Here is a 68,438-nt window from a genome sequence, read left to right on the forward strand (position 1 = left end):
CTCATACGCTTGAATGTTTCACTTTCGAGCACGCACACACAGAGAGTGCTCTTTGATTGGTATCTGGTGGAGTTAAAAGCTTTCTTTCTCTTATTTTCTCTCTCAGTATTAGACATCAGTGAGTACATCAGCCGGATGTGGCTCTAGCGAGCTCCGGTATACTGTTCAGACCTTGTTGTAGGGGATCTCCCCTTCCACATCTGCTTCATGTTAGGGCCTGGGGGCCAGTACAGGAGGGCCCAACAATACACTCTGCTTCTCAGTGGGGGATGGCAGGAGAATGCCTGATGAACAGCACAGAGACAAACTGCCTGGTGGCCAGAGACTGGAAACTGGGGTCATAACAACAGAAGAATTGAATGTATCGATCAATAAAGCAGTACACAAAGGTAATCCCTCTCTCTATTAGGCCCTCCACATACATACAGAAAAAAGGGGAAGGGTTAAGTAAGACCAAAACATTTTTTGAGCCAAAGCTTGCAACTGGGATCATTTGATATGGGACTTTAGAGATAAATACCAATGTTAAAGGGGAAATATTCAATGGCAGCCATATAGTACATTTTTGAGCTGGAATAAAAAAAGACATTTTCTGTGTGCATTTTGCAGCACTATGAATATGCAAAGGTAACCAGAGGGCTGCTCTTTAAAACAAATTATTAAAGTACATTCAACATTATGATACATTGTACATGCAATGTTGGACAACATATACACTGGTACCAATAGATAATAGTATAATACATATCAGCTGATTGACACACAACTGTAAGCACAAATGCATGTCGAGAGACTACATCTAGAAGGTAACATCTTCTGGTTTCTGAAAATGCACTTTTTTTAGCAGGTAGCTAAAACCCAATTTAAACTTGTGACACAGTTTTGTTATTCTTTTGCTAATTTGATCAACGTTTTCTAATGAACCAAGAAACCCTAACCCTAAACCAATGACAGAAGAGGTTGTGTGTCAGTCACACCCATTACAACACATAGGTACGTATAATGGCTCTGGTTTCAAGGCACAAATGTACATATCTCGGCTTGCAGTACAGCGGCATGTTCTAAAAATAGCACACACATACGTCTGTGGTTTTAAAAAAGGCTGCAGTTTCTGTAGATTTATGTTGTAAAACCACTGACCTAGGTTTAAGGGCAAAAAACTTCCTGGTAAGGCGATATAAAAGACAGTTTAAACAGTAAATATAAATGCTGGAAGTGAAGTAGTTACAAGGGTCACATGACTACCTCAAGTTACGTAAAAAACGTGTTTCAAGTACATTTTTGTTTTCACACGGGACGCTAACCCTGCTCTCCTGGGCGAAAGTCTGGCATTTGTTCAGATCATCAACCACCCCAGCCTCCAACCGAAGGTGGATATCTGCCATTTTAACTTGCGGGGGTCGGTGAAATGCATCAATATCGCTCGTTTTTTGTTGCCTGTATTCAGGACCTATATTGACCTTTTTGACAGGAGAACAAGCTGACACTTTAGACTCGTTTATAATGTTGTAAAAGGTTTATGCACCAAAAACACTTCCTTAAGGTTAGGAATAAAGAACAGGGTTAAACTTGAGAAACACTTCTTCCAGACATAATTTCCAACAGTCTCCTTTTTGAAAGTTCTGGCTTTGTTTGTCTTTAATCTCACTACCCACCTACCTCATAGACAACCTACCTGTGACTATTACATTGCTCAAAAATGATTTGGCGCAATGGTGCATTTGGCTACTTTTTGTAGCAATCATTATACAAACTGTTTTGCAGCCTCACAGGATACAGATGTTTAGCACCTCTCGATAGCATCACATCAGCAGGAAAGACAGCCAAGTTACGGTAGAGTTCAGGAAATTAGATTTTCAGGTCTTTTTTTAGCAAAATATTTCCCCCTATCAACTTTACAACAATACAGAGCATTTTTGAATATATAAACATAGTCGTAAAAATGTATAAAATAAGACTTCACATGCCTCACACTTGAGAAACCATTGAAATGTACTCTATGTGCAGCTCAGATCCCCCACATACATCCCCTACACACTGTAGCTGCACACTCAATTTCATCAGGGGCTCTTTGGGGACACAGAGATGCCGTGACGGAGTTCACGTCTACACAATTTATGAGGTACAGCAGTTTGTAATTGCGTAACATAAGCACACTGATTTGATTTGTGTGTGACCTACATCTGTATTAACTGCTGTAACACTGTAACCCTATCCACAGGTAGTGGGCATGATTTATGTTTACTTTCACAGGATACAGTACCTGAACACATCGTCCCCCCCCTTTCCCCAAGCTCCTCTCAGCCTGGTGGGTTCACCTCCGGGCCAGCTCACTGTGAATCAGCCCCAGATGTGATTCTGGTTTCAGCTGGCGTAGCATACAGCACAGGGAACCCACCCAGCAGCAAACGTCAAAAGGGACCCCCTTCAAATCCCTTGTTAAGTTTTGTCCCCAGCTGTTTGTGTCATGAAGTGAATAACTAGATAACCACTGAAAAACATAGCATTAGTCATTCGCTGTGGTTGGTGACGCTTGTTACACAAACAAGTTTTGATGGATAAGATATACTGTATATATAAGGGGCAATAAATGAAATGTAATCCTGTTAAAAGTGTCTTGTCTGTCTCTTCATTATCTTATCACAGCAGATTTCTTTATTGGAACTTTAGGAAACTGATCTTGATTTTCTTCTTTGCTATGTCAGTAGTATCACGTGCTGCTGATACAGAAAACACAGGAGCCACACAGGAGCCTTTAAAAGAGGTTATTACTATTTGATGATAGAGCCGGTGAAAGTATTTCCCAGCATACTACTGAAGTTACCTTAACAAATTGCTCTTATCACTCCTACACGTATTAGATAAAAGTGCATGCAACCTTCTTCAAAGGGGACCTTTATACAGAGCACATTACGTTGTATCACTAACACGCAAAAATCCTGAGCACTGGAGCAAGCTGGTCTTTAAAAAATGTTTCTTGGAAACTGGCACCACATTATTTCCTGTTTATGTGTCCACATCATGGTAGCCAGACTTGCAAGTCTAAGTTGTGTCATAGGGGTGTGAGGGGTTGAAATCAATCCCGAGGAAAGTCATTGTTTTGCGGTTGTTATGGAAGGAATCTGGCCAGACCTGGTTTTCGAAACACAAATGAGTAAGTGAGTGCGTCGTTTCAGATTGCAGATGAGACCCGGCTGTTTGTTTTGGTGCGTGGACACTCTGGCAGGGTGGTGCTTGCCATCGCACATCTGTGACTAAGCTCAGTGATTTGTGTGGGATTGGAGCAGAGGTGGGGGGCGGGGAGCCGAAAAGAGGGGGCTACGCAACCACGTCATGTCGGACCCAGAGAGGGAGAGCCATCTGTATTATGTCATGGCTGCTGGGGCACTCCACCCATTGCTCTGTATTTCCCAGTTTCCCTGTGTCTCTCCCTCCCAGACTCCCCCACCCACTGTTCCTCTTGCCTTTGCTGTGAGTTTGGTTTAGTGTTCTGACTGACACTGTTGCCATGTTGCATACCTCAAACAGAAATATATCCATTTGTGTTTGTACTTTTACACCAAATCTTCGTTCTCCCTTGTTGCACTCTTTTCATCCTATCTTCTTCCTGCCTTTCATCTCCTCTCTGTCTGTCTATCCATCACTTGATTGTCACTAATGACTGTCCACCTCCGGCTTTTGAGTGAAAGCTCTCTGTCTGCACTTGCCCGTCTCATTTGATGATCACCTTCGCTCCTTTAGCACCACCTGAAAACCAGACTTGGGCACTCAACAGCAGCCTAAAATTAAGTAAAGGTGCATTCCCTTCAGACGCCCCAGTACAATTCTGAATAAATTAAATCTAAAGTGAAAACGGCATCTAACCCACACATTCTCAATTTTATTTCATTTTAGGAGATTATACCAGAGGAAACCCCTCATGCACGTTCCTTGGAATAATATTTCATACTTCTGTATTCTTAGGTATGTGAAAGAACAACACAAAAGAAATGAATGAAAAATACAGACATGTGACATATTTATAGATTTTTTAGATTAAAATGTAATCCAAGAACTATTTAAACTATTCAACATTTTGAATATTGTTTGTTAACCTATAAAGCATTTTGTGAAAAATCCTCGAGCAGAGGTCTCCCTACTGTCCCGGCTGATAACTAAGGGGGACAGAGCGTTCACAGTCAGGGCCCCGAGGCTCTGGAACAACCTGCCCAGGAAAATCAGGTCGGCTGAGTCAGTGATCTCTTTTAAGTCTCTTCTTAAAACATGCTTTTATCTGAGAGCCTTTCCTGATTTTACCTGAACTTGAACTTCCCTTGAACTGTCATTTAATTGCACAGAATGTTGTCATTTTCTAATGTTACTTTTATCTGTTGGTTTTTGTCTGTTGTCTGTTTTGACCTGTCTTTGTAAAGCACTCTACAATACAAAGTGCTCTAAAAATAAAGGTTATTAATGATATTATTATTATGTACATGTAAGTATGTTTGTAAAGTACAGAAATGATATATATATATAAATATATATGTATATATATATATATATATATATATATATATATATATATATATATATATATATTATGTGTTATGTCTGCTGTAAATGGTTTAGTTATGTTTGTGTTGTGGTTTAAATTTGCCATTTGTTTTGTGTAAATATATATATATATATATATATATATATATATATATATATTAAATGTGTGAACCATGAAGCCTTTTGTAAAACAAACAAACAAACAAACAAACAAAACACACACACACACACACACACACACACACTACAATAAAAAATTTATCTCAGACCTAATCTGAAGGAAGCTTTGGTATTGAGTTATACTTTTGAACACGAGTCACTGTCCTGTATGTGGATCCTGGTGTGCCTCTGTAAGTTAAAAAAAACGAGGACAACAGACACACCCTGTAATAAATCTACCACACACACACACACACACACACACAGACACACACTAAACAGAGCATCAGACAATAACTGCTGAGAGCTTTAACAAGGCTGTAAACCTTCCAGTTCATGGCTGAGCCTTCGGGGGGAAGGACTCTGCTCCCGACTGTTTCTCTGTGCTCGCTCATTGTCGGACGTCCTGCATGTTTGCTTTGATGTGGAGGGGGGGAGGTTGGGCAGCTAATAACGTTCATCTATCCTGTAATGTTGTTGACAATTTAATTGCTGTTACACTAAAATCAACCTCTCTACCAGCAGCAGAATAAGATTAATTAAACTGGTGTGTACACAGGAGATGACCTGACAGACGAGTCAACAGGGAGACTTTTTTTCTCTTAATTCTTCTCACCTCTGCCCTTCATGTCTCCTTGGAAAAATTAATTTCCTCATCTTTTGTCACACCTTTCATTTGGGGGTAACAATGATATTATGGCCGTTTAATACATACTTTAATTCCAGCATAAACACAAATTTTTCTGTTTTTAATCAGGGTAATGTAAGACATCATGAAATATAAAAGTCAACTAATGAGTATGAATCTTATTTTGCAACAACCATTTGTTTTTATTCTGAGCTTGTTGCACCATCTTCTGGCCAAAGACTGTAGCTAAAAGTTGATGTAAAATGACCACAAATGACCTTTGTTGTAGGGTCAAATTTCACCTTTATGTATTGAGATTACTGCAACGGACTGCAACAAGGAATTATGTTATAAATATTATAGCTTATACTTGCATGGTATACAATTACTAAATGTGAAAAAAGAAAGCCCATTTCATATCACCACCCACGTCTGATTTGCTCTGTAATTTAAATGTATGAAATGAAAAAAGTGATGGCTCTTTGGTCTGCTGTAGTTTGTAGTTTGATTTACTAAGCAACCATAAAAAGGAAAAAAAAATCTGCTATGCCCCTGTGCAGTGACTACGCCCTATCGGATTCAAACTTTGCCTCATGGCACCTACTAGAGGCCGACAGATATATTGGCTGACAGATATTATCAGCTGATATTGGCCTATCAAAGGCATATTGGCCAGTGTATCTGCTGTCCGACATGTGCAGTTATAAAAATTTTTTTTTTTTGGGGGGCACGGTGGGGCAGTTGGTATCGATCTCGCCTCACAGCAAGAAGGTCCTGGGTTCGATTCCCGCCAGGACGCTGTGGGCGTTGGAGGCGTGTCCCCACCTCCATGTCTCCAGCACCCGTGGGGCTGGTCGGTGTCACAAAAAGGGCCTTTTTGAAGTTTGCATGTTCTCCCCTTACAGGGGCCTCCCACAAAAAAAATGCAATGATCCTGGTCGCTACAGTGCCTCCCTCTGGTCGGTCGGGCCCCTGATGGGAGGGAGAGGAACCGGTGGGAATAACGTGATCCCCATGCGGTACGTCCTACCGGGGAAACTCCCCCTGTCAGGTGGCAATATATAATGCAGAAAACATAGCTTGGAGTTATTTAGAAAGGGTGTTAGTGTTAGCTTTTTTAATTAATTCTGTTTTTAGTCAGCAGTTGACTGACACTGAACAGTAATGTTTATTTAGCAAATTATTTTTTATTTTCTCAATTCTCGTTAATAGAATTGGCTGACAATGTTAAATATTATCTAATAAAGTTTGAGAAAGTAGCTTCCTGATACATTTGCAGTGTGTAAAATCAGTGCACAATCCACATAAAAAAGGTAGATTTTCATTCCAGCTCAAAAAATTCCATCGGCCATAAATTAATTTCCTCTCTATAATCAGTATCGGCATAATTCTCAAAAAAACCCATATCGGTCAGTCTCTCACACTTTCTCGTGTTGTCTTCTGGATTCTTGCTTCTGTTGTATAAACTCTCAGTTGTACATTGCTTTGGATGTAGGCATCTGCTCGATTAATAAATAGGATTAATAAAATTAAATAAATGAAAATAAAAAAAGGAGTGGGGGGCTTGTAATATTTCCATTTGTTTGCATAAAAAAACAGAAAACAAGATTTGCTTCTAAATATCAGATTTATTTACAAGTATTAGTGGGAGACAATCTCCCTTGTGCAATTACTTACTGGAATTCTTCTTCAAATAAAACAGCAGGATTTTTTTGTTTTATGACAGCAAAATGACCACTTCAATTCTTCATATTTGTATAGCATCTTAAAAAATATTGTGATGCAATAAAAAAATGTGATAAACCAAACATACTACTATTTAATAAGCAATGTTGATTTAAAGCAGAACCATATGAATATGAAAATCATAAAAATAAAAAAATAAATCACTTCAGCTCATCAGTCATACACTCTCACAAGGTCAAATAAGATGCTCTTCCATATAATAAAAAAAAAAATTCAAAAGCTTTACTTAGTTGGCAAAAATGCCAAAAATCAAAATAAGCTTCAAGTTTAGGCACAATATCAGTCATCCTACACTATACTCTGCATGCTAACACAGAGAAGCACTACACAACTACAAATCTGTGAGCCTATTTAAAATAAAGTAGTAAAAGACAAATGAGGAAACTGAGCACTGGGAATTGAAATAGCTGGTCAGTGAGCAAAGGACTGACAAGATATTTCAACTTCAATCTCAAGCCATCGTTGACAATGGAACGAGGACAGCAAGGCAATGTATGCCAATGCACCCATTACAAGACATAACAACAATAATACTACAAAGTAATACCATCTCTAGTGATGACAAATGAAGTGACTTCATATGGTGTTTTATTTGGACCAGTAAGCTGGAGGAGATAGGAAGGTGAAGGGGTGGACTAATAGAAGATGACAATCCATCAGTGTAGGTCCGCTGGAAGGATTATCAGTGCGATGATGTCTCTGGGGCTGGTGAGTTATTACTAAAGGTGGTCCTCATTCCTCTCAGCCTCAGTGATTTTTGCAGGGAGGCGGAGGGGACAGAGGAAGGAAAGAGGGGAAATGAGCAAAAGATGTGGTACAGAAGTGTTACTACACAGTTGGTCTGACTTCAGAAGCCTGAAGGTGTTAAAACATTCATGTCCCGAGGTTTAAGTTTATGTGGCCGTGTTGGTGCACGCTTCGGCTCAATACCCGAGATTTCAATCTTGGGGGGCATGAAGTTGGCAGGGTCGTCTACTTTGAAGTTGACCTGGGTGTTGGTGGAATCCATGGTATTGGACTTCTGCATGCCAAAGTATGACTGCAGTGAGAAGCCTGCAGGAGAAGGGAGGAAGTGACAGATTTGATTAATGACCTAAAGCTGCCTGTAATAAAGGAAGCAACTTCAGTGACATAATTTTAAAGGCTAACTTTTTGGTATATCTATTCTTGCTGGCTGTTGGGTGTGGTACTGACTGAGTTTAACTTTTGATTTAATTCGGAGCATACACTATATCTGCAGCATATCCCTTCCCTGTCACTAGAAAATCCCGGATGACAATAAGAGCTATTGAATTACAACCAGAGTTCATCTGTGGCTGGGAGTCATCATTATTGTCATTACTTAAATGCAATGCGGGGGCTTCTTTATAGTTTGTAGTGGCACAACCTATTACTGTAAGATTCAATCCCATTCATTGTGCAATAATGCTGTAAAAAAACAACAATAAAAATATTGTAATACAGTAGATTCAAAAGCAGGACTGCAGGTAAACCTCTCACCTGTGCTGGTTTCACAACCTGGGTCAGTTGGGGACTTCTGTACCACAGGTCGGGTTCCAAAGAAGCTCCACCTTTCCCCTCCTCCCCCCTCATTTCCTCCCATGTCTGTGTTGAGGTTGGGACTAGTTAGCTCAGGGGTGGCAAGAAAAGGCGCAGGACTCAGCTGGAACCAGCTCCTGCATTCCCACCAATAAAGAGCAGTAAGCAAACATACAATCAAACAGTGAAAGGATACGTCACATAATATTGGGCATGTTGTGATAAGGGGGTTCAGATCGACCCAATTTGACATGACATTCTGTTTGTAGGCTTAAATCAAATAATGTGAGAAACATTTCAGCAGAATGATGCCTACCTGCGACTAAGAGCCGGTGATGTGTGGGGACTAACACAGGGGGTGACGCTGGGGGTGACGGAGGGGGTGACAGAAGGGGTGCCACTTGGGGTGGATTGTGCTGATGTTGTAAGCCTGTCCTCCTTGAAGTCCCCGCTTGGCATTTTCAACTTCTGCACAGACAGAAAAAAAACACAAAAATTAAGGAACGCTCTCCACTGATAAAGAATCACCCAGTTTATTAGACAGTGATCAGAAAAAGTTTTAATATTCACAACAGAAGCTGGGTGGTTGCATAAGTTTTGACTAATGCACCCTGTGCAAGGCAACCGGCAAAGCTGTGACACTCCCATGTTTCTATGTTTGTAATCAATGTGTCAGAGACTAAGCATTGATCTTATTTAAAGAGCAAACACTCCCTGAATACACAATGTAAGGAGGTCAGCAGTGTTTTTCTGAACCCGAAAACCCAAAATAAATCATCAGAGCCTATCACCTGCTGTGATCATGTGGTGTGGGTGGAGAGAGTGAAGGGAGACATTGAGAGAACGGCTCTATGACAGAGTTCCAGAGAGTTTATAATTGAAACACATTATTATTATTATTAAATGTCATAGCTTTCATAAGGTAAGCCCATGAAGCTGTACAGTCATTATTGAAATGAGTATAAACTGCTTTGAATTCATTCAAAAAAATTGGTTGCTCTACCAGCAAACCCATATCACAACATGTAGTTGTGCATCACTACTATTCTCTCTACTCGAACAATAATTGCAAATTTATAACAATAAAATAAATAAAGCTAGTTTTAAATCCAAACACACTCTTCCAAACACATATCAGTCATGTATATATATATGGTCCTTCATTCTGCTCATGGCAGTGGTCATCGTGCAAAATAATAACAGGGATCGCCCCCATAGCTTTTCATCCCCTGGGCATTATTTGGGCTTGTATCCTTTTGGACTTCAACACCCATGCAACCCTGCTGAACCTCTGCCAGAATATACAATATCAGGAGTCAACAACATTTTTAGCATTAGAAACAGTTAATTTGTGATTTATTATAATGCGTTACAGCAGTGGAGACAAAAAAAAAGACAAATAAAAAATACGTTCAGTGTAAAAACGGGCTTCTCATATAACTTTAAAAAAGAGAAGCTGGTATATTTGACTACAAATATGTCTACAACTAATTTATAGTAACACATAGCATATAGCAGGCAGGAGTGGGGTTAGTATAGAATATATTTTAAATAACCTGGCGTCAGCACAGTGATGGACAATAGGAATGGTGCCTGTTTGTGCCCCATTTAATACAATGTTGATTCAGCTAGCTTACATGATACATGAGCACACAAACAGAGGCTTATTAAAATGGTTAACGTTAAATAGGAACATGGCGGTTTCCTAAATAGTGTTAAACAAATATGTACAGTCATAGGAGCGGTCTCTGGCATATTGATGTCCTTTAGCTCCCCTTCTCATAAGATAATATCACCGGAATGTGAAGCGCTAAGGCTAACCGACTGGCACATAACAACCAGCTAACGGGTTGAACTCATTAACGCTACACTCTGACATTACTTAGCCACCTCGCTAAAGTTATCGTTAGTGACTTTGCTTTTGACCCATTCAGATGTATAACAGTTAAGCAAACGTTTGCGTTGATTGATTTAACGTTATAAACTCAGCTATCTCGCTCTAGTTTGTTTACTCATGTTAGCTCGACAGCTATCTTTGCCAGCCAACCTAGTGTCGGTTTGCTAACGGCCTGCTTTCCGGTCGAAATGCACAAATAGCTAACGTTACAGCCAATTTTTTTTTTACATACCTTTTTATAATTAGATTTCTCTGGCGTTCCAGTCCGACCGATTCCTTAATTTTGTCCATAATTAGCTGTTTTATCAAGTTTTTTTTGTCTTGAAAACACAAATGAAACCGTTCGTAAGCACCGCAGTGGGCCTTAAATGTCTCTTTTGTTAGGAGCTCTGTGATTGGTCCGTTTGGGAAAATAAGGGGGCTCGATTCATTTAAGGGCGTTGCTTGGCAACACTACTGCTGGAAGCGCCAGTGATTACGTAATTTGTTTTCCAAGACGCTGTTCCATCAACCCTGCAGTCACCCAGCAGGCTTATCAATTTGGTATCATCATATAATTTCTCACAAGTAGTAATAAGACAGACACAATTATGCTTTCAGTAGGAATGGAGTCCTCATAATGTACTTGTGATGTTGTGTGTTAAACATCACAAGACCTTGGTTTGTTGTCATAGGTCAGTTGACAGAAACATGAGCATGTGGGTGAGCCATCCCTGTTGAAAAACTGGATAAATCTAGACAGAAGAGACAACACAACCTTTGTGCTACACACTGCGGGTATGCACCGACATCCCTCTGTGACAAAAGATAAAACCTAATCCTAACAGCTGGTTAATATTCTACACCCAATTTTGGCTTTTTATTTGTGAAAGTTATAGTTTAATGACTAAGACATTATTCTTGTTTTGGTTGTTTATAGGGTGTTATCACACTCAAGTATGATCTTGAGCTTGTATGAAAATGTGTCATTTCCAAATCAAATTTCTCTGATCCTTTGGAATCCAACAAACTCAGTCTTGAGACAAACAACTTGTACACATTTATGGTTACTACTGTGTTATATGTGTGTGTGTGTGTGTGTGTGTGTGTGTGTATATATATATATACACACATATATATACATATATATATATATATATATATATATATATACACACACATATATATATATATATATACACACACATATACATACATATATATACATACATATATATATATATATATATATATATATATACACACACACACACACACACACACACACAATATATATATATATATATATATATTTCCACCCAGTCACAATAATTGATCTTATATTAGGTAGGTTTGAAAAAATCTGGCATCTGGTGCAACTCCCAACTGAGATCAAACAGTCAACCTAGGCAGTGATGATCCAGTATAAATCTGTTACAGCCTTATGTATTTCATTTCCATTTTCCATTTTGAGAAAGTTTGTGACCAGGCTGCCATTTTTTCCTTTTCTTTTTCCTTATTTGAGCAGCAAAGCCTGTGATGTAGCACTGAGTGACACAGGCAGATTGGGGCATTGCTTGCACTGGTTTCAAGCACTGAAAAACATGGCCACCAGCTCACAAACTTTCTGAAATTACAGCAAAACAATTCACTAAAATGTGCTTCTTAAAACATTTGAGGTAGGCAGCGCATTAACAGAATCTTGATTTATATTTGATCAGCACTGAATAGTTTGATGGTTTGATCTATGTTTCCTGAGTTGCACTGGATAGTCATCCTATTCAACAGCCTTATATGAGGTTACAACTGTGATTGGCCCGCTCAGAGCCTAGTCACCTAGAAATCTGTAAAGTCTGCACAAATCATGAGCTCAGCAGATATCATTGTTTTCCAGGCAAATCTACACCGTAAGCTTGAGAAATACCTTTACAAAGGTGCACATTTTTTTCTTGCAAGCCAAACGGAGCATCCCAGGCTTTTCAGGAGGGGCGCTTAAAGAGGAACGTTTCAGACATAGGGTGAATACAAGAATATTCAGACAGACAGTATGAGAGAAATAATGTCTTTTTTTAAAAGGTGTAAATATATTCTGGTAGAAAGCCGAAATATAAGTATTAACCTGACATCAAACAAATAATATGTGCCCTTTAATTGACTTATTTTTAGTGTTCAAAGAGAAACTTTTTACTGCTCCCTGGTAGATCAAGGCTTCTACCTTATATTTGTTCATACTCACTGGCAATGTGCCGTCACCCAGTCGGTGAAAGCGGGTCTCCTCAGCTGAGAGCCCCTTGCGTGGAGAATATCCGGCATCAGTGAGCCCTGCCTGGTGCTCAAACTTCTGGAGGTTCTCCTGGGTCTGCTCTAAGTGAGAATGGGAATAGGATGGATACAAAATGAGTCATTGTTTTAATATGCAGCACTCCATTAAAGCCAGCTCTGAAGATGGTTTACTCATATTTGGTTGCCATGGCAAGACAATCAACGTGATGCGGACATAATTCTGTGACACATAGTGAAGAAACTTGCATCTGTAAGTGTATCTCAGAAAGTGTAACTTGCACATATAGATATTTATCAAAGTTAAAACAACTGTTTTTCAACTCAGTTTCTCTGTTGCTTTTCTTGACTTACTGATCATTAGAGAACTCATTAAAGAGGTGGCTTTGGCTTTCACAACAGGCACTTGGGACTTGACTGGCACTGAAGCCTCAAAAGTCACTAGCTTCCCACCACTCTCGCCTTCCTGGTGACACAAGTTCATTCTCTTAGGATTCATTTACAAACCAGTTACACAACAAACCAAGAGCAAATTAAATATGTCCAGACATGCACCTGCAGGAAACTTCACACAAGCCAATACAAACAACTTCTTGTTCAAGGAACCAGTTCTAAACCCTTTTTCGATCAGAGATAACAAACAGGGAAGTACCTCTGCAGTGTTTCGGAACTTGTGCTGTGGGATAACAGGGTCTTTCCATAAAATGTTGACAGAGAAGTCTGAAGGTGGTGAATGTATGGGGGCATCCATGAGGTCGTCATAGCTGAAATGACGAGTCATACCAATGGGACATGATAATGCACTGAAAAGTCCTGATGAACTTCCAGACTCAAGTGCTGAAGGATGGAAGCAAAGAAAAAACTGTGTGTTGTTTCTTTGTGAGGAAACTATTTCTGACATTGAGGCAAAATTGGCATTTTACAAATAAAAAAATGTTAAGACTATCACACCTAAATCTAAATGATTGCCTTACCTGGAGTGTCTCCCCGCTGTGAGGCCATTTTGACACCAGGTTAAAGGAGGTGACTACAGGAGACTCTTGTGTGGAAGTTTACGCTGCTACCTCCAAATCTGAACACTTCACCACACAGTGTTAGAGTGTCATTACACAGATGAAAGGTCTGCACCTAAGGAAGTAAAGTGTGGACTGCAAAAACACATTGATGACAATCAGAGGGGATAATAAATTGTTCCATGCATGTGTTTATGAGGCTGTGCATGATCAAGTAAGAGAATAAACACGTCAGAGACTTGTGACTTTGCACAGTGCATAGTGTCCTGTTTCTGACCTGCTCCAAATAGAACCAGAGTCTGGTTACACCACTGCCATTAATATCAGTTTTATGTCAGTCACAGTCATATACCAGCATCTCGGCGTCTGCACAAAGCAGAGAAAAACAACCCAAGCTGGCTCATTTTAACAAGGAAATGAAACTCTCTGAAATAAGGAAATGCTGCCTGTCTGATAGGATGCAACTTGTTCAAAATTTTTTCCCTTATTATGTAAAAAACAAAAAAGACACCTCTATTAGCCCTCTTGTGTCATGTTGAACCTGTCTACCTCTTATCAGTGCTCCTTGTCAGCCTTATCTAAGCTCACTTTCCAATGCAATGAATCCGCCTGCACTTCCCTCATTTTAATGAATGATGAGTTTTTGCAAGATCCAAATTTTAGCAAATTTCAGATTTTTTAAAACAGATTCATATCGGCAGTATTTTGTATTCTCGTGCACTTTGCAGACAGCCGGCATGCATCAGCTGTTGTTCACGTCAGCACTGTGGGGAGCCAGATACAGTGACTTGCAAAAACGGGAACCGAAGTCACGCCATACCCGTGCGAGAATAACGCCTGAAAGAATCTGTAAAATATAATTATGGGCGAACAGAAATTACATTAAACCTTCTTTTAGAGGGACCACCTTAATATAAAACTAAAGTATCGAGTATTTAAACATCATCTATTGACTGGTATGTTCTCCACATGCGATGTTAAATATTCAGCGGCTTGCAACATTTACATTAAAAGCTTGTCATGCATGCAGTATATTTAATAGCAATACTTACCTCAACCTGTCAATATTTCTGATCGTCTCCTGTAGGAATTATTCCACAGCTGCACTGATTTCTTTGTCACAGTGTCACCAACTTGACAGACGGAACGAACAAATACTGTGTGTTTGTTCATCGGTTAGTTCATCCATGACTTTTGGACATGCAGAGTAAACAGAGCGCTGAGACGTCCACACGACAGTGAACGCACCTCTCCGCTGACGGGAGTGACCAGCCGAAACTTAGAGCCCTGCAGCCTGTTTGGGGATAAGTGTGGTGCGGATAAATGTGAGGGCTTTGAAAAGCAGTAACGCAACAACACCAACAAGCAATGCCTGAAGAATAGATCTTTTACTAAATTAAAAGTAACAGCACCACACAATATAAACATTCACAATTCACACAATGTAAACATTCACAATTCACACAATGTAAACATTCACAATTCACACAATATAAACATTCACAAGTCCTGCATTCAAAATTTTACATATTCAAATCACAAGTCTTGGCAAAACATATCGGCTGCTTAAAATACCACAAAGAAGGCTCGTCATCTTGCAAAATGGCCTATTTCAGAATAATGTGTTATTGAATTAGTATTATTAATAATAATGCAATAATGTGCACATCACTTGTATGTTGCAGCTTGTAGGTATGAGACTAATTTTATTTTTTTCTCTCTCTCACTCACACACACACACACACACACACACACACACACACACAGCTTGTGAAAATTCCCCTATCTGATCAGTAAGTCTTATTCATTCCCATCAGTTATTCGATTTTCTCAGTTGCATGTAAACTGACGCCAAAATCAAATTTTAGGCATAGCTCGAATAAACTGTGCATGTAAACGCACTGACTGATGTAATATCATTTTGATTTGTTGATGTTTTCTGCACAGTATCTAAAGTAATTAAATTAATGTATAATAAAAAAATTATAATATTTGTGATATGAAGTAGATGTATAAAGTAGCAGAACAAACAAGTACCTCAAAGTTTTTTTTAAGTAATTTTGTGTTTTTTAGTAATTTTGTGTCTTTTTTTGGTCATTTTGTGTCTTTTTTGGTCATTTTGTCTTTTTGTGTCATTTTGTGTCTTTTTGTTTGTCATTTTGTGTCTTTTTTGTAATTTTGTGTCTTTTTTTGGTCATTTTGTGTCTTTTTTTGGTCATTTTGTGTCTTCTTTGGTCATTTTGTATCTTTTTTAGATCATTTTGTGGTCAATTTGTGTCTTTTTTGGTTCATTTTGTGTCTTTTTTTGGTCATTTTGTGTCTTTTCTGGTCAATTTGTTTCTTTTTGTGGTCATTTTTTTGTCATTTTGGGGGGGGGGGGGGGGAATTTTGTGTTTTTTTAGTCATTTTGTGTCTTTTTTTGGTCATTTTGTGTCTTTTTTGGTCATTTTGTGTCTTTTGTTTGTCATTTTGTCTTTTTTGGTCATTTTGTCTTTTTTGGTCATTTTGTGTCTTTTGTTTGTCATTTTGTGTCTTTTTTGGTCATTTTGTGTCTTTTTTTGTTCATTTTGTGTCTTTTTTAGATCATTTTGTGGTCAATTTGTGTCTTCTTTGGTCATTTTGTGTCTTTTTTGAGATCATTTTGTGGTCAATTTGTGTCTTTTTTGGTCAATTTGTTTCTTTTTTGGTTCATTTTGTGTCTTTTTGGTCATTTTGTGTCTTTTCTGGTCAATTTGTTTCTTTTAGTGGTCATTTTTTTGTCATTTTGTGGTCAATTTAAGTCCTTTTTTGCTAATCTTATGTACTTTTTTGGTCACTTTGTGTCTTTTTTTTGTCATTTTGTGTCTTTTTTGGTCAATTTGATTCTTTTTTGGGTATTTTAGTGTCTTTTCTGACAAATCCCAAAGTAGCAAGTTATTACTTTCCAAGGAGTCTCTGGCTTGAAGCTGACTGTTACACACTCAGGTCAGAATGGACCTTTAAACTTATAGCAAGAACTTAGATTAAAAGTAACAATAAAATATAAACAATATATATAAATGCACAGACAGAGAGATGTTTTATGTTGTTGTCTGCTTCATTATTTATCCAAAATTCTTCGTATCAACTGAGTTTGTATGATCTGAACTGTGCGTGTGAGATTCTGTTCAGTGAGAGGGGGTCGCAGACAACATGCATGTTAAATTGGGGGTCGCGACTCAAAGGTTGAGAACTACTGCTCTAGGGAATGAATGTCAGCGTGTGTGTGTGTGTGTGTGTGTGTGTGTGAGAGAGAGAGAGTGAGTGGGTGTGGAGGACTACAGCCTATGAGACTCAACTGATCTGAGCCATCCCTGAAATTGAGCATGAACACATGGTGCTGGCGAGTTATTCACCGTGTAATCTCAGTCTGTCTGCAGCATTGGTGTCCTCTGGTATCTGATACATTGTAAGTACCAGTAAGACCTAAATTGTGTTGAGAAGGTGCTTTAGAGAGAAACTGGCTAATGGTTTGTTGGTTAATATTTGGCAACCTAATTCTGCAATGGCAGGCTGCAACCACAAAGTGGCACTGTTGATATGGCGCACCACAGAATCAGTCTTTAAACAAAACACTTTAACGACCAGAATGCAGAAAACTTTACAATACATAAATCTATTTACAATAACAAATAAAAGGAAATGAAAGTACAGTATTGTGTATATATACGATAAGCATCAAGGTTTGCCCCATACATCATTTTGTTGTACTTGTATCACCTGTACAACTGTTCTATTCTATTCTAATTAAATCTGTGTTTAAGATTGCTTAATGCTGTATGTTCTTTTCTGTTATTCTTGTTTTCGGATGAATGACAAATTGATGTAGTATTACCACCATTCCCTGCAATCCAGGGGCCACATAAATAAAGATTCATGACTAAAACTGCATACGCACAAAGACAAATTGATACAGCTGCATATTCTGTTTGTTGAACTGGGTGCACATGTACAAGCCTCATTTCCACTCATAGTTAGCAATAAGTGAGCCACAGCTACCTCGAGAAAACTGTATGTACAAAATACCTAAATCAGTAATCAGACTGTATATTATCATGTAAAACTAATACAACCAGGGGTGATTCCAGAATTTATTAATTAAGGTGGAATTTTAAGTTGACTTTAAAAGTCATCTTAGTTAACAAATAAGAATTCAGTATATTGATCAAGAACAAATAATTTTCAGTAAACACAATTCTAATATGTGCAACCATGTACAAATTATTTTCACGTTAATCCAACAGTTTATGGGGTGGAAGTGACCTCAGTTGGTCTGGCTGTTGTAGAGGGTTTCACTTTCAGTTTCCTAATGACAATAAAACAAGAAAGAAAAACATTAGACACATAACAACAGTGTGGAAAAGGCACGTGAAATCGTGACTGTTATTTCTATCAAATAAAGACATTCACATTCACAGAAATAATATTAGTTGTTGGTCGTTCAGTTTGAGGCTTGGATTTATGTCTGTAAATATACTCACATGATGGAAGCCATGAGCTTTTTCACTGCATTTAGATTAGGGTTCAGGCAGTAGCGAAGGCCGCTGTTGTTGGTGACACTGTTGGAATGGACAAGAAAGGTGAGCTCAGGTTACATTACTCTCTTCAACAAATACAGTAGATGCACAGACGCATACATGATTCAGGCAGACCAGACTTCAACCTTTGATATACTTTAAAACAGATATAAATATCATTTTAGGTTTTATGGGTGCCAGGTTTGCAGAGGGAATACACAGGCTTCCTGTTGCCACAAAAAATCCAAATAGCAAATCCCATGTTTACACATTTTAGTGTTTCTTACACAATCTCCACTTTGTTACAGAAGGTGGTTGCTTGGTAGATCTGGATGTCCTTAATGTCCGACTTAGAGATGATTCTATTCCTGACACGTTGACAGAGACACTGCTGCTCCACAACTTGGACCAGAGAAAAAGATTTAAAAAAAAATTATTTAATTTCATTCAATTAGATTTTTATAACTGCACATATTGCTGCTCACAGCTACCAAAACATAGAGGAATACATCAAAAAAATATTTTTTTCCTTCTACTGTCATTGTCTGTCAACTAAACTTGACAAAAAATTACTTTGAGCGCCTCTCACTAGAAGATAGAGTTGTACATGCTGAAAAAGTTTTTGAAAAAACTTACCTTGGGCACTGGAGAGACAGACCACGACAGCCAGGAGCAGAAACACTTTCATGATGCTGGACATTGTTGGTTTCCGCTTTGGTTGAGACGACACTGATTCCAGAAGAAAATCTTGTTACTTGTGGTGAGATGACAAGAAGAGAGCAATAATACATGTAGCAGGAGTGATCTCCAAATATTTTTTTTATGGGAAATATCCAGGGAATGGATGCTTGTTTGTGTGTAAATAATGGGTGTAGGGTATTACAGCCAATGAGACTCAGCAGGTCTGAGCCTCCAGTAACACATGGCGTTGACGGGTTATTGAACTTGTACTCTCAGAGTCTGCCTGCAGCTCCTCTGGTCAGTGCCCTTTCACAACTTTGGGTTGTCAAAGCACCCTTAGTCACCAGAGTAACTGTTGGAATTTTATGTTACTGCAAACAATAGATAGTTTGAATTCCAACCACAAATGAATGAAATGGTTCTGAACTACATAAAACAGCCCTCATCCCTGAGTGTCAATCAAAACAAAGAAAGTCAGACTGGTTCACTTTCACTCTTTAATATAAATGCAATAAAATGCAGCAGAACAAAGCAAGCCCATGGGCCTGCAGGAAATCACGGAAGGACACACGGTACTGTAAAAGTACAGTGTCAACTCACTGTCAAATTATGTTCTACTAATGCTCAGGAAACTAATGTTTACATATTGAAAACGATCCCTTTTGGATGGGCAAATTACTCTGCAGAGACAGAAATGGCCTATTGGCACATTTAACACGGTCACACTAATATCATAACCTTCACTGTCCAAATGCTAGTCTGTTTATCACCTCCAAATCTATCAACAACTGATCAAGCTGGTGTCATGTCCTTACTGGTTTCCACACTAACTGGTAACATGTTGGTGATTAGCAACTGAATTGCTCCATCCTGATTATTATGACATTGTTGAAATATAAATGTTCAAGTGTTTTCAGAAGGTACTCCTGAGACGAGAGGTAGCGCTGACAGTATAGTGTAAGTAAGATCGTCACTGTTTAAACACATTTGTTAGTCACAATCATAGACTGTATAAAATAGGTCACAATGTGTTCCATATCGGGCTAATGAGGTGGTAAATATGACAGTAGCGTCAGTCGAGAGAGAGGGAGAAACTTGATACATTTGTTCGGGAATTTTTCGATGTGCAGCTCAAGGTAACCTGTTTTTTTAAATCAGTCCAAAACAAAATGTTGCCCTGGATGCTGAAGTAAGCTTCTTATGCAATATAATTCTTGCCGCGAAGTGAAGCACTGAGCTTGAGTAGTTCACGAGGTAGAGGTGATGGTGTAAGAGCAACTTAATTTTGCTGTAGTGAATTCGAATGCAGCTCTAACTGATCTTGCAAACATATTTTCATGTTCTCTTTTTATTTATAGTGGCTGTGATGTAGTGTTCACTTATACAACAATATTATCCACGTTAGATAGGAGATGCGACCTGAAAATCGCCAGTTATGTTTATTAAATATGTGACGAATCTGCTAACTGAGGCAAAACACAGCTGCACACACGAGCACGGGAACCAGTTAGTGTGGAAACCAGTAACACTGGCAGTGATAACAGCGAATCAGCTTCATAACACCAACAGGACTGACCAACATTTAATTATGACAAGGGACTAGAATGTTAAACTAGTACCATAATTAAGTTAAGTCCATAATTGTTAAAACCCATTAAAAGTCCGGACGTGCCAAACTTACTGTCATCAGTGCGCATATAGTGGAGAAACTTTCCTCTCTTCCTGTGCTTTTGCCCTCTGGCTGCGCGCGCATCCAGTAACGTTCGTACACAACCGTATACACACGATTCATTGATGATGTAGCAAGCAGACCACACATGCTGTGTTCAAAAAGTTAGCAAGCTAACAAAATACAGTTATGAACCTGACTTCATGATATTTGAGCCAGGCAGAGATCCATTTATCGCTTCTTACCGCATGTTGCCGGGTGCTGCCATCTTCCCACCTCTCTCTCCTAATTCCCTAAAGGTTAATTCCTCCATCATTACCTGCCGTCGCCGTGCTGAGTCAGGTCCAGCTGCTGCAGCACTAAACATTTCAGTTAGTTAAGCGCATTTGGCAGCATCTGTCAGTAGGGCTTGTCGTTTAATTTTCTCTTAATTTCTCTGGGGCTTCTATGCGCTTCTTCTACATTTTAATGTTCTGGCTGTGCCGTGACTGATTGATTGACAGCCGAGGGGCCCAAGGAGGAGGGCTCTCGGCCCTACCTTTACCTGTTGTTTTTTTTATTGACAATTGGCCAATGACTCTACCAAAATCTTATTATTATTTTTTTTATTGACATGTTTTGCATTAACAAACAAACAGCAAAATAAGGAGTAAGGGGTGTTACAAGCGAGAAAAACATAATTACAATTAACAGTTATGTGAGATCATAGAGTGCAGGAAGGCAAGGTACATTTCAGGTCGGCCAACACAAAGTCACTTCAAAAACACGGAAACAGAGAAAATAATTTCTTTATGGCTTTCTTGTTTTCGGATTGAGTAATTGTATTAATGTATTGTTTCATTTCCCTTTCAAGACGGTAGGCCTACATGGTGTTTGATTAGGCTAGTGAATTTCCGGATATGAGCTTTGGCTATAAATACTATTAAATTAATTATATAATATTGGTCGGAGGAATAGGACTAAAAAGAAGCCAAACAATACATTTTGATATTCCAAAACAAAGTTTTTGTCAATATGTTGACGGATGAATGTGGTAACACCTGCAGACGTTTTCCAAAACGTCTGCAGGTGTGGACATGACCAGAAGAGGTGACTACCAAAATCAAAGCTGTTCCGCCGAAAAGACCTGACGGGCCGTGACGTGACTGCTGATTGATTGACAGCAGACGGGGCCAATGAGGAGGGGCCTTGGCCTTCGGCCCTCCCTCTACCTGTTTTATTCGCCATTGGGTAATCAGTCAACCAATAAAGAAATGATAAATTCTTATTATTATTATTAGGTTTTTTTTAAGTCATTCGGCCCAGAAGACCTGCCGGCCCACCGGTCATTTACCCGGTATGCCAGGTGGCCAGTTCAGCCCTGAGTACCAATAAGATCCATTAAATGTGTCTAGAAACCCAACCCCATTCTGCACATCACAAAATAAATGACCTGACACATACATGTATTTCCTGCAATGGCTTCCCTGAACCACAAGGCCGCACTGTTGATAAGGGACACAAACACTATCAAAGTTTGAACAGAAAACAAGTACTCAATGCTCCCTTGATTTCTTTTTTAAATTTTTATTACAAAAATGCATTAAATTTTGTTTACTACATATACATCTATTAAAAATGCATATAAAAAGAAATATTATAAAAAGGACACATACTTTAAGTTGCACATCAGAATAAATAGTTAAATTAACAAAAAGTAACATTCATTTCACATTTATATCCGTTGAAGATGACTGTTTGCATGGGTCAGGGGTCATCTGAGCTTCTTATTGGTGCAAGGAGTTAAAGAGTCAGTTGCGAGCTGTGCTGCTGCTGCTGCTGCTGCTGCTTGGGGTGGAAGTGACCTCAGTTGGTCTGGCTGTTGTAGAGGTTTTTGATTTCCTAATGACAATAAAACAAGGACACACATTAGACGCATAACAAAAGTGCGGAGGAAAGGCACGTCACTTGTGACTGTTATTTCTATCTAACATGGTGATTCACTGGAGGATTAATATTAGTCAGCGTGTTCTGAAAATGAGGTTTGATTTACTCACAAGATGGAAGCCATGAGCTTTTTCACTGCTTTCAGATTAGGGTTCAGGCAGTAGCGAAGCCCACTGTTGTTGGTGACACTGTTGGAATGGACAATAAAGGTAAGCTCAAGTGTAAAAGTTGCTTGACCAAATAAAGTACACAAGCATGATTCAGGCAGGTACTATGATACTAGACATATTAATGCAATAATTAAAGAGTTTAGTGTTTCTTACACAATCTCCACTTTGCCACAGAAGGTGGTTGCTTGGTAGATCTGGATGTCCTTAATGTCAGACTTAGAGAAGACTTTATTCCTGACACGTTGACACAGACACTGTGGTCCTGAATCAGAGACTAGATAAAAAGACATTGGGAAAAATTAATTACATTTTTTAACTGCAAGTTATTATCAAAATACATATGAATGTATAGAGTTGTAGATGCTGAAATCATTTTTAAAAAAAACTTACGTTGGGCACTGGAGAGGCAGACCACGACAGCCAGGAGCAGAAACACTTTGATGATGCTGGACATTGTTGGTTTCCTCTTTGGTCGAGATGAGATGGTGAAGAAGACAGAAGATAAGGAGCTGAGAGATTAGCTAGAGTCAAGAGTTTGTTGACAGGAGAACTGTGAGGAGTAGAGGCTGAGGGTCACCTTATATACTATTCAAACACTTACCTCATCATGCTTCCTGTATTTAAGGGAATTTTCCGTGACTGGAAAGTGAAACTTCCAGTCCCACAGAATACCACTTACTCATTCCACTGGTCTTCCCCCGTGGTTATAAATAATTTAGCCACATTAATAAGTTCAACACATAGAGGAATATCATTTTAAAAACAAGTGTTAGTTATTGGAACTATAAACCTGCATGTGCAACTAACATTTGACAAGCTTGTACTCACAGTATTTGTTTAATGGTCATGTGGCCTTTGAACATATAGTTTATGGACATTTTGCACTCCGACATTTTTTAAAATAAAAAACATCAAAGTTAATGATGGCATTTGGGTCATCTGTGTTTTTCCCCCACTTCATTGGTAAGTTACATTGTGTCTTCCTGATGAATGCATATATATCGACATGGGTTTATACAATTAGATAGCAAAAAAATCAACAAAAAAATAAAACAATAAAACAAAGATACAAGATAACTCATTGTGTCTTGGTAACAATAAAATATATTATAGAAAAAAGGCACATTGCATGGTTTGATTTTGTCCTAAAATTATCTCCCTTTGTCAACAATCAGGAAAATAAAGTAAAATGTCAGTAGATGAGGGTGATAATCCTCCATTTTATTGGACTATGTAAAGAAAATGCTTTTCAGATAAAACTTCAATCAAGTTAGTTTAGATTTGTGTGGACTAAGTGTGGGCTTGTGATCTTTACAGTGTCTATATGTATCCCGTGGGCATCAGTGGTTAACACCTTCAGTGCGTTCAGAAGAAAATGAAGTCATGAAAGTATGATTTCATATCTTTCCACTGTCACTGCGTGGTAGTTACACTGTCATGACATTTGTGGTGAGAATCAATTGGTATGTCTAGTGAATTCTGGTTTTAATTTCCTCATTTTATTCTGTGGCTTTTAACTCCGCCATTATATAGATCTGATATGATATGTATACCAAGGGTCACAGGCTTAAAAAGGAAATGTCAGGTTTCATCGGAAAGCATGGCCTGAATGTAAGTTTCAGTTTTATGTCCTCTTTCACTTTTTGTTGTGACGTCCAAGCACAATTTCCCCCCCTTCTCTATTTTAATATCCTTCTCTTTTCTTCTTTATTTTCATCAGGAAGATGGAATGAAATAATTAAACATACTTATTTTACACTGAAAACCCTGCTTTACTGTAACGTAATATACACTGTAATATATTATTCTGTAGTCATTTCATTTTACTTAATATATTTGATAAAATGTATTAAATATAAATGCGTCCTTGATTTTGAGGCAGTTGCTTAAGTAACTTTAATATAAAATGTTTGGGATGGAATCTACTTATTTTGATCACATTAAATATAATCTTTATGTGTATGTAATTCTAAATCAAGAGAATTTTGAATGAATCCAACACAATAGAATTAGTTCGTTTTTAATCGACAGGCACTTCCTGTTAAGTTGTTATTAACTCAACTTGTAACGTAGTTTGATTTAATTAATAATATTGCGTGCAATCTGTTGCCTCAATTTTATTGAGTAGCTATTGTTTACTTTTTTTTTTTACAGTGTACTATTTGTAATGACTGGTATTAGAACACATGACTGAATAAAGGACCAGAAAGGCAAAAGAAGGTGACTATATTACGCTATACTGCCATATTACTGACATACATCTCCAGTGTCGACTTTCAGAAACTTAAAAAAACAGCCATGTTTCACAGTGTTGGTTCACTAAACTACATATGCTGATAAATAAAACACTTTTTGTCACTTTTTTTTTTGTTGGCAAAATGAAATCATGGGCGCAGTTTGAGGCTGTCACTGATATTAGAGGGGAAAATCCAGCGATAACCAATATTGTGGCTGTTATAGTTTTTTTTCAGTTGGAATGAAAATACACCTTATTTATGTGGATTGTGGACTGATTTTTCACCACTCTGTAAAGGTACCTGGAGAGCTACTTTCTCAAACATAAAACTTTATTTAATAATGTTGAAAATTGGTATACGACATTGTAAAAACAATATGTTACATTGTCAGCCAATTCTATAAATGATAACTGTGAAAATAAAGAATAAATAGGAATAAAATAAGTAGCTCAAAACAACGCCATTACTGTTCAGTGCCAGACAATTGCTGACTATTTAATAAACAGAAGACAAAAAATAATATCCAACACCTAAATCACGCCAAATAACTGCATTATATATTATAATTATATACACCGATACAGATAGGCCCTTGATATGCCAATATCGGCCAAAAATGATGGATAAATAAGATATTTTGCAGCATTTAGTAGCTGCAGCTGCATTTTATTTGTAAATGCTTTGTGTGACATTTTGAGTTCAAGCATAACTCATAAACAATTACCCTTAACTACTTCTACCAGGAGTAGAATGGACAGCATAGCCCAGACTCACATGACCCTTTTTTTTCTATCTATCTATCTATCTATCTATCTATCTATCTATCTATCTATCTATCTATCTATCTATCTATCTATCTATCTATCTATCTATCTATCTATCTATCTATCTATCTATCTATCTATAAACAACCTTTGTTTTGATGTTTTTTTAAATGTACTCTAGCACAATATTTACAGTCAAATGAATAAATAAATAACCCAGTGTGAATCTCTCTCTTTTTTTTGGTAATTGCAGAACTAAATTAGAAACATTAGAAAATCAATAGTTGGTCTGACCCCTTGTTATCTGCCCCCCATGCCTTCAGTTGAGTATCCCTGTTGGTTACTTGCCATGTATAAAGTTTTTGCTTTACTCATCCAGATTTTGAGATATTTATCTACTTTGTGGTGTTAAGCAAGGAAGGTCATTTCGAAACCATGGAAATTAAAACTCAGACTATCTAGTGGCTGGAAACCCCTTGAGGTAAGTGTGAAAGTGTTATTTTTAACCTGGCTGAATTTAGCCTTTAACCCTTGTGAAACTGCATATTTACGGTAAAGACAAGCCAAAGGGGTTTTGTGAGCAAATAGGATCATATAATCCTTCAAATGATCTTAAAACTCATCATAGATGGAGATATAGTTTTCAAGCGTTAACCCTGAGTTAATTTCTATTATCTTAAATCATCATCATCATCATCATAATCTGTAGCCAAGTGGCCGTAGGTGCACTATGATGCTTTTCACCAGTTCTTTGCCTTTTGATCGATCTCCTGCAGTTCTTGTTGCATTATACAATGTCATATTTTCCAACTTGCAATATTTTGATTCCATCCTGCGATGCAATGGAGGATGCAGTGTTATCATCATAAGTGTTTCAATAGACAAGATAATCTGGTGGTGGCCATCTCCCCTCCAGATGTGGATGGGCCTTGACTCTTGATGAGCTCATCCACCCTTTGACAGGTCTTCATCTTCATCAAGTTCAACCTGATGGGGTTGACGGTTTGGTCGCTGACAAGCTATGCAAGGCAGGGACGCTCCGTTCCTTGAGGTGTTAACCCGCATACCCCGTCTTCAAGTCAAAACTTGAATTTATTTTTGCTTGATGTGTCACATTGCTGCATTTCTGATTCCAGGAAATAGAGACAGAGCTTGTTGAATTCTTTAGAAGTCTGTAGAAGCGCAGCTGTGCTAATTTAAGACACGGGGTCTTCCGTGAAAAAAAGAACAGCAGTGAAAGGGACTTTCATTTATTTCTACACATTGCACAGACTAAACAAAAGTGGTCAGGTGATCAGCAAGTCTGACTTCTCCAAAACTACAGTCACAGAAGAAAGCTCATGACACAAATTAAATCATTTCCAACACAATAAATTTGGTTGTAGAAAAAAGTAGGTAAAATCAGGACCTCTAGTTGCCTTCTAACAGTGGTAGGTATCACGGCTTATATCAGACACAAATAGGTGCAAGAACTCATTCCTGCTCACTGCAATAGTCCAATATGACACCTCTGGTCAGAACTGTTTTAAACTGCTCCCCATTATGAACAGCCCACCACATGACATGTGACAATGTCTCAACTCATAATCACTACTGCAGGTTTGCACTAAATTATCATTATTATGAAAAAAGGGTAAATATATTGTTTAGGGTTTTCTTATTTGCTTTATTTTTATTCTATATTATTGTCTGTGAATTCTATCTATGTTCCTGTATGAGGTGTATGTGGTGCCTCAAGGGACCAATTTCGTTTGTCCTTCATAAATTTCCTTGGGGTGATGTAATCCATAGACATAGTTTCACTTTTCATTGGAGTGCAGATGACACATAGTTGTACCTGTTAAGCCTCCGACCTCAGTAAGCCTGTATGAACACTGTATCCCAACATATGACAAAGCCAATACTGCCATCTACTGGTTATTTAACATGTCAAGCCCGTTGCAAGAAATCATGGTGTCCTGTTTGATAGTAATTTATGATTTGAGCAAAATACCTGAATAATGTTTCATCACCGCAGAAATACTGCAACAATAAGAACTTTTAGAGTGGCAGGAATTTTTACATGCTTTTATCTCCTCACACCTTGATGATTGAGAAAGCCTCTTCTCTTGTCTTAATAAAAAAATATATATTGAAATAACAGATTAGAGAAGTCAGCTGCCAGGCTTTTAGCGTCTTCACATGGACTTCCTGTTTGTTTTAGGATTAGTTTCACATGTTATTGATTCCTTTCATGGCTTTTCACGAACTGGCTCCAGATTATATTCTAGACCTGGCAGCCGATTTGTAATTTTTCGTTTGTTAGTTTATTTTGCCATTTATGTATTTTAGGTTTTTAAATGTCATTGTATTCTTATAAATAAAGCTTATTATTATTATTATGACAAACAGTATCAGAGTTGGGGAAAAAAACAAGTACTAAATGCTCCCTTGATTCTTTTTTATTTTTTTTTTCAAAAAGACACAAAACTTACTCAAATACAGAAAACTTGGTTTACAGCATGTAACATATCTATTTACAAAAACAGGTAAAAGGAAATAAAAAAGAATGAAGATATACTGTCAGTGCACTTCAGCATAAATAGAAGTTAAATAGACAATAAATGTAAAAGGTGACATTCATTTCACAGCTACATTCGTTGAAGGTGCCTGTTTGCGGGGGTCAGGGGTCATCTGAGCTTCTTATTGGTGCAGGGAGTTAAAGAGTCAGTTGCGAGCTGTGCTGCTGCTGCTGCTGCTGCTGCTGCTTGGGGTGGAAGTGACCTCAGTTGGTCTGGCTGTTGTAGAGGTTTTTGGTTTCCCAATGACAATAAAACAAGAAGGAAATACATTAGACACATAACAACAGTGTGGAGAAAAGGCATGTCACTTATGACTGTTATTTCTATCAAATAAAGACATTCATAAGAATAATATTAGTTGTTGGTCGTTCAGTTTGAGGCTTGGATTTATGTCTGTAAATATACTCACATGATGGAAGCCATGATCTTTTTCACTGTCTCCAGATTAGGGTTCAGGCAGTAGCGAAAGCCGTTGTTGTTGGTGACACTGTTGGAATGGACAAGAAAGGTGAGTTTAGATTAAATTACTCATGGGTGAGAGGTTTTGATCTGATCACAAAAAACAAAAAATCCAAATAACAAATCATCATTTTCCAATTATGATTACACTAAAGCTCAAAATTCCCACAATCTTAATTAAAGATTTAAATATTTCTTACACAATCTCCACTTTGGTACAGAAGGTGGTTGCTTGGTAGATCTGGATGTCCTTCATGTCAGACTTTGAGATGATTTTATTCCTGACACGTTGACACAGACACTGATCTGATTGATCTTCTGGAGAGAGAGAGACAAGAAAAAATATTTAAATTAATAAATTAAATGTTTTTTTACTGCACAGATTTCTGCTCAGAGCTTAAAAAAACCACATCAATTTTATTTATCTTTGCAAATTCTAAAAAAGGAAAAAAAACTTACGCTGGGCACTGGAGAGGCAGACCACGACAGCCAGGAGCAGAAACACTTTGATGATGCTGGACATTGTTGGTTTCCTCTTTGGTCGAGATGAGATGGTGAAGAAGACAGAAGATAAGGAGCTGAGAGATTAGCTAGAGTCAAGAGTTTGTTGACAGGAGAACTGTGAGGAGTAGAGGCTGAGGGCTGTCTTATATACTCTTCAGACACATACCTCATCATACTTCCTGTATTTAAGGGAATTTTCCATGACTGGAAAGTGAAACTTTACAAAATGCAACTCAATCATTAATTCCACTCGTCTTCCCCCGTGGTTTCCATAATTTAATTTAACCAGATTTGTGATTTTTAAAGTACATTTTAAAATCATGTATGAGGATATAATTCTAAAAACAAAAGTGTAACTATTTGCAACTGTTAACATTTATGCATTGTCCTTACAGTGTTTGTGTAAACTTCACATCTATACATGTCCACCAAATCTGATTGAAATCGTTCAAAAGGTTCAGGAGATATTGCAGTTTTTGTAATAAGCCCTGCCGACAGCATATAACAAACTACAAGGGGCACCTTTAACAAAACTGTATAGCACATAAAAAATAAAAATAGGCTTTATCTAGAGATGTTCTGGACCAAATGATGTGCTCATTGCTCCAAATTTGAGGAGAAGTCTCAAAAATATATATTTGGACACAATTCCACAAGGTGGAAAATCGCTCTTTGCTCCAGGTGGCTAATATGGATAAATTTGTCCTAACACACAGAATCCAGGTAAAATAATATTATTTTTCTCTTACATTTAGGGTTCAAAAGTTACAGGCCAAAAGGTAAAGCTTGTTGTCATTGCACCACCATCAGGTCACGTTGGACCACATTCAACAACACGGCACCCCCTTGGATCCCCACGATACACCTGCCAAGTGTAGACCTGACTGGATTCTTGAGATATGTGAAGGACAAACATATACATACACACACAAAGTCCTTGATTTACTGTACATCATGTCAAATGTCAGAAATGTCGAATCACTTTACATGTCAGAGTGATAATCCTCCATTTGTGATGAATTTAGTAAAGGGGCTTGAGAGTTAAATTCTAATCAAGTTAGTTGAGATTTGCCTGGTCTGTTTTTCTTCTGCAGCACAAAGTGTGGGCTGGTGATCTCTACAATGTCTGGCTCTGTATGTATCCCGTGTGCATCAGTGGTTAACACCTTCAGTGTGTTCAGACGAAAATGAAGGCAAGTATGATTTCATATTTTCCCACTATAACTGCGTGGTAGTTACACTGTCATGACATTTGTGGTGTGAATAAGTTGGTATTATAGTTATATCTGATGGATGCTGTTCATTTCCTCATTATATTCAGTGGCTGTTAGATATTAACTCTGCTGTCAGACAGATCAGATCAGATATGGATACCAAGGGTCACAGGCTTGAAAGGAAATGTCAGGTTTCATCAGAAAGCATGGCCTGAATGTAAGTTTCAGTTTTATGTCCTCTTTCACTTTTGTGTAGTGGCGTCCAAGCACAATTTTTCCCCCCTTCTCTATTTTTAATATCCTTCCCTTTTCTTCTGTATTTTCATCAGTAAGATGGAATGATGGAATAAAGGACCAGAAAGGCAAAAAAAAGGTGACTATATTATACTATACTGCCATATTACTGACACATATCTCCAACGTGTCAACTTTCAGAAACTTAGAAATTCCCTGTTAAGCGCCTTTAAGTGTTTAGAAAAGTGGTACAAATGCAATGTATTATTATTATTATTATTATTATTATTATTATTATTATTATTATTATTATTGTTAGAAAAACAGGCATGCTTTACAGTGTTGGTTCACCAAACTACAAACATTATTAAATAAAACACTTTTTTGTCACTTCATACCCTTGTTATATTCTGTGGACTAGAAAATCTACTTTCAGATAGATCTGATATAATTGCAGTCTAAAGATCACAGGATTGAAAGGAAATGCATGTTTTTTACTGATAGCATAGCCGCAATTAAAGTTTTCAGTTTTATATCCTCTTTCACTTTTTGTAGAAAGTGATATCCTTCTCTTTTCTTCTGTATTTAGCCACACATATTAAACTCAAGTGTTAAAAACACTTGAATTATATTGAAAACCCTGCTTTACTGTAAAGTTTTATACCATTTGTAATGACAAGTAGCATTCTGAAGATCACATGACTGCTTGAAACAACAAAATATGTGGTGCCTCAAGTAACCAATTTTGTTTTTCTTTTATAAGTTTCCTCTGGGTGATGAAATCTGTACACATGTTTTCTCTCTTCATTGGAGTGCAGATGACACACAGTTGTACCTGTTAAGCCTCCCAACCTCAGTAAGCAGAGTTGTCTACAGGACTGCCTGTCTGATAGAAAACTGGATGTCATTACATTTTCTTGAGTCCAATTGCAATAAAACAGAGATCTTTTTTATTGGGTCCCTTTTTTGATGATGTGTTTGTATTACTGTTTGTTTTAAAATATCCTGTATGTTTTCTGTTACTACTTGCTGTACTTTAAACTGCAACTGAATTTCCCCATGAGGGAAAATAACGTCCGTCCGTCGGTCCATCCATCCATTCAACAACCAATCAATCAACCAACCAAACAACCAATCAATCCCAACCACAGACTGTATGAACACTGTATCCCAACATATGGCAAAGCCAACACTGCCATCTACTGGTTATTTAACATGTCAAGCCCGTTGCAAGAAATCATGGTGTCCTGTTTGATGGTAATTTATGATTCGAGCAACACACCAGAAGACTTGTCCAACAATGTTTTTATCACCTCAGAAATACTGCAACAATAAGATATATTTGAACTTTCAGAGTTGCAAAAACAGTTTACATGCCTTTATCTCCTCACACCTTGATGATTGAAAAAGCCTCTTCTCGTTTTATTCCAAAGAAAAACTGAAACAACTACAGATTGTAGAGAAGTCAGTTGCCAGGCTTTTAGCCAGGAGGGATGATCACAGCTCATCTGTTTTAGGTTCTTGACATGGGCTTCCTGTTTGTTTTAGGATTAGTTTCAAATGTTATTGATTACTTTTATGGCTTTTCATGAACTGGCTCCAGATTATATTTTAGACCTGGCAGCCTCTTTGCTTGTTTATTACTTTTAATTTTGCCATTTATATATTTTAGGTTTTTAGATTTTTTAAATTCTCATTAATAAAACTTATTATTATTATTATTATTATATCTATTACTATTATTATTATTATTATTATTATTACAACAAACAGTATCAGAGTTGTAACAGAAAACAAGTACTAAATGCTCCCTTGATTCTTTTTATTTTTTATTTTTTTTAAAAAGACACAATAATAACTCAAACACAGAAAACTTGGTTTACAACACGTAACATATCTATTTACAAAAAGGAAATAAAAAAGAATGAAGATATACTGTAAGTGCACTTCAGCATAAATAGAAGTTAAATAGACAATAAATGTAAAAAGGTGACATTCATTTCACAGCTACATTCGTTGGAGGTGCCTGTTTGCGGGGGTCAGGGGTCATCTGAGCTTCTTATTGGTGCAAGGAGTTAAAGAGTCAGTTGCGAGCTGTGCTGCTGCTGCTGCTGCTGCTGCTTGGGGTGGAAGTGACCTCAGTTGGTCTGGCTGTTGTAGAGGTTTTTGGTTTCCTAATGACAATAAAACGAGAAGGAAAGACATTAGACACATAACAACAGTGTGGAGAAAAGGCATGTCACTTATGACTGTTATTTCTATCAAATAAAGACATTCATAAAAATAATATTAGTTGTTGGTCGTTCAGTTTGAGGCTTGGATTTATGTCTGTAAATATACTCACATGATGGAAGCCATGAGCTTTTTCACTGCATCCAGATTGGGGTTCAGGCAGTAGCGAAGGCCGCTGTTGTTGGTGACACTGTTGGAATGGACAAGAAAGGTGAGTTTAGATTAAATTACTTATGGGTGGCAGGTTTTGCTCTGATCACAAAAAACAAAAAAATCCAAATGACAAATCATCATTTTCCAATTATGATTACACTAAAGTTCAAAATTCCCACAATCTTAATTAAAGGTTTAAGTGTTTCTTACACAATCTCCACTTTGGTACAGAAGGTGGTTGCTTGGTAGATCTGGATGTCCTTCATGTCAGACTTAGAGACCATTCTATTCCTGACACGTTGACACAGACACTGCTCTGATTGATGTTCTAGAGAGAGAGACAAGGAAAAACATATTCAAATTACTTAAATGTTTTTTTACTGCACAGATTTCTGATCAAAGCTTTAAAAAAACACATCAATGCCTAAAACAAACATCACATTATCTTTGCAAATTCTAAAAAAGGAAAAAAAAACTTACGTTGGGCACTGGAGAGGCAGACCACGACAGCCAGGAGCAGAAACACTTTGATGATGCTGGACATTGTTGGTTTCCTCTTTGGTCGAGATGAGATGGTGAAGAAGACAGAAGATAAGGAGCTGAGAGATTAGCTAGAGTCAAGAGTTTGTTGACAGGAGAACTGTGAGGAGTAGAGGCTGAGGGCTGTCTTATATACTCTTCAGATACATACCTCATCATACTTCCTGTATTTAAGGGAATTTTCCGTGACTGGAAAGTGAAACTTCCAGTCCCACAAAATACCACTTACTCATTCCACTCGTCTTCCCCCGTGGTTACCATAATTTAACCAGATTTGTGATTTTTAAAGTACATTTTAAAATCATATATGAGGATATAATTCTAAAAACAAAAGTGTAAGTATTTGCAACTGTAAACATTTATGTCTGTACTAACAGTGTTTGTGTAAATTTCACATCTATACATGTCCACCAAATCTGATTGAAATCGTTCAAAAGGTTCAGTCGATATGGCAGTTTTTGTAATAAGCCCTGCCGACAGCATATAACAAACTATGAGGGGCACCTCTAACAAAACTGTATGGCACATAAAAAATAAAAATAAAAACAGGCTTTATCTGGAGATGTTCTGGACCAAATTCTGTGCCGATTGCTCCAAATTTGAGGAGAAGTCTCAAAAATATATATTTGGACACAATTCCACATGGTGGAAAATCGCTCTTTGCTCCAGGTGGCTAATATGGATAAATTTGTCCTAACACACAGAATCCAGGTAAAATAATATTATTTTTCTCTGACATTTAGGGTTCAAAAGTTACAGGCCAAAAGGTAAAGCTCGTTGTCATTGCACCACCATCAGGTCACGTTGGACCACATTCAACAACACGGCACCCCCTTGGATCCCCAGCACTACACCTGCCAAGTGTAGACCTGACTGGATTCTTGAGATATGTGAAGGACAAACATATACATACACACACAAAGTCCTTGATTTATCATTACATCATGTCAACTATCAGAAATGTCGAGTCACTTTACAGAGTGTTAATCCTCCATTTGTGATGAATTTAGTAAAGGGGCTTGAGAATTAAATTCTAATCAAGTTAGTTGAGATTTGCCTGGTCTGTTTTTCTTCTGCAGCACAAAGTGTGGGCTGGTGATCTCTACAATGTCTGGCTCTGTATGTATCCCGTGTGCATCAGTGGTTAACACCTTCAGTGCGTTCAGAAGAAAATGAAGGCAAGTATGATTTCATATTTTCCCACTATAACTGCGTGGTAGTTACACTGTCATGACATTTGTGGTGTGAATAAGTTGGTATTATAGTTATATCTGATGGATGCTGTTCATTTCCTCATTATATTCAGTGGCTGTTAGATATTAACTCTGCCGTCAGACATATCAGATATGATATGGATACCAAGGGTCACAGGCTTGAAAGGAAATGTCAGGTTTCATCAGAAAGCATGGCCTGAATGTAAGTTTCAGTTTAATGTCCTCTTTCACTTTTTTGTAGTGGCGTCCAAGCACAATTTTTCCCCCCTTCTCTATTTTTAATATCCTTCCCTTTTCTTCTGTATTTTCATCAGGAAGATGGAATGATGGAATAAAGGACCAGAAGGGCAAAAAAAAAGGTGACTATATTATACTATACTGCCATATTACTGACACATATCTCCAACGTGTCAACTTTCAGAAACTTAGAAGTTCCCTGTTAAGCATCTTTAAGTGTTTAGAAAAGTGGTATAAATGCAATGTATTATTATTATTATTAGGGCCTCGGGGCAATCGCACCAAGCACTGGTCTCATACAGCAATAGCTGTAGGGACCAGTGCTCGGGGCAAAGCTCCGAGCACTACTGTTATACTGTGGATTTTTTCTTCTTCCTCTTCCGGACGCAATTTCGTCCCGCTACTAGTCCTACAACTTGAAGAGTTGCAGGACAAATTAAATATCAAAACGTGCGGTTTGATCGGGATCGGTGTGCTATTACCTCCGACGTAAGTAGCGAAAAACTGCCCAAAATTTTGCATTGAAATGAATGGGACGGCCGAAAGAAAATGAGCGAAAAAGAACAATAATTGGAGATTTTTCAAACGTCTACTTCTCCGGCATAATTTCACCTAGAGACTCCATTTAAACTTTAAACAGTAGACACAAGTCTTGTGTATCGGTGTATTAACCCACGTTTCGATAGGTCATATAGTTTTTTATCAATCCGTGTTCAATGACCATGATCATTTTTGGAGAAATTCTGAGATTATAATGGGTGTGTATTGCACGGAATGTTCGTGTCACAGTGTGTGACATCATCGCCAGTGTAGAGGGAGAGAAAAAACTGTCAAAAAATGTATTTGAAAACTGTGCTCCAGGCCACAAATTTCACTCTATAGAAGTAATTTATACATAGAAACGTAGGAAAATTTGTCTTCTCACTCACAATCCTCTGGTAAAGCTGTCAGAGTTATAGTTTGGGCGTACGACACATAGATGCGCCACCAACACCACTAACAGCCTTATTGGCTCCCATATTAAAAACGCAGGGAGATTTCCGAAAAAGGGAGATGGAACAGTTTTTTTAGATCGCTCTAACAAAGCTATTTTTTCATTTCTCTTAAAAAAAACCCCATATGTAGACGTTCAGGAAGAACTCAGGACGCTCAAAGTGAAGTCGGATCAATGATAGGTATTATGGTTTTGCCAAAAATGCTTTCTGTTCGAGGCCAGAAATTTCACTCTGCCAACCTCTGGCTGCTTTCACTGTGCCAGAAGATTCCACAGCTGTTAATTCCGTTGATTGCTCTGCTCTGATTGGTCGACCCCAACGCCTTTGATGCTTTGATGTGATTACAGTTACATTTACAGATACACGCACGCAGACACACACACTGGTCATTTAATGTAATAATAGTTAAAGATACACGTAAGCACACACACACACTGGTCATTTAATGTAATAACAGTTAAAGATACACGCACGCGCACACACACTGGTCATTTAATGTAATAACAGTTAAAGATACACGCAAGCACACACACACACACACACACACACACACACTGGTCATTTAATGTAATAACAGTTAAAGATACACGCACGCACACACACAATGGTCATTTAATGTAATAACAGTTAAAGATACACGCACGCACACACACACTGGTCATTTAATGTAATAACAGTTAAAGATACACGCGCACACACACACACACACACACACACTGGTCATTAAATGTAATAACAGTTAAAGATACACGCACACACACACACACACACACTGGTCATTTAATGTAATAACAGTTAAAGATACACGCACGCACACACACACACTGGTCATTTAATGTAATAACAGTTAAAGATACACGCACGCACACACACACTGGTCATTTAATGTAATAACAGTTAAAGATACACGCACGCACACACACACTGGTCATTTAATGTAATAACAGTTAAAGATACACGCACGCACACACACACTGGTCATTTAATGTAATAACAGTTGAAGATACACGCACGCACGCACACCCTGGTCATTTATTGTAATAACAGTTAAAGATACACGCACGCACACACACACTGGTCATTTAATGTAATAACAGTTAAAGATACACGCACGCACACACACAATGGTCATTTAATGTAATAACAGTTAAAGATACACGCACGCACACACACACTGGTCATTTAATGTAATAACAGTTAAAGATACACGCACGCACATACACACACTGGTCATTTAATGTAATAACAGTTAAAGATACACGCACGCACACACACACTGGTCATTTAATGTAATAACAGTTAAAGATACACGCACGCACACACACACACACACACACACATGGAAACACACACACACACACACACACACACACATATGTGTGCGTAAGCGCGCACACTCCTCCAGATACAAATGTTTCACACACACACACACACACACACACACACACACACATTTTGAGGTTAAAGGGCATAGGTTGCTGTATAAATAAATACTTGAAGAGGAATGCTTGTTGTAGGTGTGCTCCTTGTATATAATATAGTATCATAACATTACTAGTATTAATTGTTTAAAATCTCTGAATAATCTCATCATAGTGTACACACACCGGCAGTAGCCCCCGTGGCCCTTTCAGAATTTCCCCAGAGGGAATTTTCTAGTTATTATTATTATTATTAGAAAAAACAGGCATGCTTTACAGTGTTGGCTCACCAAACTACAAACATTATAAAATAAAACACTATTTGTCACTTCATACCCTTGTTATATTCTGTGGACTAGAAAATCTACTTTCAGATAGATCTGATATAATTGCAGTCCAAAGATCACAGGATTGAAAGGAAATGCTTGTTTTTTACTGATAGCATAGCCGCAATTAAAGTTTTCAGTTTTATATCCTCTTTCACTTTGTAGAAAGTGAAATCCTTCTCTTTTCTTCTGTATTTTAGCCACAAAGATTAAACCAATGTGTTAAAAACACTTGAATTATATTGAAAACCCTGCTTTACTGTAAAGTTTTATTTGTAATGACAAGTAGCATTCTGAAGATCACATGACTGCTTGAAACAACAAAATATGTGGTGCCTCAAGTAACCAATGTTGTTTTTCCTTTATAAGTTTCCTCTGGGTGATGAAATCTGTACACATGTTTTCTCTCTTCATTGGAGTGCAGATGACACACAGTTGTACCTGTTAAGCCTCCCAACCTCAGTAAGCAGAGTTGTCTACAGGACTGCCTGTCTGATAGAAAACTGGACGTCATTACATTTTCTTGAGTTCAATTGCAATAAAACAGAGATCTTTTTATTGGGTCCCTTTTTTGATGATGTGTTTGTATTACTGTTTGTTTTAAAATATCCTGTATGTTTTCTGTTACTACTTGCTGTACTTTAAACTGCAACTGAATTTCCCCATGAGGGAAAATAACGTCCGTCCGTCGGTCCATCCATCCATTCAACAACCTATCAACCAACCAAACAACCAATCAATCCCAACCACAGACTGTATGAACACTGTATCCCAACATATGGCAAAGCCAATACTGCCATCTACTGGTTATTTAACATGTCAAGCCCGTTGCAAGAAATCATGGTGTCCTGTTTGATGGTAATTTATGATTCGAGCAACACACCAGAAGACTTGTCCAACAATGTTTTTATCACCTCAGAAATACTGCAACAATAAAATATATTTGAACTTTCAGAATTGCAGAAACAGTTTACACGCCTTTATCTCCTCACACCTTGATGATTGAAAAAGCTTCACAGCTCATCTGTTTTAGGTTCTTCACATGGGCTTCCTGTTTGGTTTAGGATTAGTTTCAAATGTTATTGATTACTTTTATGGCTTTTCATGAACTGGCTCCAGATCATATTTTAGACCTGGCAGCCTGTTTGTAATTTTTTGTTTGTTTATTTATTACTTTTAATTTTGACATTTATATATTTTGGGTTTTTAGATTTTTTAAATTCTCAATAATAAAGCTTATTATTATTATTATTATTATTATTATTATTATTATTATTATTATTATTATTATTATTGTTATTATTATTATTATTATTATTATTATTATTATCATTATTATTATCACTACAAACAGAATCAGAGTTGGAACAGAAAAAAGGTAATAAATACTCCCTTGATTCTTTTTATTTTTTATTTTTTTAAAAAGACACAATAATTACTTAAATACAGAGAACTTGGTTTACAGCATGTAACATATCTATTTACAAAAAGGAAATAAAAAAGAATGAAGATATACTGTAAGTGCACTTCAGCATAAATAGAAGTTAAATAGACAATAAATGTAAAAGGTGACATTCAATTCACAGCTACATTCGTTGAAGGTGCCTGTTTGCGGGGGTCAGGGGTAATCTGAGCTTCTTATTGGTGCAAGGAGTTAAAGAGTCAGTTGCGAGCTGTGCTGCTGCTGCTGCTGCTGCTGCTTGGGGTGGAAGTGACCTCAGTTGGTCTGGCTGTTGTAGAGGTTTTTGGTTTCCTAATGACAATAAAACAAGAAGGAAAGACATTAGACACATAACAACAGTGTGGAGAAAAGGCATGTCACTTATGACTGTTATTTCTATCGAATAAAGACATTCATAACAATAATATTAGTTGTTGGTCGTTCAGTTTGAGGCTTGGATTTATGTCTGTAAATATACTCACATCATGGAAGCCATGAGCTTTTTCACTGCATCCAGATTAGGGTTCAGGCAGTAGCGAAGGCCGCTGTTGTTGGTGACACTGTTGGAATGGGCAAGAAAGGTGAGTTTAGATTAAATTACTTATGGGTGGCAGGTTTTGCTCTGATCACAAAAAACAAAAAAAATCCAAATGACAAATCATCATTTTCCAATTTTGATTACACTAAAGTTCAAAATTCCCACAATCTTAATAAAATATTTAAGTGTTTCTTACACAATCTCCACTTTGGTACAGAAGGTGGTTGCTTGGTAGATCTGGATGTCCTTAATGTCAGACTTAGAGACCATTCTATTCCTGACACGTTGACACAGACACTGATCTGATTGATGTTCTAGAGAGAGAGACAAGGAAAAAAATATTTAAATTACTTAAATGTTTTTATACTGCACATATTTCTGCTCAGAGCTTAAAAAACACATCAATGCCTAAAGCAAACATCACATTATCTTTGCAAATTCTAAAAAAGGAAAAAAAAACTTACGTTGAGCACTGGAAAGGCAGACCACGACAGCCAGGAGCAGAAACACTTTGATGATGCTGGACATTGTTGGTTTCCTCTTTGGTCGAGATGAGATGGTGAAGAAGACAGAAGATAAGGAGCTGAGAGATTAGCTAGAGTCAAGAGTTTGTTGACAGGAGAACTGTGAGGAGTAGAGGCTGAGGGCTGTCTTATATACTCTTCAGATACATACCTCATCATACTTCCTGTATTTAAGGGAATTTTCCGTGACTGGAAAGTGAAACTTTACAAACTGCAACTCAATCATTAATTCCACTCGTCTTCCCCCGTGATTACCAAAATTTAACCAGATTTGAGTTTTTTAAAGTACATTTTAAAATCATGTATGAGGATATAATTCTAAAAACAAAAGTGCAAGTATTTGCAACTGTAAACATTTATGTCTGTACTAACAGTGTTTGTGTAAACTTCACATCTATACATGTCCACCAAATCTGATTGAAATCATTCAAAATGTTCAGGAGATATGGCAGTTTTTGTAATAAGCCCTGCCGACAGCATATAACAAACTACGAGGGGCACCTCTAACAAAACTGTATAGCACATAAAAAATTACAATAAAAACAGGCTTTATCTGGAGATGTTCTGGACCAAAATCTGTGCTGATTGCTCCAAATTTGAGGAGAAGTCCTAAAATATATATTTGGACACAATTCCACATGGTGGAAAATCGCTCTTGGCTCCAGGTGGCTTATGTGGATAAATTTGTCCTAACACACAGAATCCAGGTAAAATAATATTATTTTTCTCTGACATTTAGGGTTCAAAAGTTACAGGTCAAAAGGTAAAGCTTGTTGTCATTGCACCACCATCAGGTCACGTTGAACCACATTCAACAACACGGCACCCCCTTGGATCCCCACGATACACCTGCCAAGTGTAGACCTGACTGGATTCTTGAGATATGTGAAGGACAAACATATACATACACACACAAAGTCCTTGATTTATCATTACATCATGTCAACTATCAGAAATGTCGAATCACTTTACATGTCAGAGTGATAATCCTCCATTTGTGATGAATTTAGTAAAGGGGCTTGAGAGTTAAATTCTAATCAAGTTAGTTGAGATTTGCCTGGTCTGTTTTTCTTCTGCAGCACAAAGTGTGGGCTGGTGATCTCTACAATGTCTGGCTCTGTATGTATCCCGTGTGCATCAGTGGTTAACACCTTCAGTGCGTTCAGAAGAAAATGAAGGCAAGTATGATTTCATATTTTCCCACTATAACTGCGTGGTAGTTACACTGTCATGACATTTGTGGTGTGAATAAGTTGGTATTGTAGTTATATCTGATGGATGCTGTTCATTTCCTCATTATATTCAGTGGCTGTTAGATATTAACTCTGCCGTCAGACAGATCAGATATGATATGGATACCAAGGGTCAGAGGCTTGAAAGGAAATGTCAGGTTTCATCAGAAAGCATGGCCTGAATGTAAGTTTCAGTTTAATGTCCTCTTTCACTTTTTTGTAGTGGCGTCCAAGCACAATTTTTCCCCCCTTCTCTATTTTTAATATCCTTCCCTTTTCTTCTGTATTTTCATCAGTAAGATGGAATGATGGAATAAAGGACCAGAAAGGCAAAAAAAAAGGTGACTATATTAAACTATACTGCCATATTAGTGACACATATCTCCAACGTGTCAACTTTCAGAAACTTAGAAGTTCCCTGTTAAGCATCTTTAAGTGTTTAGAAAAGTGGTATAAATGCAATGTATTATTATTATTATTAGGGCCTCGGGGCAATCCCACCAAGCACTGGTCTCATACAGCAATAGCTGTAGGGACCAGTGCTCAGGGCAAAGCTCCGAGCACTACTGTTATACTGTGGATTTTTTCTTCTTCCTCTTCCGGACGCAATTTCGTCCCGCTACTAGTCCTACAACTTGAAGAGTTGCAGGACAAATTATATATCAAAACGTGCGGTTTGATCGGGATCGGTGTGCTATTACCTCCGACGTAAGTCGCGAAAAACTGCCCAAAATTTTGCATTGAAATGAATGGGACAGCCGAAAGAAAATGAGCGAAAAAGAACAATAATTGGAGATTTTCAAACGTCTACTTCTCCGGCATAATTTCACCTAGAGACTCCATTTTAACTTTAAACAGTAGACACAAGTCTTGTGTATTGGTGTATTAATCCACGTTTCGATAGGTCATATAGTTTTTTATCAATCCGTGTTCAATGACCATGATCATTTTTGGAGAAATTCTGAGATTATAATGGGTGTGTATTGCACAGAATGTTCGTGTCACAGTGTGTGACATCATCGTCAGAGTGTAGAGGGAGAGAAAAAACTGTCAAAAAATGTGTTTGAAAACTGCGCTCGAGGCCACAAATTCCACTCTACAGAAGTAATTTATACATAGAAACGTAGGAAAATTTGTCTTCTGACTCACAATCCTCTGGTAAAGCTGTCAGAGTTGGAGTTTGGGCGTAGGACGCACAGATGCGCCACCAATACGCACCAACAGCCTCATTGGCTCCTATATTAAAAACGCAGGAAGATTTCGGAATAAAGGAGATGGAACAGTTTTTTTAGATCGCTCTAACAAAGCTATTTTTTCATTTTTCTTAAAAAAAACAACATATGTAGACGTTCAGGAAGAACTCAGTACGCTCAAAGTGAAGTCGGATCAATGATAGGTATTATGATTTTGCCAAAAATGCTTTCTGTTCGAGGCCAGAAATTCCAGTCCGTCCACCTCTGCTGTCACTGGAACAGGTGCCAGTTAATTCTGTTGATTGCTTTGATCTGATTGCCTTTGATCTTTGATGTGATTACAGTTGCAGATACACACACACACACACACACACACATAAACGTACGCGCGCACACTCCTCACACATATGCTTCAAACACACACACAGGTAACTTTATGCGATTTTCGCTACATACACACACACACACACACACACACACACACACACACACGCACACACACACACATTTTGAGGTTAAAGGGCATATTTATAAATCTCTGAAGAATCTCATTATAGTGTACACACACCAGCAGTAGCCCCCGTGGCCCTTTCAGAATTTCCCCAGAGGAAATTTTCAAGTTATTATTATTATTATTATTATTATTAGAAAAAACAGGCATGCTTTACAGTGTTGGCTCACCAAACCACAAACATTATTAAAAAAAACACTTTTTGTCACTTCATACCCTTGTTATATTCTTTGGACTAGAAAATCTACTTTCAGATAGATCTGATATAATTGCAGTCCAAAGATCACAGGATTGAAAGGAAATTCATGTTTTTTACTGATAGCATAGCCGCAATTAAAGTTTTCAGTTTTATATCCTCTTTCACTTTTTGTAGAAAGTGATATCCTTCTCTTTTCTTCTGTATTTTAGCCACAAAGATTAAACCAAAGTGTTAAAAACACTTGAATTATATTGAAAACCCTGCTTTACTGTAAAGTTGTATACCATTTGTAATGACAAGTAGCATTCTGAAGATCACATGACTGCTTGAAACAACAAAATATGTGGTGTCTCAAGTAACCAATTTTGTTTTTCTTTTAGAAGTTTCCTCTGGGTGATGAAATCTGTACACATGTTTTCTCTCTTCATTGGAGTGCAGATGACACACAGTTGTACCTGTTAAGCCTCCCAACCTCAGTAAGCAGAGTTGTCTACAGGACTGCCTGTCTGATAGAAAACTGGATGTCATTACATTTTCTTGAGTCCAATTGCAATAAAACAGAGATCTTTTTTATTGGGTCCCTTTTTTGATGATGTGTTTGTATTACTGTTTGTTTTAAAATATCCTGTATGTTTTCTGTTACTACTTGCTGTACTTTAAACTGCAACTGAATTTCCCCATGAGGGAAAATAACGTCCGTCCGTCGGTCCATCCATCCATTCAACAACCAATCAATCCACCAACCAAACAACCAATCAATCCCAACCACAAACTGTATGAACACTGTATCCCAACATATGGCAAAGCCAACACTGCCATCTACTGGTTATTTAACATGTCAAGCCCGTTGCAAGAAATCATGGTGTCCTGTTTGATGGTAATTTATGATTCGAGCAACACACCAGAAGACTTGTCCAACAATGTTTTTATCACCTCAGAAATACTGCAACAATAAGATATATTTGAACTTTCAGAGTTGCAAAAACAGTTTACATGCCTTTATCTCCTCACACCTTGATGATTGAAAAAGCCTCTTCTCGTTTTATTCCAAAGAAAAACTGAAACAACTACAAATTGTAGAGAAGTCAGTTGCCAGGCTTTTAGCCAGGAGGGATGATCACAGCTCATCTGTTTTAGGTTCTTGACATGGGCTTCCTGTTTGTTTTAGGATTAGTTTCAAATGTTATTGATTACTTTTATGGCTTTTCATGAACTGGCTCCCGATTATATTTTAGACCTGGCAGCCTGTTTGTAATTTTTCATTTGTTTGTTTATTACTTTTAAATTTGCCATTTATATATTTTAGGTTTTTAGATTTTTTTAAATTCTCATAAATCAAGCTTATTATTATTATTATGATTATTATTATTATTATTACAACAAACAGTATCAGAGTTGGAACAGAAAACAAGTACTTAATGCTCCCTTGATTCTTTTTATTTTTTATTTTTTTTAAAAAGACACAATAATTACTCAAATACAGAGAACTTGGTTTACAACATGTAACATATGTATTTACAAAAAGGAAATAAAAAAGAATGAAGATATACTGCAAGTGCACTTCAGCATAAATAGAAGTTAAATAGACAATAAATGTAAAAAGGTGACATTCGTTTCACAGCTACATTCGTTGAAGGTGCCTGTTTGCGGGGGTCAGGGGTCATCTGAGCTTCTTATTGGTGCAGGGAGTTAAAGAGTCAGTTGCGAGCTGTGCTGCTGCTGCTGCTGCTGCTGCTTGGGGTGGAAGTGACCTCAGTTGGTCTGGCTGTTGTAGAGGTTTTTGGTTTCCTAATGACAATAAAACAAGAAGGAAATACATTAGACACATAACAACAGTGTGGAGAAAATGCATGTCACTTATGACTGTTATTTCTATCAAATAAAGACATTCATAAGTATAATATTAGTTGTTGGTCGCTCAGTTTGAGGCTTGGATTTATGTCTGTAAATATACTCACATGATGGAAGCCATGATCTTTTTCACTGCATCCAGTTTAGGGTTCAGGCAGTAGCGAAGGCCGCTGTTGTTGGTGACACTGTTGGAATGGACAAGAAAGGTGAGTTTAGGTTAAATTACTTATGGGTGGCAGGTTTTGCTCTGATCACAAAAAACAAAAAAATCCAAATAACAAATCATCATTTTCCAATTATGATTACACTAAAGCTCAAAATTCCCACAATCTTAATTTAAGGTTTAAGTGTTTCTTACACAATCTCCACTTTGGTACAGAAGGTGGTTGCTTGGTAGATCTGGATGTCCTTAATGTCAGACTTTGAGACCATTCTATTCCTGACACGTTGACACAGACACTGCTCTGATTGATGTTCTAGAGAGAGAGACAAGGAAAAAAATATTCAAATTACTTAAATGTTTTTTTACTGCACATATTTCTGATCACAGCTTTAAAAAAAACACATCAATGCCTAAAACAAACATCACATTATCTTTGCGAATTCTAAAAAAGGAAAAAAAACTTACGTTGAGCACTGGAGAGGCAGACCACGACAGCCAGGAGCAGAAACACTTTGATGATGCTGGACATTGTTGGTTTCCTCTTTGGTCGAGATGAGATGGTGAAGAAGACAGAAGATAAGGAGCTGAGAGATTAGCTAGAGTCAAGAGTTTGTTGACAGGAGAACTGTGAGGAGTAGAGGCTGAGGGCTGTCTTATATACTCTTCAGATACATACCTCATCATACTTCCTGTATTTAAGGGAATTTTCCGTGACTGGAAAGTGAAACTTCCAGTCCCACAAAATACCACTTACTCATTCCACTTGTCTTCCCCCGTGGTTACCATAATTTAACCAGATTTGTGATTTTTAAAGTACATTTTAAAATCATATATGAGGATATAATTCTAAAAACAAAAGTGTAAGTATTTGCAACTGTAAACATTTATGTCTGTACTAACAGTGTTTGTGTAAACTTCACATCTATACATGTCCACCAAATCTGATTGAAATCGTTCAAAAGGTTCAGTCGATATGGCAGTTTTTGTAATAAGCCCTGCCGACAGCATATAACAAACTATGAGGGGCACCTCTAACAAAACTGTATGGCACATAAAAAATAAAAATAAAAACAGGCTTTATCTGGAGATGTTCTGGACCAAATTCTGTGCCGATTGCTCCAAATTTGAGGAGAAGTCTCAAAAATATATATTTGGACACAATTCCACATGGTGGAAAATCGCTCTTTGCTCCAGGTGGCTAATATGGATAAATTTGTCCTAACACACAGAATCCAGGTAAAATAATATTATTTTTCTCTGACATTTAGGGTTCAAAAGTTACAGGCCAAAAGGTAAAGCTTGTTGTCATTGCACCACCATCAGGTCACGTTGGACCACATTCAACAACACGGCACCCCCTTGGATCCCCAGCACTACACCTGCCAAGTGTAGACCTCAAGTCAAGTCAAGTCAAATTTATTTATATAGCGCATTTACAGACGGCTGAGCCGCACCAAAGTGCTTCACATAAAAGTGCAAAAAGTGCAATAAAATACAGAATTGACAAAGGTAAAAAAGAGACTAAAACTAAACAAAACAAAACAAAACAAAACAGCAACCAAACAACTTTAATTGTAGGCAAGAGAAAAGAGGTGGGTTTTTAAGTGAGACTTAAAGACATTTAGGGACTGCGCTGCACGGATGTGGAGGGGGAGGCAGTTCCAGAGTCTGGGGGCTGCTACTGAGAAGGCCCTGTCGCCCCTTGTCTTTAGTCTGGACCTGGGCACCTCCAACAGCAGCTGGTCAGCTGACCGTAGAGCTCTGGAGGGGGTGTGGTGGTGCAGAAGGTCAGACAGGTATGTAGGGGCCAGACCATGGAGGGATTTGTAGACAGTTAGAAGTAGTTTATAGTTGATGCGGTGACGGATGGGGAGCCAGTGGAGTGATGCGAGGACCGGGGTGATGTGATCATGTTTTTTAGTGCAGGTGAGGAGTCTGGCGGCTGAGTTTTGGACCAACTGCAGGCGGCGAAGCTGCAGTTGATCCATGCCGGTGTAGAGGGCGTTACAGTAGTCCAGTTGTGATGTGATGAAGGCATGGATAGTTTTCTCCAGGTCACTCTGAGGCAGGTAGGCTTTTGTCTTGGCTAGAGTTCTCAGGTGGAAAAAGCTTCTCCTCACCACTGCACTAACCTGCTGTTCAAACTTACCTGACTGGATTCTTGAGATATGTGAAGGACAAACATATACATACACACACAAAGTCCTTAATTTATCATTACATCATGTCAACTATCAGAAATGTCGAGTCACTTTACAGAGTGTTAATCCTCCATTTGTGATGAATTTAGTAAAGGGGCTTGAGAATTAAATTCTAATCAAGTTAGTTGAGATTTGCCTGGTCTGTTTTTCTTCTGCAGCACAAAGTGTGGGCTGGTGATCTCTACAATGTCTGGCTCTGTATGTATCCCGTGTGCATCAGTGGTTAACACCTTCAGTGCGTTCAGAAGAAAATGAAGGCAAGTATGATTTCATATTTTCCCACTATAACTGCGTGGTAGTTACACTGTCATGACATTTGTGGTGTGAATAAGTTGGTATTATAGTTATATCTGATGGATGCTGGTGTTCATTTCCTCATTATATTCAGTGGCTGTTAGATATTAACTCTGCCGTCAGACAGATCAGATATGATATGGATACCAAGGGTCACAGGCTTGAAAGGAAATGTCAGGTTTCATCAGAAAGCATGGCCTGAATGTAAGTTTCAGTTTAATGTCCTCTTTCACTTTTTTGTAGTGGCGTCCAAGCACAATTTTTCCCCCCTTCTCTATTTTTAATATCCTTCCCTTTTCTTCTGTATTTTCATCAGGAAGATGGAATGATGGAATAAAGGACCAGAAGGGCAAAAAAAAAGGTGACTATATTATACTATACTGCCATATTACTGACACATATCTCCAACGTGTCAACTTTCAGAAACTTAGAAGTTCCCTGTTAAGCATCTTTAAGTGTTTAGAAAAGTGGTATAAATGCAATGTATTATTATTATTATTAGGGCCTCGGGGCAATCCCACCAAGCACTGGTCTCATACAGCAATAGCTGTAGGGACCAGTGCTCGGGGCAAAGCTCCGAGCACTACTGTTATACTGTGGATTTTTTCTTCTTCCTCTTCCGGACGCAATTTCCTCCCGCTACTAGTCCTACAACTTGAAGAGTTGCAGGACAAATTAAATATCAAAACGTGCTGTTTGATCGGGATCGGTGTGCTATTACCTCCGACGTAAGTAGCGAAAAACTGCCCAAAATTTTGCATTGAAATGAATGGGACGGCCGAAAGAAAATGAGCGAAAAATAACAATAATTGGAGATTTTCAAACGTCTACTTCTCCGGCATAATTTCACCTAGAGACTCCATTTAAACTTTAAACAGTAGACACAAGTCTTGTGTATCGGTGTATTAATCCACGTTTCGATAGGTCATATAGTTTTTTATCAATCCGTGTTCAATGACCATGATCATTTTTGGAGAAATTCTGAGATTATAATGGGTGTGTATTGCACGGAATGTTCGTGTCACAGTGTGTGACATCATCGCCAGTGTAGAGGGAGAGAAAAAACTGTCAAAAAATGTATTTGAAAACTGTGCTCCAGGCCACAAATTTCACTCTATAGAAGTAATTTATACATAGAAACGTAGGAAAATTTGTCTTCTCACTCACAATCCTCTGGTAAAGCTGTCAGAGTTATAGTTTGGGCGTACGACACATAGATGCGCCACCAACACCACTAACAGCCTTATTGGCTCCCATATTAAAAACGCAGGGAGATTTCGGAAAAAGGGAGATGGAACAGTTTTTTTAGATCGCTCTAACAAAGCTATTTTTTCATTTCTCTTAAAAAAAAACCCATATGTAGACGTTCAGGAAGAACTCAGGACGCTCAAAGTGAAGTCGGATCAATGATAGGTATTATGGTTTTGCCAAAAATGCTTTCTGTTCGAGGCCAGAAATTTCACTCTGCCAACCTCTGGCTGCTTTCATTGTGCCAGAAGATTCCACAGCTGTTAATTCCGTTGATTGCTCTGCTCTGATTGGTCGACCCCAACGCCTTTGATGCTTTGATGTGATTACAGTTACAGTTACAGATACACGCACGCACACACACACTGGTCATTTAATGTAATAACAGTGAAAGATACACGCACGCGCACACACACTGGTCATTTAATGTAATAACAGTTAAAGATACACGCAAGCACACACACACACACACACACACACACACACACACACACTGGTCATTTAATGTAATAACAGTTAAAGATACACGCACGCACACACACAATGGTCATTTAATGTAATAACAGTTAAAGATACACGCACGCACACACACACTGGTCATTTAATGTAATAACAGTTAAAGATACACGCGCACACACACACACACACACACACACACTGGTCATTAAATGTAATAACAGTTAAAGATACACGCACGCACACACACACACACACTGGTCATTTAATGTAATAACAGTTAAAGATACACGCACGCACACACACACTGGTCATTTAATGTAATAACAGTTAAAGATACACGCACGCACACACACACTGGTCATTTAATGTAATAACAGTTAAAGATACACGCGCACACACACACACACACACACACTGGTCATTAAATATAATAACAGTTAAAGATACACGCACGCACACACACACACACACTGGTCATTTAATGAAATAACAGTTAAAGATTCACGCACGCACACACACACTGGTCATTTAATGTAATAACAGTTAAAGATACACGCACGCACACACACACTGGTCATTTAATGTAATAACAGTTGAAGATACACGCACGCACGCACACCCTGGTCATTTATTGTAATAACAGTTAAAGATACACGCACGCACACACACACTGGTCATTTAATGTAATAACAGTTAAAGATACACGCACGCACACACACAATGGTCATTTAATGTAATAACAGTTAAAGATACACGCACGCACACACACACACTGGTCATTTAATGTAATAACAGTTAAAGATACACGCACGCACACACACACACTGGTCATTTAATGTAATAACAGTTAAAGATAGACGCACGCACACACACACTGGTCATTTAATGTAATAACAGTTAAAGATACACGCACGCACACACACACACACACACACACATGGAAACACACACACACACACACACACACATATGCGTGCGTAAGCGCGCACACTCCTCCAGATACAAATGTTTCACACACACACACACACACACACACACACACACACACACACACACATTTTGAGGTTAAAGGGCATAGGTTGCTGTATAAATAAATACTTGAAGAGGAATGCTTGTTGTAGGTGTGCTCCTTGTATATAATATAGTATCATAACATTACTAGTATTAATTGTTTAAAATCTCTGAATAATCTCATCATAGTGTACACACACCGGCAGTAGCCCCCGTGGCCCTTTCAGAATTTCCCCAGAGGGAATTTTCTAGTTATTATTATTATTATTATTATTATTATTAGAAAAAACAGGCATGCTTTACAGTGTTGGCTCACCAAACTACAAACATTATAAAATAAAACACTATTTGTCACTTCATACCCTTGTTATATTCTGTGGACTAGAAAATCTACTTTCAGATAGATCTGATATAATTGCAGTCCAAAGATCACAGGATTGAAAGGAAATGCTTGTTTTTTACTGATAGCATAGCCGCAATTAAAGTTTTCAGTTTTATATCCTCTTTCACTTTGTAGAAAGTGAAATCCTTCTCTTTTCTTCTGTATTTTAGCCACAAAGATTAAACCAATGTGTTAAAAACACTTGAATTATATTGAAAACCCTGCTTTACTGTAAAGTTTTATACCATTTGTAATGACAAGTAGCATTCTGAAGATCACATGACTGCTTTAAACAACAAAATATGTGGTGCCTCAAGTAACCAATGTTGTTTTTCCTTTATAAGTTTCCTCTGGGTGATGAAATCTGTACACATGTTTTCTCTCTTCATTGGAGTGCAGATGACACACAGTTGTACCTGTTAAGCCTCCCAACCTCAGTAAGCAGAGTTGTCTACAGGACTGCCTGTCTGATAGAAAACTGGACGTCATTACATTTTCTTGAGTTCAATTGCAATAAAACAGAGATCTTTTTATTGGGTCCCTTTTTTGATGATGTGTTTGTATTACTGTTTGTTTTAAAATATCCTGTATGTTTTCTGTTACTACTTGCTGTACTTTAAACTGCAACTGAATTTCCCCATGAGGGAAAATAACGTCCGTCCGTCGGTCCATCCATCCATTCAACAACCTATCAACCAACCAAACAACCAATCAATCCCAACCACAGACTGCATGAACACTGTATCCCAACATATGGCAAAGCCAATACTGCCATCTACTGGTTATTTAACATGTCAAGCCCGTTGCAAGAAATCATGGTGTCCTGTTTGATGGTAATTTATGATTCGAGCAACACACCAGAAGACTTGTCCAACAATGTTTTTATCACCTCAGAAATACTGCAACAATAAAATATATTTGAACTTTCAGAGTTGCAGAAACAGTTTACATGCCTTTATCTCCTCACACCTTGATGATTGAAAAAGCTTCTTCTCGTTTTATTCCAAAGAAAAACTGAAACAACTACAGATTGTAGAGAAGTCAGTTGCCAGGCTTTTAGCCAGGAGGGATGATCACAGCTCATCTGTTTTAGGTTCTTCACATGGGCTTCCTGTTTGTTTTAGGATTAGTTTCAAATGTTATTGATTACTTTTATGGCTTTTCATGAACTGGCTCCAGATCATATTTTAGACCTGGCAGCCTGTTTGTAATTTTTTGTTTGTTTATTTATTACTTTTAATTTTGACATTTATATATTTGGGGTTTTTAGATTTTTTAAATTCTCATTAATAAAGCTTATTATTATTATTATTATTATTATTATTATTATTATTATTATTATTATTATTATCATTATTATTATTATTATTATTATTATTATTATTATTATTATTATTATTATCATTATTATTATCACTACAAACAGAATCAGAGTTGGAACAGAAAAAAGGTAATAAATACTCCCTTGATTCTTTTTATTTTTTATTTTTTTAAAAAGACACAATAATTACTCAAATACAGAGAACTTGGTTTACAGCATGTAACATATCTATTTACAAAAAGGAAATAAAAAAGAATGAAGATATACTGTAAGTGCACTTCAGCATAAATAGAAGTTAAATAGACAATAAATGTAAAAAGTGACATTGATTTCACAGCTACATTCGTTGAAGGTGCCTGTTTGCGGGGGTCAGGGGTCATCTGAGCTTCTTATTGGTGCAAGGAGTTAAAGAGTCAGTTGCGAGCTGTGCTGCTGCTGCTGCTTGGGGTGGAAGTGACCTCAGTTGGTCTGGCTGTTGTAGAGGTTTTTGGTTTCCTAATGACAATAAAACAAGAAGGAAAGACATTAGACACATAACAACAGTGTGGAGAAAAGGCATGTCACTTATGACTGTTATTTCTATCGAATAAAGACATTCATAAGAATAATATTAGTTGTTGGTCGTTCAGTTTGAGGTTTGGATTTATGTCTGTAAATATACTCACATCATGGAAGCCATGAGCCTTTTCACTGCATCCAGATTAGGGTTCAGGCAGTAGCGAAGGCCGCTGTTGTTGGTGACACTGTTGGAATGGACAAGAAAGGTGAGTTTAGATTAAATTACTTATGGGTGGCAGGTTTTGCTCTGATCACAAAAAACAAAAAAATCCAAATGACAAATCATCATTTTCCAATTTTGATTACACTAAAGTTCAAAATTCCCACAATCTTAATAAAATATTTAAGTGTTTCTTACACAATCTCCACTTTGTTACAGAAGGCGGTTGCTTGGTAGATCTGGATGTCCTTAATGTCAGACTTAGAGACCATTCTATTCCTGACACGTTGACACAGACACTGCTCTGATTGATGTTCTAGAGAGAGAGACAAGGAAAAAAATATTTAAATTACTTAAATGTTTTTTTACTGCACATATTTCTGCTCAGAGCTTAAAAAACACATCAATGCCTAAAACAAACATCACATTATCTTTGCAAATTCTAAAAAAGGAAAAAACAACTTACGCTGGGCACTGGAGAGGCAGACCACGACAGCCAGGAGCAGAAACACTTTGATGATGCTGGACATTGTTGGTTTCCTCTTTGGTCGAGATGAGATGGTGAAGAAGACAGAAGATAAGGAGCTGAGAGATTAGCTAGAGTCAAGAGTTTGTTGACAGGAGAACTGTGAGGAGTAGAGGCTGAGGGCTGTCTTATATACTCTTCAGATACATACCTCATTATACTTCCTGTATTTAAGGGAATTTTCCGTGACTGGAAAGTGAAACTTTACAAACTGCAACTCAATCATTAATTCCACTCGTGTTCCCCCGTGGTTACCAAAATTTAACCAGATTTGAGTTTTTTAAAGTACATTTTAAAATCATGTATGAGGATATAATTCTAAAAACAAAAGTGCAAGTATTTGCAACTGTAAACATTTAGGCATTGTCCTTACAGTGTTTGTGTAAACTTCACATCTATACATGTCCACCAAATCTGATTGAAATCATTCAAAATGTTCAGGAGATATGGCAGTTTTTGTAATAAGCCCTGCCGACAGCATATAACAAACTACGAGGGGCACCTCTAACAAAACTGTATAGCACATAAAAAATTAAAATAAAAACAGGCTTTATCTAGAGATCTTCTGGACCAAAATCTGTGCTGATTGCTCCAAATTTGAGGAGAAGTCCTAAAATATATATTTGGACACAATTCCACATGGTGGAAAATCGCTCTTGGCTCCAGGTGGCTTATGTGGATAAATTTGTCCTAACACACAGAATCCAGGTAAAATAATATTATTTTTCTCTGACATTTAGGGTTCAAAAGTTACAGGCCAAAAGGTAAAGCTTGTTGTCATTGCACCACCATCAGGTCACGTTGGACCACATTCAACAACACGGCACCCCCTTGGATCCCCAGCACTACACCTGCCAAGTGTAGACCTGACTGGATTCTTGAGATATGTGAAGGACAAACATATACATACACACACAAAGTCCTTGATTTACTGTACATCATGTCAACTATCAGAAATGTCGAATCAATTTACATGTCAGAGTGATAATCCTCCATTTGTGATGAATTTAGTAAAGGGGCTTGAGAGTTAAATTCTAATCAAGTTAGTTGAGATTTGCCTGGTCTGTTTTTCTTCTGCAGCACAAAGTGTGGGCTGGTGATCTCTACAATGTCTGGCTCTGTATGTATCCCGTGTGCATCAGTGGTTAACACCTTCAGTGTGTTCAGAAGAAAATGAAGGCAAGTATGATTTCATATTTTCCCACTATAACTGCGTGGTAGTTACACTGTCATGACATTTGTGGTGTGAATAAGTTGGTATTATAGTTATATCTGATGGATGCTGGTGTTCATTTCCTCATTATATTCAGTGGCTGATAGATATAAACTCTGCTGTCAGACAGATCTGATATGATGTGGATACCAAGGGTCACAGGCTTGAAAGGAAATGTCAGGTTTCATCAGAAAGCATGGCCTGAATGTAAGTTTCAGTTTTATGTCCTCTTTCACTTCTTTAAGTGACGTCTAAACACAATCCCCCCCCCTCTATTTTTAATATCCTTCCCTTTTCTCCTGTACTTTCATCAGGAAGATGGAATGAGGGAATAAAGGACCAGAAAGGCAAAAAACGTGACTATATTATACTATACTGCCATATTACTGAGAAATATCTCCGACGTGTCAACTTTCAGAAACTTAGAAGTTCCCTGTTAAGCATCTTTAAGTGTTTAGAAAAGTGGCATAAATGCAATTTATTATTATTATTATTGTTATTATTATTATTATTATTATTAGAAAAAACAGGCATGCTTTACAGTGTTGGTTCACCAAACTACAAACATTAATAAATAAAACACTTTTTGTCACTTCATACCCTCGTTATATTCTGTGGACTAGAAAATCTACTTTCAGATAGATCTGATATAATTGCGGTCCAAAGATCACAGGATTGAAAGGAAATGCTTGTTTTTCACTGATAGCGTAGCCGCAATTAAAGTTTTCAGTTTTATATCCTCTTTCACTTTTTGTAGAAAGTGATATCCTTCTCTTTTCTTCTGTATTTTAGCCACAAAGATTAAACCAAAGTCTTAAAAACACTTGAATTATATTTAAAACCCTGCTTTACTGTAAAGTATTATACCATTTGTAATGACAAGTAGCATTCTGAAGATCACATGACTGCTTGAAACAACAAAATATGTGGTGCCTCAAGTAACTAATTTTGTTTTTCTTTTATAAGTTTCCTCTGGGTGATGAAATCTGTACACATGTTTTCTCTCTTCATTGGAGTGCAGATGACACACAGTTGTACCTGTTAAGCCTCCCAACCTCAGTAAGCAGAGTTGTCTACAGGACTGCCTGTCTGATAGAAAACTGGATGTCATTACATTTTCTTGAGTCCAATTGCAATAAAACAGAGATCTTTTTTATTGGGTCCCTTTTTTGATGACATGTTCGTATTACTGTTTTTTTTTTTTAAATATCCTGTATGTTTTCTGTTACTACTTGCTGTACTTTAAACTGCAACTGAATTTCCCCATGAGGGAGAATAACGTCCGTCCTTCTGTCCATCCATCCATTCAACAACCTATCAATCAACCAACCAAACAACCAATCAATCAATCCCAACCACAGACTGTATGAACACTGTATCCCAACATACGGCAAAGCCAACACTGCCATCTACTGGTTATTTAACATGTCAAGCCCGTTGCAAGAAATCATGGTGTCCTGTTTGATAGTAATTTATGATTCGAGCAACACACCAGAAGACTTGTCCAACAATGTTTTTATCACCTCAGGAATTCTGCAACAATAAGATATATTTGAACTTTCAGAGTTGCAGAAAAAGTTTACATGCCTTTATCTCTTCACACCTTGATGATTGAAAAACCTCTTCTCGTTTCATTACAGATTATATTTTAGACCTGGCAGCCTTATTGTAATTTTTAATTTGTTTGTTTATTACTTTTAATTTTGCCATTTATATATTTTAGGTTTTTTGATTTTTTTAAATTCTCATAAATCAAGCTTATTACTATTATTATTATTATTATTATTATTATTATTATTATTATTATTATCACCACAAACAGTATCAGAGTTGGAACAGAAAACAAGTACTAAATGCTCCCTTGATTCTTTTTATTTTTTATTTTTTTAAAAAGACACAATAATTACTCAAATACAGAGAACTTGGTTTACAACATGTAACATATGTATTTACAAAAAGGAAATAAAAAAGAATGAAGATATACTGTAAGTGCACTTCAGCATAAATAGAAGTTAAATAGACAATAAATGTAAAAAGGTGACATTAATTTCACAGCTACATTCGTTGAAGGTGCCTGTTTGCGGGGGTCAGGGGTCATCTGAGCTTCTTATTGGTGCAAGGAGTTAAAGAGTCAGTTGCGAGCTGTGCTGCTGCTGCTGCTGCTGCTGCTGCTGCTGCTGCTGCTTGGGGTGGAAGTGACCTCAGTTGGTCTGGCTGTTGTAGAGGTTTTTGGTTTCCCAATGACAATAAAACAAGAAGGAAAGACATTAGACACATAACAACAGTGTGGAGAAAAGGCATGTCACTTATGACTGTTATTTCTATCAAATAAAGACATTCATAAGAATAATATTAGTTGTTGGTCGTTCAGTTTGAGGCTTGGATTTATGTCTGTAAATATACTCACATGATGGAAGCCATGATCTTTTTCACTGCATCCAGATTAGGGTTCAGGCAGTAGCGAAGGCCGCTGTTGTTGGTGACACTGTTGGAATGGACAGGAAAGATGAGTTTAGATTAAATTACTCTCTTCAACCAATAAACAGATAAGATACAGGCTGACAGACTGGTGGTTAGAAGTGCCTTTGATAAATGTTTGAATGGATTAAAATGCCATTATGAATTCATAAGTGCCAGGTTTTGCTAAGGAAGATACAAGAATCCTGCTAGCACAAAAATCTAAAAAACAAATCATTATTTTGTGATTACAACTGCACTCAAATCTATCTTTTTAATCAAATATTTAAGTGTTTCTTACACAATCTCCACTTTGTTACAGAAGGTGGTTGCTTGGTAGATCTGGATGTCTTTAATGTCAGACTTTGAGACGATTCTATCCCTGATACGTTGACACAGACACTGTCCTGATTTATGGCCTAGAGAGAGAGACAGGAAACCGTTATTTATTTCACTTACATTTTTCTACTGCACAAGTATCTGATAACAGCTTAAAAAACACATAAATGCAAATTGAACATCACATTATCTTTGTAAATTCTGAATAATGTATTAAAACTTACGCTGGGCACTGGAGAGGCAGACCACGACAGCCAGGAGCAGAAACACTTTGATGATGCTGGACATTGTTGGTTTCCTCTTTGGTCGAGATGAGATGGTGAAGAAGACAGAAGATAAGGAGCTGAGAGATTAGCTAGAGTCAAGAGTTTGTTGACAGGAGAACTGTGAGGAGTAGAGGCTGAGGGCTGTCTTATATACTCTTCAGACACATCATTCCTCATTATACTTCCTGTATTTAGGGAATTTTTTTGACATTGGAAAGTGAAACCTTACAAACTGCAACTCAATCAATTTGTTTGTCTTCCCCCATGGTTACCATAATTTAACCAGATTTTAAATTATTAAGGTGCATTTTAATATCATGTATTTGAAGTTGTTGCAACTGTTAACATTTAGGCATTGTACTTACAGTGTTTGTGTAAACTTCACATCTATACATGTCCACCAAATCTGATTGAAATCGTTCAAAAGGTTCAGGAGATATGGCAGTTTTTGTAATAACCCCTGCCGACAGCATATAACAAACTACGAGCGGCACCTCTAACAAAACTGTATGGAACATTAAAAAAAGCCCACAAAAACGCATGCTTAATCTGAAGATGTTCTGGACCAAAATCTGTGGTCATTTCTCAAAATTTAAGGAGAAGTCACGCCTGCTGTCGCAAATATGCGACAAACCGTTTGACTCAGTCAACCAGCCGAGATAGCGTCTGCATTCCCCCAATGCCGGTTGAATACCTGCTGTTGCAGGTTTATATAAATAAACGAGGGCGAATAAATAAAACATTGTTTTTTCACTGTTATATTACTGTGTTATTGTTATCCTATTATTGACCATTATGCCTGCTGTAGCAAATTTGCAACATACCAAAATTTCTATTTATTTTTTGTGCAAAAGTGAAATTAATAATCTCAACATTATTTACCATCTACTTAAAGGCAAAAACACACATAAAACATTTTTTTATATACAGCTATATAAATTCAGGCGTTAAGGGGTTAAAATATATATTTGGACACAATTCCACATGGTGGAAAATCGCTCTTTGCTCCAGGTGGCTTATATGGATAAATTTGTCCTAACATACAGAATCCAGGTAAAATAATATTATTTTTCTCTGACATTTAGGGTTCAAAAGTGACAGGCCAAAAGGTAAAGCTTGTTGTCATTGCACCACCATCAGGTCACGTTGAACCACATTCACAACACGGCACCCCCTTGGATCCCCAGCCTTACACCTGCCAAGTGTAGACCTGACTGGATTCTTGAGATATGTGAAGGACAAACATATACATACACACACAAAGTCCTTGATTTACTGTACATCATGTCAACTATCAGAAATTTCGAATCACTTTACATGTCAGAGTGATAATCCTCCATTTGTGATGAATTTAGTAAAGGGGCTTGAGAATTAAATTCTAATCAAGTTAGTTGAGATTTGCCTGGTCTGTTTTTCTTCTGCAGCACAAAGTGTGGGCTGGTGATCTCTACAATGTCTGGCTCTGTATGTATCCCGTGTGCATCAGTGGTTAACACCTTCAGTGCGTTCAGAAGAAAATGAAGGCAAGTATGATTTCATATTTTTCCACTGTAACTGCGTGGTAGTTACACTGTCATGACATTTGTGGTGTGACTACTTTGGTATTATAGTTATACAGTTGAAACCAGAAGTTTACATACACTATATAAAAAGACACATGCTTTTTTTCTCACTGTCTGACATGAAATCCGACAATCATTTTTCCTGTTTAAGGTCTGTTAGGATTACCAAAATTATTTCTATTTGCTACATGCCAGAATAATGAGAGAAGGATTTTCTTAGACAATTTTTTATTACTTTCTTCAAAGTCAGAAGTTTAAATACACTAACATTATTATGCCTTGAAACAATTTGGGAAAGCCAAGATGATGATGTCATGTCTTTGGAAGCTTCTGATAGGTTTATTGACAACATTTGAGTTAATTCGAGACACACCTGTGGATGTATTTTAAGGCACACCTGAAACACACTGCTTCTTTGTGTAACATCATGGGAAAGTCAAAATAAATCAACCAAGATATCAGGAAGAGAATTGTGGACTTGCGCAAGTCTGGTTCATCCTTGGGTGCAATTTCCAGATGCCTGAAGGTTCCACATTCATCTGTTCAAATAATTATACCCAAGTATAAACACCATGGGAATGTCCAGCCATCATACCGCTCAGGAAGGAGAAGGGGTCTGTGTCCCAGAGATGAACGTGCTTTGGTCCAAAATGTGCAGATCAACCCAAGAACAAAAGCAAAAGATCTTGTGAAGATGCTGGCTGAAGCTGGTAAGAGTGTCATTATCCAGAGTGAAACGAGTCCTGAGACATGGGCTGAAAGGCCACTCTGCCAGGAAGAAGCCATTACTCCAAAAGAAACATAAAACAGCCAGATTACAGTTTTGTCAGACCACAGGACATTTCTCCAAAAAATAAGGTTTTTGTCCCTGTGTGCATTTGCAAACTGTAATCTGGCTGTTTTATGTTTCTTTTGGAGTAATGGCTTCTTCCTAGCAGAGTGGCCTTTCAGCCCATGTCTCAGAACTCGTTTCACTCTGGATAATGACACACTCTTACCAGCTTCAGCCAGCATCTTCACAAGGTCTTTTGCTTTTGTTCTTGGGTTGATATGCACATTTTGGACCAAAGCACGTTCATCTCTGGGACACAGACCCCTTCTCCTTCCTGAGCGGTATGATGGCTGGACATTCCCATGGTGTTTATACTTGGGTATAATTATTTGAACAGATGGATGTGGAACCTTCAGGCATCTGGAAATTGCACCCAAGGATGAACCAGACTTGTGCAAGTCCACATTTCTCTTCCTGATATCTTGGTTGATTTCTTTTGACTTTCCCATGATGTTACACAAAGAAGCAGTGTGTTTTAGGTGTGCCTTAAAATACATCCACAGGTGTGTCTCGAATTAACTCTAATGTTGTCAATGAACCTATCAGAAGCTTCCAAAGACATGACAGCATCATCTTGGCTTTCCCAAATAGTTTCAAGGCATAATAATGTTAGTGTATGTAAACTTCTGACTTTGAAGAAAGTAATAAAAAATTGTCTAAAAAAATCCTTTTCCCTTTTTATATAGTGTATGTAAACTTCTGGTTTCAACTGTATCTGATGATGCTGGTGTTCATTTCCTCATTATATTCAGTGGCTGTTAGATATTAACTCTGCCGTTAGACAGATCTGATATGATATGTATACCAAGGGTCACAGGCTTGAAAGGAAATGTCAGGTTTCATCGGAAAGCATGGCCTGAATGTAAGTTTCAGTTTAATGTCCTCTTTCACTTCTTTAAGTGACGTCTAAACACAATCCCCCCCCCTCTATTTTTAATATCCTTCCCTTTTCTTTTGTATTTTCATCAGGAAGATGGAATGAAAAAGTTAAAAACACTATTTTACACTGAAAACCCTGCTTTACTGTAATGTAATATACTATTTGTAATGACTGGTATTAGAACACATGACTGAATAAAGGACCAGAAAGGCAAAAGAAGGTGACTATATTATACTAAACTGCCATTTTACCGACACATATCTCCAAATTGTCAACTTTCAGAAACTTAGAAGTTCCCTGTTAAGCGCCTTTAAGCAGAGGTGGAAAAAGTATTCAGATCTCTTACTTAAGTAAAAGTACTAATACCACACTGTGAAATTACTCCACTACAAGTAAAAGTCCTGCATTCACAATGTACTTAAGTGAAAGTACAAAAGTATCAGCATCAAAATGTACTTAAAGTATCAAAAGTAAAAGTACTTGTTATGCAGAATGGAGCCACTTAGATTGTTTTATATATTCCAAATATCATATTAAATTATTATTATTGATGCATTTATGTATACAGCGTTTTAATTTTCTCAAGGTAGGGCTGATATTGACTATTTAATATTCTGTTATGAGGTTTATTTAAAAAAGTGTCTAATCACCTAAATTTATTGTGTTTTTTTATGTTAAACCTCGAGTGAAAAGTAACTAAAGCTGTCAGCTAAATGTAGTGGAGTAAAAAGTACAATATTTGCCTCAAAATGTAGTGAAGTAGAAGTATAAAGTGACATAAAATGGAAATACTCAAGTAAAGTACGAGTACCTCAAAATTGTACTTAAGTACAGTACTTGAGTAAAAGTACTTAGTTACATTCCACCACTGCCTTTAAGTGTTTAGAAAAGTGGTATAAATGCAATTTATTATCATTATTATTATTATTATTATTATTAGAAAAACAGGCATGCTTTACAGTGTTGGTTCACCAAACTACAAACATTAATAAATAAAACACTTTTTGTCACTTCATACCCTTGTTATATTCTGTGGACTAGAAAATCTACTTTCAGATAGATCTGATATAATTGCAGTCCAAAGATCACAGGATTGAAAGGAAATGCATGTTTTTTACTGATAGCATAGCAGCAATTAAAGTTTTCAGTTTTATATCCTCTTTCACTTTTTGTAGAAAGTGATGTCCTTCTCTACTTTGTGATATCCTTCTCTTTTCTTCTGTATTTTAGCCACAAATATTAAACCAAAGTGTTAAAAACACTTGAATTACATTGAAAACCTCGCTTTACTGTAAAGTTTTATACCATTTGTAATGACAAGTAGCATTCTGAAGATCACATGACTGCTTAAAAAAACAAAATATGTGGTGCCTCAAGTAACTAATTTTGTTTTTCCTTTATAAGTTTCCTCTGGGTGATGAAATCTGTACACATGTTTTCTCTCTTCATTGGAGTGCAGATGACACACAGTTGTACCTGTTAAGCCTCGCAACCTCAGGAAGCAGAGTTGTCTACAGGACTGCCTGTCTGATAGAAAACTGGATGTCATTACATTTTCTTGAGTCCAATTGCAATAAAACAGAGATCTTTTTTATTGGGTCCCTTTTTTGATGATGTGTTTGTATTACTGTTTGTTTTAAAATATCCTGTATGTTTTCTGTTACTACTTGCTGTACTTTAAACTGCAACTGAATTTCCCCATGAGGGAAAATAACATTTATCTACAAACCAATTAACCAACCAACCAACCACAGATTGTTTGACCACTGTATCCCAACAAATGACAAAGCAAATACTGTCATTTACTGGTAATATGTCATGTAACATGTCAAGCATGATTTAGAAATCATGGTATCCTCTTTGATAGTAAATTATGATTCGAGCAACACACCAGAAGACTTGTCCAACAATGTTTTTATCACCTCAGAAATACTGCAACAATAAGATATATTTGAACTTTCAGAGTTGCAAAAACAGTTTACATGCCTTTATCTCCTCACACCTTGATGATTGAAAAAGCCTCTTCTCGTTTTATTCCAAAGAAAAACTGAAACAACTACAAATTGTAGAGAAGTCAGTTGCCAGGCTTTTAGCCAGGAGGGATGATCACAGCTCATCTGTTTTAGGTTCTTCACATGGGCTTCCTGTTTGTTTTAGGATTAGTTTCAAATGTTATTGATTACTTTTATGGCTTTTCATGAACTGGCTCCAGATTATATTTTAGACCTGGCAGCCTGTTTGTTATTTTTCGTTTGTTTGTTTATTACTTTTAATTTTGCCATTTATATATTTTAGGTTTTTAGATTTTTTAAATTCTCATTTAAAAAGCTTATTATTATTATTATTATTATTATTATTATTATTATTATTATTATTATTATTATTATTATTATTAATAACACTACATACAGTATCAGAGTTGGAACAGAAAACAAGTACTAAATGCTCCCTTGATTCTTTTTATTTTTTATTTTTTTTAAAAGACACAATAATTACTCAAATACAGAGAACTTGGTTTACAACACGTAACATATCTATTTACAAAAAGGAAATAAAAAAGAATGAAGGTATACTGTAAGTGCACTTCAGCATAAATAGAAGTTAAATAGACAATAAATGTTAAAGGTGACATTGATTTCACAGCTACATTCGTTGAAGGTGCCTGTTTGCGGGGGTCAGGGGTCATCTGAGCTTCTTATTGGTGCAAGGAGTTAAAGAGTCAGTTGCGAGCTGTGCTGCTGCTGCTGCTGCTGCTTGGGGTGGAAGTGACCTCAGTTGGTCTGGCTGTTGTAGAGGTTTTTGGTTTCCTAATGACAAAAAAACGAGAAGGAAAGACATTAGACACATAACAACAGTGTGGAGAAAAGGCATGTCACTTATGACTGTTATTTCTATCAAATAAAGACATTCATAAGTATAATATTAGTTGTTGGTCGTTTAGTTTGAGGCTTGGATTTATGTCTGTAAATATACTCACATGATGGAAGCCATGATCTTTTTCACTGCATCCAGATTAGGGTTCAGGCAGTAGCGAAGGCCGCTGTTGTTGGTGACACTGTTGGAATGGGCAAGAAAGGTGAGTTTAGATTAAATTACTCTCTTCAACCAATAAACAGATAAGATACAGGCTGACAGACTGGTGGTTAGAAGTGCCTTTGGTAAATGTTTGAATGGATTAAAATGCCATTATGAATTCATAAGTGCCAGGTTTTGCTAAGGAAGATACAAGCACAAAAATCTAAATAACAAATCATCATTTTGTGATTACAAATGCACTCAAATCCATCTTCTTACTTAAAGATCTAAGTGTTTCTTACACAATCTCCACTTTGTTACAGAAGGCGGTTGCTTGGTAGATCTGGATGTCCTTAATGTCAGACTTAGAGACCATTCTCTCCCTGAAACGTTGACACAGACACTGTCCTGATTTATGGCCTAGAGAGAGAGACAAGAAAGACAATATTTATTTAAATTGCATTTTTTTTCACTGCACAAATATCCGATAACAGCTTAAACAAACAGGATAAAGTATAAAAACTTACGTTGGGCACTGGAGAGGCAGACCACGACAGCCAGGAGCAGAAACACTTTGATGATGCTGGACATTGTTGGTTTCCTCTTTGGTCGAGATGAGATGGTGAAGAAGACAGAAGATAAGGAGCTGAGAGATTAGCTAGAGTCAAGAGTTTGTTGACAGGAGAACTGTGAGGAGTAGAGGCTGAGGGCTGTCTTATATACTCTTCAGACACATCATTCCTCATTATACTTCCTGTATTTAGGGAATTTTTTGACATTTGAAAGTGAAACCTTACAAACTGCAACTCAATCAATCCATTCGTTTTCACCCATGGTTACCAGATTTGAGATTTTCAAAGTACATTTTAATATCATGTAATAGAACATAAAAACAATAGAACATAAAAACAAAATTGTTAGTTGTTGCAACTGTAAACATTTAGACATTTAGCATTGTACTTACAGTGATTGTGTAAACTTTACATCTATACATGTCCACCAAATCTGATTGAAATCGTTAAAAGGTTCAGGAGACATGACATAGCAAACTATGAGGGCCACCTCTAACAAAACGGTATATATATACAACTTTATCTGGACATGTTCTGGACTAAATTTGGTGCAGATTGCTTCAAATTTGAGAAGTTCAAAAATATAGATTTGTACACAATTCCACATGGTGGAAAATCGCTCTTGATGTAAATCGGGGGGCTTATATGGATAAATTTGTCCTAACACACAGGATCCAGGTAAAATATTTTTTTTTTCTCTGAAATTTAGAGTTCAAAAGTTACAGGCCAAAACGTAAAGCTAATGTCGTTGCGCCACCATCAGGTCAAGTTGCATAAACACGGCACTCCCTTGGATCCCAAGCACTTCACCTGCCAAGCGTGGACCTGACTGGGTGCTTAAGATATGTAAAGGACAAACATACACATAGACACAGACTCCTTGTTTTATCGTTAAATCATGTAAAATATTAAAAATGTCGAATCACTTTACATGTCAGAGTGATAATCCTCCATTTGTGATGAATTTAGTAAAGGGACTTGATAATTAAATTCTAATCAAGTTAGTTGAGATTTGCCTGGTCTGTTTTTCTTCTGCAGCACAAAGTGTGGGCTGGTGATCTCTACAATGTCTGGCTCTGTATGTATCCCATGTGCATCAGTGGTTAACACCTTCAGTGCTTACAGCACAAACTCAAAGTTGCTAGTGTTACTGCGTGGTAGTTACACTGTCATGACATTTGTGATGCAATCAATTCAGTATTAACAGTAATAACTGATGGATTCTGGTCTTCATGTCCTCATTATATTCTGTGGAATAAAAAATCTACTTTCAGACAGATCTGATATAATTTAATTCCAATGGTTACAGGCTTCAAATGAAATGCTTGGTTTCTTGCAGAAAGCATAATTGAAATGTAAGTTTCAGTTTTATATCCTCTTTCACTTTTTGTAGAAAGTGATGTCCTTCTCTAATTTGTGATATCCTTCTCTTTTCTTCTGTATTAACGCCACAAAGATGGTTCGTGGTTCAGAACACCTCATTTATACCAAAAATCTTGCTTTCCTGTAAATTGTTTTACCATTTGTAATGACAAGTAGCATACTGAAGATCACATAACTTAAATAATACAAGACTATAGAGGAAACTGAAGGTGACTATATGATATATTGTCATATTACTGCTAAAAGCAAGGCCTAAATGACCAAAATGTTGTACTTCATTTACCTCGGAGAACAGGCATGGTCACCCAACTAATAAGATGAATAAATGGTTTCTAGCAAAACTGTGAACAAAAGTAACATGACTTGGAGGTATAGTCAGACTCCAGTCACAATTTTGACTTTACACTCAAAATAAAAACTGTGTCTTGAAAATACTTGATACCTTTCCCCAAACCTAAAAAAATTAAGAAACAAAACAAAACCTTGGTATATAAAGAAGAAAGAAGAATGCAACACCTTCATTATTTTCCCTTCATTTCCTGAATCAACTATTAACACTATTCATTCCCAACTACACCAACACAACCTGAAACCAGATTCACTTAATAATAACCAATCCGACAGCAGCCAATCAATTTGCAGGAAGAAACAATAAAAAACAACTAGAAAATTTCCTCTGGGGAAATTCTGAAAGGGCCACGGGGGCTACTGCCGGTGTGTGTACACTATGATGAGATTCTTCAGAGATTTCAAACAATTACAAAACTCAGTGTCTCAGAAAATTAAAATATTACATAAGATCAATTAAAAAAAGGAATATTTTACACACAAATGTCAGGCTTCTGAAAAGTATGTTCATTTCTATACACTCAATACTTGGTTGGGCCTCCTTGCATGAATTACTGCATCAATGGGACGTAGCATGGAGGTGATCGGCCTGTGGCACTGCTGAGGTATAATGGAAGCCCATGTTGCTTTTATAGCAGCCTTCATGTCATCTGCGTCTGGTGCCTCTCACTTTCCTCTTGACAACAGCCCATAGACTCCTATGGGGTTCAGGTTAGTAGGTTTGCCAGTCCAGCCCAGTAACACCATGGTCATTGAACCGGCTTTTGGTACCTTTGCCAGTGTGGGCAGGTGCCAAGTCCTGCTGGAAAATGAAATTTTAAAAAAAATCATCATCTCCAAAGAGCTTGTGGAAGCTTGAAGAGCTCTGAAATGTCCTGGTAGATGGCTGCGCTGACTGTGGACTTCAGAAAACACAGTGGACCAACACTGACTGTTGACTCTGGACTTCAAGCAACTTTTTCACAATATTCTAATTTTCTGTGACACTGAATTATAGGTTTTCATTATCTCTAAGCCAAAATCATCAAAATTACAAGAAAAACAGGCTTGAAATATTTCACTCTACGCGTAATTAATCTGTATAATGTATGAGTTTCACTTTCTGAAATGATTGACAAAAAATATTGAACTTTTTCATGATATCCAAATTTTTTGAGATGTACCTGTAAGTGACCCACTGCCCCTGGCTGAGAGAATATTCATGTTGAGTTTATGGCAAAGGTCAAAAGGGTACATACAAGTTTCATTTGATATTTTGAGGATTATTCCTTTGTGTGGTTCTTAATGGTGGTTGATTCCCCTTGGTAGCATGGTTGAGACGTTTCCTCATTTTTTTAAAAGGCACCATATTACAGCATTTAGCTGAAACTGTTCACAAATAAATAAGAGCTGCCAGTTGCATACTTTAATGTATGGTTGGTGGAGTTTTTTCAGTTTTATGCAACATTGATCCATTGTGCGATTGAATCCATTAGCAACAACTCAGTCACTAAAGGAAGACAAAGACATTGTTGTTTTTGTGTGTAGCCACAAACAACTGTGTGATCCTCTGAACATATTTTGATAAGGGACATTACTTCATCATAAGACCATGTCTTTCCACAAGACAGTTTTCAAGCCTGCTACTACCATGCCTGGTGTTGATTCTCAAATTTCCGCCCAAATTCAACCCAGAATGCACTGTATTTTGGTTAGTTTCCTTTCTTTGGTTCCCACCTAATGCAAACTGCAAACTTTAGTGGACCAGAGTTCAGTTCTTTGGTCTGCGATAGAGTTCATTTGAGCATTCACACTAGCAAAAAACAAACAGGCTATCCGACAAAACACACCAGAGTTTGTTTCAAGCAGATCAAACAGGTCAGGTGTGTGTGTCTCTCTATTGTTGCTGTGGATGGGTTTACACTATACAGTCA

At 37.3% G+C, this 68,438-nt stretch overlaps 10 protein-coding genes and 1 long non-coding RNA gene across 16 annotated transcripts; 1 reads left to right on the forward strand and 10 right to left on the reverse strand.

Moving 5' to 3' along the window:
* Window positions 1-7,125: 7,125 nt before the first annotated feature.
* kiaa1191 (KIAA1191 ortholog) lies at window positions 7,126-15,023 on the reverse strand. Of its 2 annotated transcripts, XM_059345957.1 has the most exons (8): window positions 14,827-15,023; window positions 13,736-13,909; window positions 13,414-13,598; window positions 13,116-13,227; window positions 12,718-12,845; window positions 8,922-9,073; window positions 8,567-8,742; window positions 7,126-8,119 (listed from the first exon to the last, which is right to left on the reverse strand). In XM_059345957.1, the coding sequence occupies exons 2-8, from the start codon at window positions 13,761-13,763 to the stop codon at window positions 7,914-7,916; spliced, it is 987 nt and encodes a 328-aa protein (XP_059201940.1). In that variant the 5' UTR covers window positions 13,764-13,909; window positions 14,827-15,023; the 3' UTR covers window positions 7,126-7,913. The 2 variants fall into 2 exon arrangements, with proteins under 2 accessions (XP_059201940.1, XP_059201941.1); XM_059345958.1 differs by lacking the exon at window positions 14,827-15,023 and having other exon boundaries at window positions 13,736-14,790.
* Window positions 15,024-16,537: 1,514 nt separating this feature from the next.
* LOC131981587 (C-X-C motif chemokine 6-like) lies at window positions 16,538-20,734 on the reverse strand. 2 transcript variants are annotated; one of them, XM_059345959.1, is made up of 5 exons: window positions 20,663-20,723; window positions 18,946-19,038; window positions 18,597-18,711; window positions 18,274-18,351; window positions 16,538-18,098 (listed from the first exon to the last, which is right to left on the reverse strand). In XM_059345959.1, exons 1-5 carry the CDS (start codon window positions 20,685-20,687, stop codon window positions 18,038-18,040), a joined length of 372 nt encoding a protein of 123 aa, XP_059201942.1. In that variant the 5' UTR covers window positions 20,688-20,723; the 3' UTR covers window positions 16,538-18,037. The 2 variants fall into 2 exon arrangements, with proteins under 2 accessions (XP_059201942.1, XP_059201944.1); XM_059345961.1 differs by having other exon boundaries at window positions 16,539-18,098; window positions 20,672-20,734.
* Window positions 20,735-21,446: 712 nt separating this feature from the next.
* On the forward strand, window positions 21,447-21,922 carry LOC131981591 (uncharacterized). The gene is made up of 2 exons (XR_009395313.1): window positions 21,447-21,515; window positions 21,728-21,922. It is a non-coding gene; the product is annotated as an uncharacterized LOC131981591 (long non-coding RNA).
* A 296-nt stretch (window positions 21,923-22,218) lies between these two features.
* Window positions 22,219-23,465, reverse strand: LOC131981588 (C-X-C motif chemokine 6-like). Its single transcript, XM_059345962.1, has 4 exons — window positions 23,146-23,465; window positions 22,909-23,029; window positions 22,696-22,773; window positions 22,219-22,540 (listed from the first exon to the last, which is right to left on the reverse strand). Exons 1-4 carry the CDS (start codon window positions 23,207-23,209, stop codon window positions 22,450-22,452), a joined length of 354 nt encoding a protein of 117 aa, XP_059201945.1. The 5' UTR covers window positions 23,210-23,465; the 3' UTR covers window positions 22,219-22,449.
* A 4,739-nt stretch (window positions 23,466-28,204) lies between these two features.
* On the reverse strand, window positions 28,205-29,533 carry LOC131981590 (C-X-C motif chemokine 9-like). 3 transcript variants are annotated; one of them, XM_059345965.1, is made up of 4 exons: window positions 29,236-29,533; window positions 28,977-29,094; window positions 28,727-28,804; window positions 28,205-28,499 (listed from the first exon to the last, which is right to left on the reverse strand). In XM_059345965.1, exons 1-4 carry the CDS (start codon window positions 29,297-29,299, stop codon window positions 28,463-28,465), a joined length of 297 nt encoding a protein of 98 aa, XP_059201948.1. In that variant the 5' UTR covers window positions 29,300-29,533; the 3' UTR covers window positions 28,205-28,462. The 3 variants fall into 3 exon arrangements, with proteins under 3 accessions (XP_059201948.1, XP_059201947.1, XP_059201949.1); XM_059345964.1 differs by having other exon boundaries at window positions 28,205-28,502; XM_059345966.1 differs by having other exon boundaries at window positions 28,205-28,533.
* A 3,034-nt stretch (window positions 29,534-32,567) lies between these two features.
* LOC131981589 (C-X-C motif chemokine 9-like) lies at window positions 32,568-33,800 on the reverse strand. The gene is made up of 4 exons (XM_059345963.1): window positions 33,594-33,800; window positions 33,324-33,441; window positions 33,073-33,150; window positions 32,568-32,902 (listed from the first exon to the last, which is right to left on the reverse strand). The coding sequence occupies exons 1-4, from the start codon at window positions 33,655-33,657 to the stop codon at window positions 32,812-32,814; spliced, it is 351 nt and encodes a 116-aa protein (XP_059201946.1). The 5' UTR covers window positions 33,658-33,800; the 3' UTR covers window positions 32,568-32,811.
* Window positions 33,801-39,269: 5,469 nt separating this feature from the next.
* LOC131982104 (C-X-C motif chemokine 9-like) lies at window positions 39,270-40,514 on the reverse strand. The gene is made up of 4 exons (XM_059346673.1): window positions 40,290-40,514; window positions 40,022-40,139; window positions 39,770-39,847; window positions 39,270-39,599 (listed from the first exon to the last, which is right to left on the reverse strand). Exons 1-4 carry the CDS (start codon window positions 40,351-40,353, stop codon window positions 39,509-39,511), a joined length of 351 nt encoding a protein of 116 aa, XP_059202656.1. The 5' UTR covers window positions 40,354-40,514; the 3' UTR covers window positions 39,270-39,508.
* A 4,423-nt stretch (window positions 40,515-44,937) lies between these two features.
* LOC131981256 (platelet basic protein-like) lies at window positions 44,938-46,234 on the reverse strand. The gene is made up of 4 exons (XM_059345472.1): window positions 45,964-46,234; window positions 45,694-45,811; window positions 45,443-45,520; window positions 44,938-45,272 (listed from the first exon to the last, which is right to left on the reverse strand). The coding sequence occupies exons 1-4, from the start codon at window positions 46,025-46,027 to the stop codon at window positions 45,182-45,184; spliced, it is 351 nt and encodes a 116-aa protein (XP_059201455.1). The 5' UTR covers window positions 46,028-46,234; the 3' UTR covers window positions 44,938-45,181.
* Window positions 46,235-52,568: 6,334 nt separating this feature from the next.
* LOC131981258 (C-X-C motif chemokine 9-like) lies at window positions 52,569-53,838 on the reverse strand. The gene is made up of 4 exons (XM_059345474.1): window positions 53,599-53,838; window positions 53,331-53,448; window positions 53,080-53,157; window positions 52,569-52,909 (listed from the first exon to the last, which is right to left on the reverse strand). Exons 1-4 carry the CDS (start codon window positions 53,660-53,662, stop codon window positions 52,828-52,830), a joined length of 342 nt encoding a protein of 113 aa, XP_059201457.1. The 5' UTR covers window positions 53,663-53,838; the 3' UTR covers window positions 52,569-52,827.
* A 2,903-nt stretch (window positions 53,839-56,741) lies between these two features.
* LOC131981255 (C-X-C motif chemokine 11-like) lies at window positions 56,742-58,049 on the reverse strand. 2 transcript variants are annotated; one of them, XM_059345471.1, is made up of 4 exons: window positions 57,892-58,049; window positions 57,630-57,747; window positions 57,279-57,356; window positions 56,742-57,042 (listed from the first exon to the last, which is right to left on the reverse strand). In XM_059345471.1, exons 1-4 carry the CDS (start codon window positions 57,953-57,955, stop codon window positions 57,003-57,005), a joined length of 300 nt encoding a protein of 99 aa, XP_059201454.1. In that variant the 5' UTR covers window positions 57,956-58,049; the 3' UTR covers window positions 56,742-57,002. The 2 variants fall into 2 exon arrangements, with proteins under 2 accessions (XP_059201454.1, XP_059201452.1); XM_059345469.1 differs by having other exon boundaries at window positions 56,742-57,107; window positions 57,278-57,356.
* Window positions 58,050-63,666: 5,617 nt separating this feature from the next.
* On the reverse strand, window positions 63,667-64,904 carry LOC131981257 (C-X-C motif chemokine 9-like). The gene is made up of 4 exons (XM_059345473.1): window positions 64,750-64,904; window positions 64,525-64,642; window positions 64,185-64,262; window positions 63,667-64,014 (listed from the first exon to the last, which is right to left on the reverse strand). The coding sequence occupies exons 1-4, from the start codon at window positions 64,811-64,813 to the stop codon at window positions 63,927-63,929; spliced, it is 348 nt and encodes a 115-aa protein (XP_059201456.1). The 5' UTR covers window positions 64,814-64,904; the 3' UTR covers window positions 63,667-63,926.
* Between the last annotated feature and the right edge of the window lie 3,534 nt (window positions 64,905-68,438).

The sequence above is a fragment of the Centropristis striata genome, chromosome 12 (genome assembly GCF_030273125.1).
Source record: "Centropristis striata isolate RG_2023a ecotype Rhode Island chromosome 12, C.striata_1.0, whole genome shotgun sequence".
NCBI lineage: Eukaryota > Metazoa > Chordata > Actinopteri > Perciformes > Serranidae > Centropristis > Centropristis striata.

Excerpts from the sequence above, each read along its gene's own strand:
- LOC131981257 (XM_059345473.1), bottom strand. The coding sequence starts at position 64,813 with ATGTCCAGCATCATCAAAGTGTTTCTGCTCCTGGCTGTCGTGGTCTGC. Across the intron at positions 64,643-64,749 it reads CTGCCTCTCCAGTGCCCAAC|GCCATAAATCAGGACAGTGT; the intron begins GTAAGTTTTTAT and ends CTCTCTCTCTAG. Across the intron at positions 64,015-64,184 it reads AAGATCATGGCTTCCATCAT|GAAACCAAAAACCTCTACAA; the intron begins GTGAGTATATTT and ends TTTTGTCATTAG.
- LOC131981588 (XM_059345962.1), bottom strand. The coding sequence starts at position 23,209 with ATGTCCAGCATCATCAAAGTGTTTCTGCTCCTGGCTGTCGTGGTCTGC. Across the intron at positions 23,030-23,145 it reads CTGCCTCTCCAGTGCCCAAC|TCTCTGATTCAGGACCACAG; the intron begins GTAAGTTTTTTT and ends CTTTTTATCTAG. Across the intron at positions 22,541-22,695 it reads AAGCTCATGGCTTCCATCTT|GAAATCAAAAACCTCTACAA; the intron begins GTGAGTAAATCA and ends TATTGTCATTAG.
- LOC131981255 (XM_059345469.1), bottom strand. The coding sequence starts at position 57,955 with ATGTCCAGCATCATCAAAGTGTTTCTGCTCCTGGCTGTCGTGGTCTGC. Across the intron at positions 57,748-57,891 it reads CTGCCTCTCCAGTGCCCAGC|GCCATAAATCAGGACAGTGT; the intron begins GTAAGTTTTAAT and ends CTCTCTCTCTAG. Across the intron at positions 57,108-57,277 it reads AGATCATGGCTTCCATCATG|AAACCAAAAACCTCTACAAC; the intron begins TGAGTATATTTA and ends ATTGTCATTGGG.
- LOC131981590 (XM_059345964.1), bottom strand. The coding sequence starts at position 29,299 with ATGTCCAGCATCATCAAAGTGTTTCTGCTCCTGGCTGTCGTGGTCTGC. Across the intron at positions 28,805-28,976 it reads TGTACCAAAGTGGAGATTGT|TGTCACCAACAACAACGGCT; the intron begins GTAAGAAATATT and ends CCATTCCAACAG. Across the intron at positions 28,503-28,726 it reads AAGATCATGGCTTCCATCAT|CAGCAGCAGCAGCAGCAGCA; the intron begins GTGAGTATATTT and ends TTCCACCCCAAG.
- LOC131981587 (XM_059345959.1), bottom strand. The coding sequence starts at position 20,687 with ATGCGCACTGATGACAGTAAGTTTG. Across the intron at positions 18,352-18,596 it reads TGTAACAAAGTGGAGATTGT|TGTCACCAACAACAGCGGCC; the intron begins GTAAGAAACACT and ends CCATTCCAACAG. Across the intron at positions 18,099-18,273 it reads AAGCTCATGGCTTCCATCAT|GAAACTGAAAGTGAAACCCT; the intron begins GTGAGTATATTT and ends TATTGTCATTAG.
- LOC131981258 (XM_059345474.1), bottom strand. The coding sequence starts at position 53,662 with ATGTCCAGCATCATCAAAGTGTTTCTGCTCCTGGCTGTCGTGGTCTGC. Across the intron at positions 53,158-53,330 it reads TGTAACAAAGTGGAGATTGT|TGTCACCAACAACAGCGGCC; the intron begins GTAAGAAACACT and ends CCATTCCAACAG. Across the intron at positions 52,910-53,079 it reads AGGCTCATGGCTTCCATGAT|GAAACCAAAAACCTCTACAA; the intron begins GTGAGTATATTT and ends TATTGTCATTAG.
- kiaa1191 (XM_059345957.1), bottom strand. The coding sequence starts at position 13,763 with ATGGCCTCACAGCGGGGAGACACTCCAG. Across the intron at positions 13,599-13,735 it reads ACAGCGGGGAGACACTCCAG|CACTTGAGTCTGGAAGTTCA; the intron begins GTAAGGCAATCA and ends TCCATCCTTCAG. Across the intron at positions 8,743-8,921 it reads TCACCGGCTCTTAGTCGCAG|GAGCTGGTTCCAGCTGAGTC; the intron begins GTAGGCATCATT and ends GTGGGAATGCAG.
- LOC131981256 (XM_059345472.1), bottom strand. The coding sequence starts at position 46,027 with ATGTCCAGCATCATCAAAGTGTTTCTGCTCCTGGCTGTCGTGGTCTGC. Across the intron at positions 45,812-45,963 it reads CTGCCTCTCCAGTGCTCAAC|AACATCAATCAGAGCAGTGT; the intron begins GTAAGTTTTTTT and ends CTCTCTCTCTAG. Across the intron at positions 45,521-45,693 it reads TGTACCAAAGTGGAGATTGT|TGTCACCAACAACAGCGGCC; the intron begins GTAAGAAACACT and ends CCATTCCAACAG.
- LOC131981589 (XM_059345963.1), bottom strand. The coding sequence starts at position 33,657 with ATGTCCAGCATCATCAAAGTGTTTCTGCTCCTGGCTGTCGTGGTCTGC. Across the intron at positions 33,151-33,323 it reads TGTACCAAAGTGGAGATTGT|TGTCACCAACAACAGCGGCC; the intron begins GTAAGAAACACT and ends CCATTCCAACAG. Across the intron at positions 32,903-33,072 it reads AAGCTCATGGCTTCCATCAT|GAAACCAAAAACCTCTACAA; the intron begins GTGAGTATATTT and ends TATTGTCATTAG.
- LOC131982104 (XM_059346673.1), bottom strand. The coding sequence starts at position 40,353 with ATGTCCAGCATCATCAAAGTGTTTCTGCTCCTGGCTGTCGTGGTCTGC. Across the intron at positions 40,140-40,289 it reads CTGCCTTTCCAGTGCTCAAC|AACATCAATCAGATCAGTGT; the intron begins GTAAGTTTTTTT and ends CTCTCTCTCTAG. Across the intron at positions 39,600-39,769 it reads AAGCTCATGGCTTCCATGAT|GAAACCAAAAACCTCTACAA; the intron begins GTGAGTATATTT and ends TATTGTCATTAG.